A 72089-nucleotide genomic window follows, 5' to 3' on the forward strand; every position below is an offset into this window, starting at 1 on the left:
GTTCAAAACATAGTTTATGCCTTTTGCTAACTCACCAAACTGGAACGTGTCATTTTACGTCCCCTTGTACTGTTTACAAAAAATACACATAAGTCACAAAATTATATACTCCCTCCGTTTCAATTTATCTGTCATGTTTGACTTTTTGTATTCAAATTGACTCAACTTTGACTGTAAATTAAATATTAATATTTCATTATTTTGAAAAATCGAAAAATACGTATTAAAGTAGATTACGTGTACTTTCTAATAATATAATTTTTATAACTTTTTTCGATTATATACAATATGAAATTTTCAGTCAAAATTGGGTCAGTTTGACCGCAAAAAGTCAAATATGACGGATAAATTGGGACGAAGGGAGTATGACTTTATATTTTATGACTTTATGACAGATAAATTGGGTCGATTTAGGCCTATGCATAATCTCATATATGATCCAAATTCGAGTGCAAGTTCGACCTTATTTAGTTAGGTAAGTTAGGGTCAAGCACGTACATCCAACTCGATTAAAGCCCAACTTGAACTTTGAACTCAAACCCAATTTTCGTTATATATAAACAGTTTAGTCATTTGTCAGAGGTCAAAATTCTGAATTTTGGTATATGCATATATAATTAATTAACAAAAAAAATAGGCTTAATTATCTTTTAAATTTTAATATTTGCACAAATATACACATCAAACTATTTAATTAAAAATCGTACATCTTTTCCATGAAATACGATAAACACATATTTTTATTCCGTGATTGATCAATTTACACCGTTTTTTCCCGGTCCGAAAATAAATAAAAAACATGTTTGCAATATTTTAGGGGCAAGAATGAAGAATTTTAAACTACTCCATAAAAAGTGATGGCAATGCTAACATTAAGACTTAAAATTATGGTAACATTAAGAGTAAAAATGTACCTTTCCTTTAGAAAACGATGGATGCATGAAAAACACTGGTTATTACATTAAATTAAATTATTAGTAAATACAAAAGATTATATTTTGACGTGTCAATATGTGGTTGAATCCAGAGACCGTTGGACGATGATATGCTTGGATATTTGATATGATTGCTTAATTTTTCTGAAAAGGAAAAGCAGATGTATAAACTTTATGCTGGGCATGTAATTCTTTGTGTCACTATTTAGGATTAGGGACCTGTTTCTGAATCTCTGCCCCCTGCTTTCTGAATCCATGTGAAATATACCAAGATTTAAATCAATGGCCCGCTCAGAAAGTGTCTCACCTCGGAACAACCAATATATCTTCTTTATTCATTCACACAAAATATATTGCAACTCATGCTAAAATACAATTGGTTGTATTTATCTAGAAACACCAATTTCCAATTTCCATTCTTTTTAGCGATGTAAAATAGTTTATATAACGATCTGTTACAGTTGCACACAATAGTATTTTGTGTGCGAATTTTGCTTTTTTACAGCACAAGTCGGATCCAACCCTCCTGTGTAAATTTTTATTTCAAGTTCCCCAGAAAGCTATTATTAGCCAAAAAGAGCCTATGCTTATATTTACTTTCTTGCTAACAAAGTTGAGGCATATGAAAAATAATCAAACTAACTAACATGCATGATCAAATTTTCAGTGCACAAGCAAAATATTAAATACTCCAAAATGCAAAGTCGCAAAGTATCATGGTAAATGTCAAACAAACAAGCAAAAGTCTTCCATTTTACAAACATAAATACTTCAAAAGACAGACTCACTGCAGATGTTAGACGTACACTGCTTAAATATGGCAGATTCTAAGAACACACAGATTACCTGAAGTATGTTGAAGACGTGCTAGAATCACCAGTTAGTCGTGTAATATACTCTGAATCGAGATCTTTGTAGAATTTGGTTTCTCGGAGTCTCTCAAAATATGAAGTCCTCAATCCATTTTGCCTTGCAAGTTTGGAACGAACCCAATACGACTTGGTTCCAGGGGAACCAGTTACTACTACATTTGTTGATACACTCGTCAGGTTTGTCAGAGGCCCCAAGATTTCTGGTTCAATTACAGAGCATGCGTCAACCAGGAAAATATGAGTAAAATGTCCGCCTTCTATCCCTTCATTATGAAGCCTAAAGCTACTCATGAAAGTTGTTACGATAATTTTGAATTTCAGAAGTTGCAAAAGCGAAGGACAAGAAAACATTTCCTCTTTCTCCTTATACGGACAAAACGGGAGGATGTCAACAGGTACACCGTCTAACTCTCTGAAGGCAGCATTGGCTCGAAATATGTTATAATCGCCAATTTCCCTTCGCAAGCTTCTGGTGAAATCATCACATGTGCTGTTCAAAGGTGCGCATATGAGAATTTTGTTATGTGAAGAGGCTTGACACAATTGGACTACTGCATCTCGAATTACCATTCCGGTTTTTGACAGTAGCTTGTCTCTGGTTACTGAAAGCGATCCTTCTACTAGATGAGCAGGCGAATACCTATCTTTAGGTCTGCAGCCGGGGAACAGGAATTTCCTGGACAACGTCTCTGACACTGCTGCAATTGCTAGGTGAGTCCTCTGTTGAATGAGAGCTTAACATCGTATTTGCATGAAGGGTGATGCTGAGCATAAAATTCGTCCCCAAACTCAACGAGCACAATATTACTTTTTGTCACTCGGAATATGATGCCCTGTTTAAAGTTTTATTATAATGTAATAGCTGATATTAATTTACAGAAAACCTGTATAGATATATAAGAGTGCATTCCATTGAAACATCATAATATCCCTCAGAAAATTGTACATAGTCATCTAGAGGTGCATACTTAATTAAACAAACAATGAATATACAGAGAAGGTAGTTCATTCCTATATCCAAATTTAAAATTACCAAAATAAAAAATATGGATAGCTACACAGCTACATAGGAAGGATTCGAGACATGCCTATAATGTCATAAAATTCCTTTCTCTGTATAATCGTACACAAAATGAATAACCATAAGCAAAAGAAAAGGGGAACTCTTGATGTGACATAACGATTTATATTAAGATTAATTTTGAATATTTGCTTTACCTATTTATTTCAGTCATATTTAAATAATTGATTTGGTCATTAGAGTGATTTTAGGAGTATCTTCAAATAAAATCAGATTAACATCAGAGAAGATTGTGTGGTTAATTAGTCTCCCGTTTTGTAGCCACAACATGTGGGGTTATTCTCTTTAAAAACCTTGTATTCCTTTCAGTTTGATTATTGAGAAGAGTAGTTCCAAAACATATCACTATCTTGCATTGTCTTTACAAGTCCTAAGTTCATATACAGATACAACATTTGGTATCAGAGCGAGGGATTCTCTCTGGAACGACTGAAGCACATATGTCAAAGACACAAGCAATGGATATGGGAAAGAACAAGGGAGGATCAATGGGTCTGAGTTACCCCATGTTAAACTGAACGAACTATACCGTGTGGGCAATGAAAATGAGAGTGCTAATGCAGGCACATGGAGTCTGGGAGGCGATTGAACAAGCCGATCCAAAGACAACAACCGTAGAAGACCGGGTAGACAAGGTGGCTCTTGCAATGATCTATCAAAGTGTCCCAGAGGACATGTTACTCTCTCTTTCGGAGAAGAAGAAGGCAAAAGATGCCTGGGAAGCGCTGCGAATCATAAGTCAGGGTGCAGACAGGGTTAAGCGGCCAAAGTACAAACCTTAAAATCAGAATTTGAGGCCTTGAGTATGAAAGATACGGAGGCATTGGATGATTTCTGTTTGAAACTCAATGGGTTGGTGACAAACATACGTGTACTGGGAGCGGACGTGAAAGAAACCTACGTAATTAAGAAACTGCTACGTGCAGTTCCACAAAAGTTCCTGCAAATAGCTTCCACTATGGAACAATTTGGAGATTTTGAAACTATGACGCTGGAGGAGGCAATTGGTTCACTAAAGGCGCATGAAAAAAGGATAAAGGGGAACATAGAAATGCCAGGAGGTCAACTACTGCTTACAGAGGAGGAATGGTTGGCCAAGGAGAAAAACGAGGGCAAATTGCTACTAACTAGAGAGGAATGGCAAAGACGCGCGTATCGGGGAAATAGTGGAGGAAGCTCAGGGGTGAGAGGAGTTCGTGGAGGAAGAGACAAAAGCAGAATTAAATGTTACAAATGCCACTTATATGGATATTACGCTGCTAAGTGTAGAAAACCAAAGCGAGAGAACGATGGAAAACAAGAAGTTTTTATGGTAAAAACAGATGAATATGAGCAAGCACTATTACTGGCAAAACACAAATTAATGCTGAATGCAAACAACGTGACACCAAGATTGATGGCAGAGGGAAAGGTGAATGGTGATAGTTCGAATATATGGTACCTGGACAACGGCGCGAGCAATCATATGACGGGGGATAAAAGAAAATTCTTGGAACTGAATAGAGACATAACAGGCACTGTGAGATTTGGAGATGGCTCAACTGTGAAGATCGAAGGCAAGGGATTAATAATTTTTAAGTGCAGGAATGGCGAAGAAAGGATGCTACATGAGGTATTCTATATCCCTTCTTTACACAGCAATATAATTAGTTTGGGCCAGCTTTCAGAAGAAGGTAACAAAGTTATGCTGAAAGGTACACACCTATGGGTGTTTGAAAACAATGGGACTTTACTCATGAAAGTACAACGTTCACGGAACAGATTGTATAGATTGATTGCTGAGACTGTGGAGCAAAATTGCTTACTGTCTAAAGTAGATGAAGTAACTAACTTGTGGCACACTCGTCTGGGACACGTAAATCACCTTTCAATGACCGTGATGAACAAACACAATATGGTGTATGGTTTTCCAAAGGTGTCAGTGCCGAAGGAGGTCTGTAAGGGGTGCTTGGTATCGAAACAAACAAGGAAAAGTTTTCCACAAAAATCAAATTATAGTACAAAGAAGGTCCTACAACTAGTGCACGGTGATTTGTGCGGATCCATAGAGCCTACAACACCAGGAGGAAACAAATATTTTCTCCTTCTGGTAGATGACTTTAGTCGTGTGATGTGGGTGTATATGTTGAAGAGCAAAGACGAAGCATTGGACGCAATTAAGTGCTTTAAAGCAAAGGTTGAAGATGGTGCAGAAAAGAAAATAAGAATGTTGCGTACAGATCGTGGAGGGGAATTCACTTCGAATGCGTTTAAGAATTTTTGTGAGAAAGCCGGAATAGAAAGACAATACACAGCACCTTACACACCCCAACAAATTGGGGTGGTATGTTAGAGCGAAATCACGCACTAATATTCACGCAAGTATACGCGTTCGCAAGTAATATAGAATACTTTCTAGTTCGTTCCCACAGAGACTCAGACTAAATTATTGTCTAATTAAACTCACTCACCAATGTATGATTACTTCTCAATATTAAGACACTAACACTTAAGATTGTTGATTAAATATTAACTATAATGAACTACTTAATTAATCACTTACTTAACACTTTAAATTATCAATAATAAAACACTCATGAGATCACAACTTCATTATTACTTCCTTCAATAGCCATTGTTATTACCTTTAGCATGTGACAGTGATGATATTAATCGAATAACACGAAACTGATAAAAGCCAACTTTCATTGTACTAATACCATTCTACCAAGCATCCACAATTAAGATAGAAGTTGAATAGTCATCAATTATGTTGAGTTCCTATATGTCTACAGAAATTGACAACACAACGATTTAAGCACAAGTTATTCCTTTTGATTATATAGGGCAAATAAAATTGTTAGAGTTACCCACTAATCATGCACAACATACATGAACCTATGCTAGCATGGCAAGTTCTAAATCTCAAGATCCACCATCGCTTCACAAGAGATTAACATCTTATCTTATATGTTCGCGACGCACATAAGACGAATACGCATAACCAATACTAGATATCATACAATCATCACACACTAAAGTATTGAACAATTAACTAAAGAATTCCATAATAAATCCGTTGCAACCCCATGATCACGATTAGCCCATAATAGCACTTATCGTCATCATGGGTTCATATGAAATCATGATAAACAAACACAAGAAAATAATAACTAAACTAATTATATTAAAATAGAGTACGTCACAAGAGTAAATAAGTTCAAAGTAAGAAAACTAGCATCCAACGTTACAACGAAACAAGAATCACAAGAAAATATGCTTCCTCTTCGTTGCGGTGTGCTAAATCGGTCTTCTTCCTTATCTCCTTCGCTCCTTGCGTAAAAACACAATCTTCTTCAATCCACACTTGTGAAAACGTCTCAAATCTACTTATATAATAGTCCCATAAAACTCAGATTACATAGAAGTGGAAACCAAACAGAAGTAGAAGTCCTGAAATAATATATTTTTTCCCCGACCCTGCGCGGCCGCTCAGCATAGCTGAGCGGGCGCTCAGCTTGTTGAGCGGGCACTCAGACCTCTACTGGAAAAAATCTGATTTTGCTCCGTTTCTTCGCCGTAATCTGCCCGTTTCTTTCCTCTCGCAATGGTGAACACATGCCAAGGCTTATTCTTGATGATTCCTCCCTCGAAATGCAACTAATACCCTGAAATGAATAAACACTAGAAAAACGCATCAAATACACAAAATACTTGATTTCAAGACACCAATTTAAGCCATTTTAAGACGTTCTAAGTGGTATAAAATGCCACTTATCACAGCCCCAAACTTAAATCGATGCTTGTCCTCAAGCGTCACAGACTCAAAAACAAATAAAAACATGCATGAATGCAATCTATATGAAAATGCAGCGATCCCCCTTTCTACAATTAACCAACCAAATTGCAACATCTTAACAAATGCAGTTAGACAACTAAAGATCAATAAACTCATGCAAACGGACATACAGCCAGAAACGTGGTGTGTGCAAATGCTTAACAGATATGCTTCGGAACTAGACCAATTATTATGACTTGACTATCCTCAAGGCAATCACATGATTATACAGAGAATAAAAATTCTAGGCACAAAGTGATATTCAACACTACAAGAATTCTGGAGCTTATTACGGAATCGTGCTTTTTATTCACAACACAAACGCTTAATTGACCGTGCAATGAGTGAGGTCCACAAAAGACTTATACAATGGTATCCATGTAACGAGCGTTAGGTTAGCGGATCCCAGACTCTAAAAGCCTTAGGTCACTAGGCACAAAGTCCCCTAAGAACATAATAACTCGAATACCAAAGAGCCCACTCTTGATCAATTATGCATAAACTAAATATTATTTATTTATTTATTTATTTTTTACTTTTTATTTTTTTTAACTTCTGAGCAAGTGCATTTCGCTCCATCTTGCTCAACCCTAGACTACTCGCACCATATGCGAGCCGGCTACTAGCCATTTGACGCCTAGCCACAACTAGCAACGAATTCCAAATTTTTTTTTTCCCTCTAAATTTTTTTTTTCTTTTTCATGCCTTTATCACTAAGAACATATTATCGAATTCTAAGCATAATAAATAGATTGACCTCGAAAACAACCAAATCATAACAACAATCTAGCCCTTACGCATTCTCTAAGATTTAGTGGAATTACAAGTGTTTCTAGCATGCATATCAACCTACACGACTTAATATCACTTTAATGCTATCACTACACTCGCATCAATATCACAATTCAGTCGATAAATCATTGCAAAAGGGATCATGGTAAATGCATGAGCTACATGACATACATAACAAAAAAAAACTATATGGCATAAATTATGCAACTATATGAACTAAGCTATCATGAATATGCAGCTATATGACACACACACAATATTCCTTAACTACCACCCCCAAACTTAAAATCTTCACTGTCCTCAGTGAAGGTAGTAGAAAGGAACACAGGGTATACCTACTCAGAGTCATCATCATCATCACCCTCAGTGGGTGGAGTATCAGGCGACGGGTATGCAGAGTCCTCACCAAAAACTGGCCACTGGATATCAGCTCCAAGGCCCCGAAAAGCAGTCCCTAACGCAAGGGTGAGCTCCTGAGCAAATCTGCTCTGCGTCTCGTACATAATATCCATCCGCCGTGTAAGCCTCCTATACTGGGCATCAACCATCCCAGCACCCTCCTGAGCTCTCGAAGAACCAGCCTCATCACGCCCTGGCCTAGCCATAGTAGCACCTCGTGCTGGACGCCATCCTGGAAGACGATAACCCAGCCCATGCTCCTCAGGCTCACCACCGGTACACTCCTGCATCCCATTCAGTGTCCCAGAATCAATCGGAGCTGCCGGCAACTGCAACTGCTCATGAGCCGGCCAGTTCACTCCCACTGCTTGGCATAGCTTTGTAACCGTGGATGCATAAGGGATGTTCATATGCTTCGCTCCCCTCAAAAACTTCAGAATTCCTTGGTAGATAAACTCACCAAGGTCCACATAGTACTCCTCATTCAGAATTCCCCACAACAATTGTGCTCTCTCAACTGTGACCTCGTGTGCATGCGAAGAAGGCAAAATATTAGCACAAATAAATACATTCCATGCACGGGCATACCTGTTCATGGCGATCGCCAGAAAGTAACAATACTCATTAGTGCCGGTCCTGAAGGTCCAAACTGTGCCCAGTCGACAGAGAGTCGCACAAATCAAATCCAAGTCAAAATCCTCAGCAGTCTTTTCATTCCAGTTCTCCTCCTCGGGTTTCCTCTCTCGCTGGCCAATCACACGGCGAATCGCCGCAGGGTGATAATCAACTGTCAGCCCTCGGACCACAGAAAACCCATTCTTTTCGGCCGTCGCGTTTGCGTAGAACTCGCGAACAACGCTCATCGGTACCGCCTCGGGTGACTCACAAAAAGCTATCCACCCTTTCTCTGCAATCATGGGCAGCAACTCACCATCCCTCCCTGATGGTAAAAACCCTCTCTCCTTCAGGATCGGCTTCCCCAACAGCCTAGTGTACTCCTCCTCCGCGGCTTTGTCAGTTAACCGAGGTCTTTCAGCAGTACCCCTCGATGAATCAGCAGTAGGAACTGTGCTGCTGCTGTCAATAGTGCGTGCTCTCTTGGGTGCCATTTGATTCGTGAATAAAAGTGTGTAAGAACTGAGTTTTGGTGCTTGGGAGAGAGTTTAAGTGTAGGAAGTTTGTGGGAGATATGTAGGATAGGTGTATGTATATATAGGGTGTGGAGTAGGTTAAATTAGATTAGGAGTGGGGTTGAGGGATAAAATCATGGGGTAATGGGAAAAGAATTCGTGGGTTTATGGGCTGTGATGGGTTTTTGTGTTTTTGTTTTTGTTTTTTTTTCTTTTCTGAACTGTAAAAACAAATTCTGGTACTCGACCCCTGAGCGGTCGCTCAGCGAAGCTGAGCGGGCGCTCAGTTTGCTGCGCGGTCGCTCAGCAAAGCTGAGCGGGCGCTCAGGGGGTCACTGGAAAAATTTTTTCAGCCCCTGTTTTCTGATTTTTTTTGTGTTTTTGGATAGGTTATTAACTTCTACGGGTTCCTGTAACAACAATTCATGGGTTGCCTCCCACGCAGCGCTTCTTTTTCGTCATTAGTTTGACGTTTCGTACCCTTCTCAAGTAGTCAACAAAATGGCACTAACCACTTCTCGGTTTGCCATGTCCCCATAGTAGTGCTTCAAACGCTGACCGTTAACCTTGAATGCTTGGTCCGGATCATTCTCAAAAATTTCCACCGCTCCATGTGGAAACACAGTTTTGACGATAAAAGGCCCAGACCACCTCGATTTCAACTTACCTGGAAAAAGTCGGAGCCGAGAGTTGAATAAGAGAACTTGTTGCCCCGACACAAATAACTTAAGATGTAGCTTCCTATCGTGCCACCTCTTCACCTTTTCCTTATACATTTTGTTATTCTCGTACGCTTGAAGTCGAAATTCATCAAGTTCATTAACCTGAAGCATTCTTTTCTTACCAGCTGCATCTAAATCCAGGTTCAACTTTTTCAATGCCCAGTAAGCCTTATGCTCAAGCTCCGCAGGTAGATGACATCCCTTACTGTACACCAACTGAAACGGGGACATACCAAGTGGAGTTTTGTATGCTGTTCTGTAAGCCCAAACAACTTCATCGAGCTTTAAAGACCAATCCTTCCTTGACGGACAAACAACCTTCTCTAGAATGCGCTTTATCTCTCTGTTAGACACTTCCGCTTGACCATTTGTTTGCGGATGATAGGCAGTAGCTACTCGATGATTCACATTATAACGCTGCATCATAGAAGTGAACTTACGGTTGCAGAAATGCGATCCTTCATCACTTATGATTACCCGAGGTGTTCCAAACCTTGTGAAAATTTGCTTATGAAGAAAATTTAGCACTGCCTTTGCATCATTTGTCGGTAAAGCTTTAACTTCGACCCATTTTGAGACATAATCGACTGGCAGCAAGATGTACTGATTATTGCAAGACGAGATAAAAGGCCCCATGAAATCGATTCCCCAAATATCAAAGACCTCGACTTCAAGCATCACATTTAATGGCATCTCATCCTTCCTTGTCAAATTTCCCACTCTTTGGCAACGATCACACCTTAAAACAAACTGATGAGCATCCTTGAACAAAGTAGGCCAAAAAAAACCTGCTTGCAGAATACGAGCTGTCGTCTTCTCACCACCATAGTGTCCACCATAAACCGTGGAATGGCAGTCTCGTAATATCCCCTCCGTCTCACAGAACGGGATACATCTCCTGATGATCTGGTCAGCTCCCTGTCTAAACAAATATGGTTCATCCCACATATACCACTTCACCTCATGCAGAAACTTCTTCTTTTGAGCGGATGTCAAATTAGGAGGCATTACATTGCTGACGAGATAGTTTACAATATCTGCAAACCATGGTTCTTCCTCCTGAATTGCAAACAACTGCTCATCCGGAAAAGATTCACTGATTAACGTCCTATCTTGTGAAGTAGAATCGGGATTCTCCAACCTAGAGAGATGGTCAGCTACTTGATTCTCAGTACCTTTTCTATCCTTGATCTCTAACTCAAATTCCTGAAGTAAAAGCACCCAACGAATGAGTCTCAGCTTCGAATCTTTCTTGGAAACCAGATAGCGAATAGCCGCATAATCAGTGAATACTGTTACTTTCGTACCAAGTTGATAAGATTGAAATTTCTCGAAACCAAAGACTATATCCAAAAGCTCCTTCTCAGTAGTGGTGTAGTTCAATTGGGCCCCATTTAAAGTCTTACTCGCATAGTAGACCACATGGAAGAGATTTTTCTTGCGCTGTCCCAGAACTGCACCTACCGCATAATCACTCGCATCACACATCATCTCAAACGGTTCTGTCCAATCTGGTATTGTAATAACTGGTGCAGTGATCAAACTCTTCTTGAGAGTCTCGAATGCTGCCAAACATTCATCATCAAATTTGAAAAGCACATCTTTCTCAAGCAAATTGCACAACGGCTTAGATATCTTTGAAAAGTCCTTGATGAATCGCCGATAAAAACCCGCATGACCAAGAAAACTACGGATTCCTTTCACAGAGTTAGGTGGGGGAAGATTTTCAATGACTCCCACCTTGGCCTTGTCCACCTCCAGACCCTTGTTAGAGACCTTATGCCCAAGAATAATGCCTTCACGCACCATAAAATGACATTTCTCCCAATTGAGCACCAAATTAGTTTCCACGCATCTTTTGAGTACGGCGCGCAGATTATTCAAACATTCATCATATGAATGTCCAAAGACGGAGAAGTCGTCCATGAACACTTCGACGTTATTTCCAATCATGTCAGAGAATATAGCCATCATGCATCTCTGAAAAGTGGCTGGGGCGCCACATAACCCAAACGAAACTCTGCGAAAAGCAAACGTGCCAAATGGACAAGTGAAGGTAGTCTTTTCCTGATCCTCTTGTGCAATACAAATCTGATTATACCCTGAATAACCATCCAGAAGACAAAAATACTCATGACCCGCCAACCTGTCAAGCATCTGATCAATAAATGGAAGAGGGAAGTGATCCTTCTTTGTGGCTTTGTTCAATTTTCTATAATCCATGCATACTCTCCATCCTGTAACTGTTCGAGTGGGGATGAGCTCATTCTTTTCATTTGCAACCATAGTGATACCTCCTTTCTTAGGTACACATTGTACGGGGCTCACCCACGAGCTGTCAGAAATAGGATAAATGATGCCTGCATCCAGCCATTTCAGAATTTCTTTCTTCACCACCTCCTTCATGATGAGATTCAGTCTTCGCTGCTGTTCCACAGTTGGCTTACTACCTTCCTCTAGCAGAATTTTATGTATACAATATGAAGGACTTATCCCCTTGATGTCTGCTATGGTCCATCCAATAGCCGATTTGAATTCTCTCAAAATCCTTAAGAGCTTGTCTTCCTCACTACCTGAAAGGTCATATGAAATAATAACAGGTAAAGTAGATGAATCACCTAAAAAAGCATACCTCAAGTGTTCAGGTAATGGCTTGAGCTCCAAGGTAGGTGCTTCCTCTATTGATGGTTTGAGCTTTCCTTCAGCATTCTTAAGGTCAGAAGTACCAAGAGATTCAAACGGCATGTCCAGCTTTCGCTTCCAGGGAGAAGCGTTCAGATATTGTAATTGCTCATTGCCATCTTCATCATCGCTGTCAAAATCCCCCACTAAGGCCTTTTCCAATGCATCAGACATTAATATGCGATCGAGTTCCGAAGTAATCGCAGAATCAATCACATCTACTTTTAAGCACTCCTCATTGTAGAGAATTTCATTGCCTTGAATACGTTGAAGGTCACATCCTGCTCTTGTACCCGCATAGTAAGTTCACCTTTTTGCACATCTATCAAGGTACGGCCAGTAGCCAAGAAAGGTCTTCCCAAGATTATGGGAATCTTCTTATCTTCCTCAAAATCCAGAATAACAAAATCTGCAGGAAAGAAGAGCTTATCCACCTTGACGAGCACATCCTCCACTATGCCCCTTGGGTAAGTAATGGAACGATCAGCCAATTGTAGAGACATGTATGTGGGTTTTGGATCAGGCAGATCCAACTTTTTAAAGATCGACAACGGCATCAGATTAATGCTTGCTCCCAAATCACAAAGGCACTTGTCAAAAGTCAGATTTCCAATGGTGCAAGGAATGGTGAAGCTTCCTGGATCTTTCAGTTTTGGTGGTAACTTTTGCTACAGAACAGCGCTGCATTCTTCCGTGAGAGCAACGGTTTCAAGGTCATCCAGTTTCACCTTCCTTGAAAGAATAGTCTTCATAAACTTCGCATAACTAGGCATTTGCTCCAGAGCCTCAGCGAAAGGTATATTGATGTGAAGTTTCTTGAACACCTCCAGAAACTTCCTGAACTGTCTATCCAGCTTTTGTTGCTGCAATCTTTTAGGAAAAGGTGGTGGAGGATAGAGCTGTTTCTCCCCTGTATTAGCCTCAGGCAGAGTGTGTTCAACAGTAGTCTTCCTTGGTTCCGCCGCTTTCTCTTTTTGCTTAGATTCTTCATCACTAATTCCAGCTTCTCCTTCTTTTGCCTTTTCAGCATCAGCCACTTTTTCAGACCTTAAGGTAATAGCCTTGACTTGCTCTTTAGCTTCCTTCCTGCCTGGTACTCCCGTGTCACTGGGAAGAGTGCCAGGTTGACGATTGAGCACTGCATTGGCTAATTGACCGATTTGATTTTCCAAGGTCTTGATAGAAACCGCCTGACTCTTGCATAACAGCTTAAGTTCCTCAAAATCAGCACTAGTAGGTGCAGCCGTACTTCCCTGTTGAGGATATGATTGCCTTGTAGCATACTGCTGTGGTTGCTGGAATCCTGGTGGGTTAAACTGTTTACTCACTCCTTGCTGATATGGTGGCTGAATAACATTCTGATTATTCACCCAGCTGAAATTTGGAAGATTTCTGTTGTTAGGATGATAGGTCGCTGGCATAGGCTGCTGTTGTCGCTGATAATTATTCACATACTGAACAGATTCGTTGACCAGAGAACACTGATCCGTAGCATGAGAACCTGCACAAAGATCACAAACCATAGCTATTTGATTAACTCCATATGTAGCCAAAGAATCAACCTTCATTGATAGCGCTTGGAGCTGGGCTGCAATAGCGGTGGCTGCATCAACTTCCAGAATACCTGCTACCTTGCCTGACGTCATCCTCTGAGTTGGGTTTTGATGCTCATTTGCAGCCATCGTCTCTATAAGATTATACGCCTCAGTATAGCTTTTAGCCCATAAGGCGCCTCCAGCTGCTGCATCGAGCATGGGCCGAGATTGGGCCCCCAAACCATTATAGAAACCAGTGATCACCATCCAATCCGGCATTCCATGATGTGGACATTTTCTCAACATTTCCTTGTAGCGTTCCCAAGCCTCGCACATAGATTCAGTAGGTTGCTGCGCAAACTGAGTAAGAGCACTCCTCATAGCAGCAGTCTTTGCCATCAGATAAAACTTCACCAGAAACTTTTGCGCAAGATCTTGCCACGTAGTGATGGACCCAGCTGGTTCAGAATGTAACCAGTCTTTAGCCTTGTCCCTCAGTGAGAATGGGAAAAGCCTCAACTTGATAGCCTCATCAGTCACGCCATTATACTTAAAAGTGCTGCAGATCTCGACAAAATTCCTTATGTGCATGTTGGGGTCTTCAGTTGCCGCTCCTCTAAAAGAAACAGAATTCTGCACCATCTGAATAGTGCCCGGCTTGATTTCAAAGGTGTTAGCTTGAATAGCCGGATGAAGGATGCTTGACTGAATGTCATCAATTTTAGGCCGAGAAAAATCCATAAGAGCTGGATCAGCTTGAACAATACGATCTCCCATGTTTACTGGTTCTTTCCGCTCAGTTCCTGAATCCAAATCCTCAAAATCTAACTTCTCCGTAATATCAAGAACTTCGTCTGTCTTCTCAGCTGTATCTAAAATCCTCTTGCGAGCACGAGAACGAGTTTGCATAAACGCTTGCTAAAGTACCTGAAATACAACCGGAAACAATAAGTAACTACTACGTCCTAATCACTGAGTCCTAATGACCAATGATGGTAAGTACATAAACTAAACAAATACGTCGAGTCCCCGGCAGCGGCGCCAAAAACTTGTTAGGGCGAAATCACGCACTAATATTCACGCAAGTATACGCGTTCGCAAGTAATATAGAATACTTTCTAGTTCGTTCCCACAGAGACTCAGACTAAATTATTGTCTAATTAAACTCACTCACCAATGTATGATTACTTCTCAATGTTAAGACACTAACACTTAAGATTGTTGATTAAATATTAACTATAATGAACTACTTAATTAATCACTTACTTAACACTTTAAATTATCAATAATAAAACACTCATGAGATCACAACTTCATTATTACTTCCTTCAATAGCCATTGTTATTACCTTTAGCATGTGACAGTGATGATATTAATCGAATAACACGAAACTGATAAAAGCCAACTTTCATTGTACTAATACCATTCTACCAAGCATCCACAATTAAGATAGAAGTTGAATAGTCATCAATTATGTTGAGTTTCTATATGTCTACAGAAATTGACAACACAACGATTTAAGCACAAGTTATTCCTTTTGATTATATAGGGCAAATAAAACTGTTAGAGTTACCCACTAATCATGCACAACATACATGAACCTATGCTAGCATGCCAAGTTCTAAATCTCAAGATCCACCGTCGCTTCACAAGAGATTAACACCCTATCTTATATGTTCGCGACGCACATAAGACGAATACGCACAACCAATACTAGATATCATATAATCATCACACACTAAAGTATTAAACAATTAACTAAAGAATTCCATAATAAATCCGTTGCAACCCCATGATCACGATTAGCCCATAATAGCACTTATCGTCATCATGGGTTCATATGAAATCATGATAAATAAACATAAGAAAATAATAACTAAACTAATTATATTAAAATAGAGTACGTCACAAGAGTAAATAAGTTCAAAGTAAGAAAACTAGCATCCAACGTTACAACGAAACAAGAATCACAAGAAAAATGCTTCCTCTTCGTTGCGGTGTGCTAAATCGGTCTTATTCCTTATCTCCTTCGCTCCTTGCGTAAAAACACAATCTTCTTCAATCCACACTTGTGAAAACGTCTCAAATCTACTTACATAATAGTCCCATAAAACTCAGATTACATAGAAGTGGAAACCAAACAGAAGTAGAAGTCCTGAAATAATATATTTTTTCCCCGACCCTGCGCGGCCGCTCAGCATAGCTGAGCGGGCGCTCAGCAATGCTGAGCGGGCGCTCAGACCTCTACTGGAAAAAATCTGATTTTGCTCCGTTTCTTCGCCATAATCTGCCCGTTTCTTTCCTCTTGCAATGGTGAACACATGCCAAGACTTATTCTTGATGATTCCTCCCCCGAAATGCAACTAATACCCTGAAATGCATAAACACTAGAAAAACGCATCAAATACACAAAATACTTGATTTCAAGACACCAATTTAATCCATTTTAAGACGTTCTAAGTGGTATAAAATGCCACTTATCATGGTAGAGCGAAGAAACAGAACTATTGTAGAAATGGCCCGTTGTTATTTGAAGGAGAGGGATTTACCAGCATTGTTGTGGGGAGAAGCTGTTCGTCATGTAGTGTATGCATTAAATCGCTTGCCTACCCGAGCTTTGTCATATCAGACGCCTTACGAGGCCTGGACGGGAAACAAACCAAACGTAGGACATCTACGGGTGTTTGGATGTCTAGCACATATGAAAGTTGCTGGTGCTCACATAAAGAAATTAGATGACAGGAGCATTCAGGTAATCAATCTCGGGAGTGAACCAGGCACCAAGGCGTATAGGTTGTTTGATCCAGTTGAGAAAAGGATATATGTGAGCAGAGATGTTGTTTTTGAAGAAACTAAGAGCTGGTCTTGGTCAGAACTTGAGGAGTTTGATTCATGCATGTCAAACACGTTCTCAATCCCAGAGATGCCGGAGATAAGAAGTGACGAGGTTGAAGAAGATGACGTATCAGATGTCAGTGAGACAGGGGGAGGTGAATTTGAGACACCATCACGCATACAACAAAGCACTACGATTAATGCTCAGAACTCGAAAATGTCACAGACACAAGGAACAACTATAATCACACACAGGCATGATGACAGTGGTGAACCACGCAAGTACAGACTCCTTAGTGATGTTTATGCAGAGGCTGAAGATACAGAAATAGATGAAGAATTATTATTTATGGGAATCGATGAACCATTGAACTACGAGCAAGCTAAAAAAGAAAGAAACTGGAGGGTTGCAATGGACAATGAGATCGAATCAATAGAGAAGAATGGCACTTGGAAACTGACTGAACTACCAAATGGACATAAAATGATCGATCTGAAGTGGGTGTTTAAATTGAAAAGGGACGCAGAAGGACGAGTTGTGAAGCATAAAGCTCGCTTAGTAGCAAAGGGATACATACAAGAGCATGGTATTGATTATGATGAGGTGTATGCCCCGGTTACAAGATTGGAAACGGTCCGGCTCTTACTAGCATTAGTAGCTAAAAACCACTGGCAGGTTCACCATCTTGATGTGAAGACGGCGTTTCTTAATGGAGATATCAATGAGGAGGTGTATATTGCACAACCAAAGGGATATGTCAAAGAAGGTCAAGAAAAAATGGTCTACAAGCTCTATAAAGCATTGTATGGCCTGAAACAGGCGCCACGTGCATGGTATGCAAAATTGAACAATAGCTTAGAAAGGCTTGGCTTCAAGAGATGTCCATCAGAGCATGTAGTGTACACTCGTGGTGACAAAGATGGCATGCTAATAATAAGCATATATGTTGATGATATACTAGTAACAGGAGCTGATGTAACAAGTATCGAGACATTTAAACAACAGATGAGTAAAATTTTTGAGATGAGTGATCTTGGTAAACTGGTGTATTATTTGGGAATAGAAGTAAAGCAGAACGAAGGCTTCATCGAGCTCAAACAAATAGGGTACGCTAAGAAGCTTCTGGAACAGGCGGGTTTATCAGATTGTAATCCAACAAAATACCCTATGGACCCTAAAGAACAGATGACAAAAGACATAGACGGGAAAAAGGTCGACAACACAAAGTATAGAAGTCTGGTGGGTGGACTGCGTTACTTAGTGCACACCAGACCTGATATAGCATTTGCTGTGGGGATGGTGAGTAGATATATGGAAAACCCAACAATGATGCACCTGAATTCGGTAAAGAGGATACTGAGGTACGTGAAATGTACACTGGGGTTAGGGTTGATATACTCACAATCGAGTGGAAATAATGTTCTGACGGGTTTCTCAGACAGCGATCTAGCAGGGCATATTGAGGACAGACGTAGCACAGGAGGAATGGCCTTCTACCTGAACGAAAGCTTAGTGACTTGGGTATCACAGAAACAAAAGTGCGTGGCGTTGTCGTCTTGTGAGGCGGAATTCATGGTTGCGACTGCTGCAGCATGTCAGAGCATTTGGATCCGTAATGTCATACAGCAGGTGACAGGAGAAGAAATGGGCCATGTGATACTTTACATCGATAATAAATCAGCCATTGATCTTGCCAAAAACCCTGTGTTTCATGGTCGGAGCAAACACATTGACATTCGCTATCACTTCATACGTGAATGCATTGAGCGTGGTGAGATCGTAATAAAGCATGTTACAGGTGAGAGTCAGCGTGCAGATATCTTGACAAAGGCACTATCTACCGTTAAATTTAAAAGAATGAGACAGCTTCTGGGAGTTAAGGAGGTTGCCAGTTCAATTCAAGATTAAGGGGGAGAATGTTAAGATTAATCTTGAATATTTGCTTTACCTATTTATTTCAGTCATATTTAAATAATTGATTTGGTCATTAGAGTGATTTTAGGAGTATCTTCAAATAAAATTAGATTAGCATCAGAGAAGATTGTGTGGTTAATTAGTCTCCTATTTTGTAGCCACAACATGTGGGGTTATTCTCTTTAAAAACCTTGTATTCCTTTCAGTTTGATTATTGAGAAGAGTAGTTCCAAAACACATCACTATCTTGCATTGTCTTTACAAGTCCTAAGTTCATATACAGATACAACAATTTACAGCTACCAAAATTCCACTTGTCGGCAATTTAATCAGATTTGAGCTCACACATGTAAACATGGACAATTGATCAACTCAACTCATGTGGTTGTTGACAAATTGTAATTCTTTTAATATATTAGCAGGATTGTGAGTTGTAGTTTGTGGCAATAAAGTCATCATATTTATGAGATAATGAGAATGATATTTGCAAAGGGAATAAGATAGTACATAATAACATAACAGGTAAGAGGAATTAATGTGATAACCAAAAGAGTGAAACTCTGTAAATTATTCCATAAAGTGTGACAGATGAATATGTTTTAACCGAGAAACAGTTGATCTTTGGTATAGAGTGCTTACCTGAAACGGATCAACTTTTCTGCCAGAAGGTCGTAAATAGGCGAAGTCCCTAGATCGGAGAAATGGTTGCTTTTCCAAAAAGGCGTCCAAGTCAAGTTCCACAAGACTCTTGTCATTCATTTGGCTTTTGTTCATGTTTTTGTTTTTGTCTTTACTGCCATATATTTCTGCTACATGCAACTTCAAAGTGACGTTCTTCAACTCAAACCCTTCCCATTTCTGATAATATTTCAACAAAGTAAATAATACCGACAATTGCAAAAGTATCACCAAACTACATCAAACTATCCCCGTATGTGCAGCAATAAAGACACTATCATACTTAAGGAAGAAATTAATATTTGAGGAAGATAATAAAGAGTGGCAAAATCAGTTGTACAAGGAACTAAACATTAACCATGTTTTATCAATATCCCACTAATATAGTATAATAACTAACAAGTCAGATTGGTTTTGGGGTTATAAAGTCCAATTATTCCACTTAATGTTGCAACGGTATTGGATACTTAAGAGATAGTTACAGAAATATCTCCATATGGACGTACGACCCCAATCATAGTCCCAGCGGTAGTGTAGTAATACTTCCTGCAGAGGCCTTTCCTCAAGATATTATGTTTTATTACTATAGCACATGTTTTTATTTAATTTCATTATTGCTTTAGTACATATTCCAATACCAAGAATAAGCATGCCAATCATACATATTCCAATACCAAGAATAAGCATGCAAATCACTAAGGTGAGCGGTGTCAAAAGTAAATTTGGTGTAATTTTGGCACCAATTTGTCGTCTTATATAATTCCCACTATGTCCTTGTGTTTATCGACAAAAACAAATTTTATTTACCTTATGTCCTATCTATCTATTTCTTACAATATCCAAAGTAAACAGTAAATTTAGATGAATTTGGTGGTTTCCCAATTATTATTCTAGTACTGGAAGAGTTGATAGATCTGGAAATTTTTGTAAAACAGGCTCATAGTTAATTTTATTAGTGATTGAATCTAGTTAATATTATACATTCATCAGAGCAAGTATAATCCAGAGCTATAATTGCACGCATAACTGAAAATTAACAACAGATGACATACTAGTTATAAGTTCTAGGAGTATTTCACAACCAAACCCCAAAACGGTGCCAAAAAATAAAAATGGGAGATTCTTTTGTAAGTAACAGGCATTTCATGAACTTTAAAGTGTTACCTCAAGGTAAAAATCCTCAGCATAAAGAAGTGTTGCAAAGTAATCCTTGTAAGTCTGCGGAGTCATCAGGCACAATGTCTTGCTTGATCAAACATTTGATGTCTTCCGGAATCAAATATAGAGAATCTGAACCCTTCTCCGATACATAATACTTACTATTTGCATGCAGAGAGTGATGAACAGAACCAAGCACTCCAACCAAGAAATTATATAATTTCTTAAGGTAAAAGAAGATGACACTCCACATCTTTACCTTTCCTCTTTGCTCTGCAACCCCGGGATATATTAAGAGCAGCTCCACTGCTGCCTCGGCCTTTTCACCTTTTTGTGGGGTATGTATTTGCCATGTCAAATTGGGTTGGCCAAATGGAACAAATGGCCAATTTCCTCCAATGCTATGCCCATTTCCTTTAATGTGTAGTACTTAATGTATTCATATTATATTATATTTTCATTTAATTTATTTTTTAATAAAATAATTAATTACTTTATTTAAAATTTAATTTAATTTTATTATGTTAGAATTGGGGTAATAAAATTTAAGTATTTTAAAATTTATAAAATATTATTAAATTGAAGACGCTTAATTCTCGTAATTAAATTAAAAACATCACACATAGAAATATTAAATTTAAACGTTACATGATAATATTGCTTCATTTATTCGTTGCCACCTTTTTCTCATAGCCACAACTCCTCTTTCGATGACGCCGGGATTGTCTTCTTCACAATATTGCTTAGTTCTATCCTAAAAGGCTTCGGCTTTTTGATCAGTACCGATTAGTGGATCAATTGACACATTCAACCATGCACTTATTAAGAGCTTATATTCAATCCACGTCCAATGACCGGTATTTTCACGTACATCTTTCGTTTCTTCATAATCATCATTTAAATCAACAAAATTTGTGTTACCGAAAGCCAGCACTTGCGAATCTGGAGAATTTTAGATAGGTGATTGTTGGGTTTCAAATTGTGTATTTGAAAATGGAGGAAATAGACTTGGATAAGGAGAATGAGAATTTTGAGGATACAGAAATGGAAAATTAGAAGTTTGAGATTGTGAAAATGGGTGTTGAGAATTATAATTAAAATTTTGTGAATTTGGATAATAAGGATTTGGATATGGATATGAAAAATGAGGGTTTGAATTTTGAGAATTTGGAGGAGGGGGATTATTTGGATTCATTTTTTTGGAGAGAAAAATTGGATTTTTTTGTAGTAAACATTATGAATAATGAGGTGCTTATTTATAGGAACAAAAAATAGCCGTTTAATATATTTGTTACATGACCGTTTATATAGCAGTAAAATCAGTTTAAAAAAAAATTGTAACGTTAACAACAAAAAGCCAAGTCAAAGTAATATTAAAATAAAGGAAAGTAAGAAGTTGGTCTTGGCCAAATAACTGGCCTTGCCCGTTTGTGCGTACTACATCCAGCGCTGTGTTTTGTAAACGGCCAGCCCATATTACTTTTCTCGTGTCCCTATGCAGGTAAATGGGCAGCATTGGAGCTGCTCTGACAGTGTTGCAAAAACCGCTTTCATAAAAACCATGGACGCTTCGGGTTATATTGGAACCTGTGCCATTTCTCTTTTCTACCAAGGCTTGTATATGTCGAGCGTGCCAACTAGAAAGCATTACTCCTTTGTTGAGTAACCAGCTCATCTAAAACCTTAAGGTGTTAGAGGAAGGCCCCAATAGAATCATATATTTAACACTCCCCCTCACTCGAAAGCCCATTTATAGGTAGAAGAGTGGAACACCGGCGCCCATCTTTGGAGCATTAATTGCCTTTAGTGTCCACAATAAATTATGAGAATGTTGGGGGTGGCTGGGAATCGAACCTAAGTTCTCCCGCCAGCCTAAGCTTTGATACCAGGATAAGCATAAAATAATTGAAGCAGGATCGATTTAAAATGAGCTGATTTCTATTCCAGATTCACAAGGCTCTGATATCATGATAAGTTTAAAGGTTTAAGCTTAGATAAAGAGAGTGATACTGGAAAACAGAAGGAATAGGAGCACAAGTGTAAATCTTGTATTCCGTACTTGGAGTTTAATAATGGAGTGTCCAATGCTTATAAAAGCAGGGTCACCACTTGGTCTGAGTACTAAACATAACTAAGTGGATAATGACCACAGATGGTCCTGATTCATAACAAACACTAGTAGTAAAAGATAAAACTAATAAATGACATTGTCCACATTATATTTAAATTGATCTTTGTTTTATTAATATCCTTCTGTCCCATTCATATAAAAGTTTAATAATATAAAATTTAATTAAGTCTATTACTTTCTCCGAATACATTCACTTTATTTATTAAATATTTATTAGTCCTACTATTTTATCCAATTTTATACTTCTTCTCAATTAATTACATTTTTTTTTCTCATTTCACTGTCCTATTAAGAATAATGTTATTTTAACATATTTTTTGTATTCCGTGCCCAAATCATTTGAAAAAGTACATGTTATTCAAAACTAGAATTATGGCCCGCTTTACCGGGGTTTTAGTTGGTGAAAGAAATGCTGTAAGAGAAGGAGTTGCAGGAAACATATTGGTGCATCTTCTCTCACATCCATGTCACTCTTGGCAACATTTATTAAAATTTTGCTCCAATAGTTAAGCAACTTTAAAGGTTACCCATGTGATCCCTCTGTATTAATTTTATATTTAGTTCAATATAAAAATGGGTTGAGTAATATACACTTTAGATATTTTTTTATGACTTTTTACTAATTTAAGAAGTTGGCAAGGGATTGCCAAGTTTTGGCAACCTTGGTAGACAACTTTTTGGCAACCTCCCAACTCCAATAGGTAGGCAACCAAGGGTGTCATGCCAGATAAGTTTGGCAACCTCCTTGGCAACCCCTATTGGAGATACTCTTAGGAATATTAATTTATACTTAGGCCATCTCCAACAGTTGTGATCCAAAAATCCAAATTTGGATCACCGACTGATCCAAATACTGATCCAAATCTCTGACCAACTCCAAGAGTGTGATCCAAATATTTGATCCAAATTATTTTTTACATATAATAATATATAAATATCATATCATGCAATTTTATCTTAAATTTATCATTTAATCATTATTAACAATTTATATAACATTTCATAAATTAATTAAATCAAAAAAGTTAGTACATATAAAAATATTAAAATTGTGCAATTAATTTACGAAAAACACATTAATTGCAATAATTAACATACAAAATATCATTGTAACACACTAATTTTCCGAATTAGTATATTCTTCCACAAATGCTCAAATAATGCATCTCTAAGTGCAATATTTACCTCTTTATTTTTTATTTTTAAATTTTAATGAAATTATGTTTTCTCATTATTTTAAGTTTTATTTTAAAAATAAATTTTGTTAACTATTAATTATATTCTATTATTAATTATATAATTAAATAATCAAAAATTAATTTAAAATCTCGTAAACTACAAATAACAAACCATTATTTTATATTAAATCAAGTGATCCAAATTTGGATCAGTCAAGTAGTGATCCAAATTTGGATCACTACTGTTTGGATCACTAGTGTTCACTGATCCAAATTTGGATTTGTTGAGCACCGTTGAATTTGCCGTATATTGACGCAGCTGACTTAATCTTCGAGTTTTATAAGAGGTCAAGGTTTATAATTGACAATAATAATTATTTTCAATAATTTTGTTGTGCCAAATATGATAATAAAATGAGAATGTTAAATAAATATTAAAATATTATAATTAATAATAACGTATTAATTTTTCTATAGAAATAGGCAGCCCACGATTAGGTTAGTACGTTTTAAATGTCTGTGATATAATGAATTGGCCTTGCAGTTTTAAAGGCCCAAAAGACTATAAGTTAACTGTGTAAGGGGTACCATTGAGCATATAGCCCCCGAGTACCTCTTGACGGGACTGATGTCTTTGGTTACTAATTATGCTCTTAGAATTCATTACGGGACAGAGGGCCTTTGATCTTGCTCGTCTTGCAAATGATGATGATGTTATGCTGCTGGATTGGGTATGTATCTTTTAATTGTTTTTTGTCCCCTACACATTCCTGATGTTTATACAGACTGACTAACACGTCCTTCCAATAATCAGTTCACAAATTAGTGCTCACTACTCTGTGGTGACCCCTTGTCGCCTTTAGAATTAGCTCCACATCGAACTTCAGAATGGATCCTGGACTCCACGGATAACTTACATGCTTTTGAATTATATCTTGTTGGACCAGGACAAGTCGGCCCAAAGGGATTATAGTTAGAATAATCACAATACATCATGTAAAGCCCAAGAAGGCCCAGATTGTAAGGATTGAGCCCATTTGGGACTTATTATAAATAAAGAACAACAACCCCATTTGAGGGGGTTGGCTAATTAAGCAAAGAAGATCATCTCCTAAAAATATAGACTAATAATAATATTATTGATACATCATTTGGCGCTAGAAGGAGCTTTGCTTTAACAAGATCCAACCAGAAGATGATTGTAGAGGAGCTTGATCCGGGAACCGCCGGACCAACTGAGGTAAAGAAGTTGACGGCAGAAGTTGCCGCCGACCCCTCGACCCTCGACGATCGTGAGCTTCCAAAACAACCAGCATTGAAACCGAAGTGTTTGTTCCCTCCACCTGAGGCTCCTTCAGAAGATCAATTTCTAGGATTGAAGGATTCACTCCAAAGGGACAGAAAAAGAAAAGCTGTGCCAGACCAGCGTTTTAGAATTCAAACATCTAAAGGAAAAAAAGTTCTCTCGAGCGACGTTCGGCTACATTTGGAAAAGAAAGAAAGGCTAAAAGCCCAAAACCAAGGAAATCCGAAAGATTCCCTTGATTCAGATGAAGAACTCGAGTTTCTAGAACGCGAAGCTCAGAGATTGCAGGCTAAACTTGAGCGAAAACGTGAGATTCACCGTCTCCGTCGAGAGCTCCAACAAACTACAATTCAAAATGAAGGACAAGATGATGAATTCTATGATGAGGATGATGCGGAGTACGAATATGAGCCCTCGGCGGAGTCAACATATTCGCAACCTCGCGAACGTCGACAGAGGACAGTGTCATCTGCCGATGTCTCACATCAGACAGAATCCACAGAATCTATATCTCACGAGGAGTTCGCTAAAATGCAGGAAGAAATCGCCCAGATGCGTACCTTGATGAGAAATCAGGCAGGGTTTGAAACCGTTTCTGAGAGCCCCCTATCATTAGTGCTTGAGAAGGCGCGCATCGACAGGACGTTGAAAACGCCTGCTCTCGATCATTTCGACGGATCCTCGGACCCGTTAGCATTTCTAAATACATTTGACGGTCGCATGGCTTTCTTCGGCCACTCGGAGATCGCTAGGTGTCAGTTCTTCTCCACTTGCCTTCAAGGCACGGCTCTCCGATGGTACAGTAACTTGCCACCTCGCTCAATCGACTCGTGGACAACTCTGAAAAGCAAGTTTCAAGCCCGATTTTCCAGCAACTACAAAGGAATCAAAGTTACTGCATCCTTGATGACGATGCATCAACGCTCCGGCGAAAGTCTCAGGAGTTTTCTAACCCGGTTCAGGGAAGAGATAGCAGAAATTCCAGACTTAATAGAACAGATGGCTGTCAATTTCCTGACAGCGGGCATCGATAAGTCTAGGCATGGCCTCCTTTTAGAAGAGATCTTTGAAAAAAGGCCGAAAACACTACAGGCTGCGTTCCAGATTATAGAACACCGCATGATGCTTCAAGAAGCGGTAAGCTGTATACAATCTCCACGGAGGTCGTCAAAGTACGAACGACGACGAAGCTACAGTCCACGATCCCCTGCGAGGGAAAGACGCCGAGAGCGACGTAGGTCGCCCCCGCCTCGCACATCGGACCTCCCCCCGAGGGATAGAAGAGAAAGGGATTGGCAACTCCACAATCGATCTGAAAAAGAGTTCACGAAACTCAACACTGAGAAAACGACAATTTTGGCGGTATTGAAAACGGAGCCGGACTATCGCCCTCCAAGACCCATGAAACCAGGGAGACCCCCAAGCTCCAGATATTGTGAATATCATGAAGACACCGGCCATACAACAGAGCAATGTTTTCAACTTAGCAATCTCATCGAAGGAAAAATTCGTCGAGGGCAACTAGTCCACTATGTGCAACACGATGATGAACCCAGACGTCAGCATCGAGGCGAAAACGACCGTGTAATCGACGTTATTTTCGGGGGCGTAGCCGCCGGGGGTCTCTCCCACAACTCTCGCAAAATTTATGCTCGAGAAGTCTTTAATGTCAATCCCTCGACAGCTAAACGCCCTCGAGTGAATCCCTCCCCCGTCATCTCTTTCTCTGATGACGATTATCGTCCCGGTCTCATCGAAGGTCATCAAGATGCTCTCGTCATCACAACACGGGTGGGAAACAATACGGTTAAGAAAATGTTGGTCGATAATGGTAGCTCCGTCGATGTGTTATATCACCATGCTTTTTCCCGAATGGACATAGGAGATCGAAGACTCGAAAACTCCCGAACCCCGCTATACGGGTTCACAGGGAATGAGGTTCACGTTGTAGGAACCATCGATATGCCAGTGCTCTTCGGTTCCCCTCCCTGTCAGATTTGGAAAATGGTCAAATTCCATGTGATTAGCGCTTCCTCAAGCTTCAACGCTATTTTGGGACGAACAACGATCACCGCGCTCCGAGCTATAACATCTATATCCCACTTGAAAATGAAGTTTCCCACAGATTTCGGCGTGGGAGAAATGATTGGTGATCAAGTAACAGCAAGACAATGCTATCTAACCACCGTTTCTCCAAGAAAAAAGACAGAGGAAGAGCTAGAAGTCAATCAAGTACTAGATATCGACCCAAGAGAATTGGTTGAGTCATCCACAAGCAATTCATGCTCCCCTCTCGAAGAAACAGAGGATATAGAAGTATTTGAAGGAAACCCAGATAAAACAACAAGAATTGGTAAAAACCTCTCATCAGATCTCAAAAGAGATATCACAAACCTCATTCGGGAATTCTCCGACATTTTCGCGTGGGTCCCGAAAGACATGCCCGGCATCCCGGAGACCATTGCTCGACATTCGCTGCACATCAGTAAAGACACCAGGCCTGTGCGCCAGAAACAACGTATATTTTCGGCCGAGAAAAGAGCAGCCATCGACCAAGAGGTCGACAGACTCCTCGATGCCGGTTTCATCGAGCCCGTGCAATTCCCCACGTGGATATCAAACGTAGTTCTGGTTAAGAAAAGCAATGGGAAGTGGAGAATGTGCATTGATTATTCAGATGTGAATAGGGCGTGCCCTAAAGATTTTTACCCTTTGCCCAACATCGACCAACTCATCGACGCCACAGCAGGAAACGAGCTCCTGTCCTTTATGGACGCCTTTTCGGGGTATAATCAAATTAAGATGGATTCCAATGACTGGCAACAAACTGCTTTCATCACTCATAGAGGGGTCTTTGGATACAAAGTAATGTCCTTCGGATTAATCAACGCGGGTGCTACTTTTCAGCAGACAATGGATAAAATATTCTCTTCGCAGATAGGAAGAAACATGCTAATATACGTCGATGACATGATCACAAAGTCAAAAGCTACCTCCGACCACGTGACAGACCTTCGAGAAACGTTCACCAATGCAAGGGCAAATAACATGCGACTGAACCCGGCAAAGTGTTCATTCGGCCTTACTGCAGGTAAATTTTTGGGATTCCTTGTTACCCAGAAAGGCATTGAGGCCGATCCAGCTCAGACAAAAGCCATCCTAGAAATGAGCAAACCAAGATCCATTAAAGACTTATAAAAACTCACAGGGTGTATAGCCGCACTTCGAAGGTTCATTCCTCAATCTTCAAAGAGATGCCTCCCGTTTTTCTCTGCAATGAAAAAAGCTTCCAGATCATCGCACTTTGAATGGAACGAAGACTGTGAAAAGAATTTCACGGAGCTAAAGATGTTTTTGACAAATCCTCCAGTTCTAACACGACCCTTAACAGGTGAACCGCTACGGATTTATCTCTCAGCTTCCGACGAAACGGTCGCGGCAGTATTGGTCCGTGTCGATGAGGAAAAAGATATTCCTGTGTACTACATCAGCCACTCACTACGAGACGCGGAAACAAGGTACCCTCAAGTCGAGAAACTCGTATACGCTCTCGTTGTCGCGAGTCGTAAGCTACGCCATTATTTTCAAGCGAGAGAAATCCATGTCCTGACCAATCTTCCTCTGAAAAGAATCCTGCACAAGCCTGACATAACAGGCAGGCTCGCAGCTTGGACCATCGAGTTAAGCCAGTTCTACATCGAGTATAAACCTCGAACGGCGATCAAGGCCCAAGTTCTCTCAGATTTCGTCGCCGAATGCCAGTTCCAGTCCAAGACGCACAAACCTGATGAGGACCAGTCTCGTCCGTGGCTTTTGTTCGTTGATGGATCCTCGACGTCCGGCTCGGGAGGAGCAGGGGTCATATTAATCAGCCCAGGAGGATTCAAAATTCAGCAGGCTCTCAAGTTCGGGTTCTCCGCCACAAACAACGTGGCCGAATACGAGGCACTCATTGCCGGTCTAAAGCTCGCATCCGATCTCGAAGCAGAGGTCATTGACATATTTGGGGATTCTCAGTTGGTTTGCAAGCAGATAAGTGGCGAATTTAAGACGCATAATGAAAGGATGGCCCGATATTTAACAAGAACACAAGAGCTTCTTAGCAAATTCCCTTCATGGAAAATGTCAAACGTCGACAGGGAGGAAAACCAGTGGGCAGACTCTCTAGCCAAACTAGCCTCTTCCAGTCTCCCCACTAATCTCAGCCCAACATACGTCGACATTTTGGAAACCCCCTCTATCGATGAGATATCAGTCAATCAAATCCAGGCTAGGTTCGATTGGCGCCAACCCTTCCTTGAATACATTATCGACAACAAGTTGCCTGAGAATAAGTCCGAAGCCCGCACTCTCATGTTCAAAGCCAGGAACTACTGTGTTGTGGGTTCGGAGTTATACCGACGTGCCCTCTCTGAGCCTCTGCTCCGTTGCTTGTCTCCAGAAGAGGCTCTCCAAGCGATCGTGGAAATACATACGGGAATCTGTGGAGAACACCTAGGAGGAAAAACATTAGCCCTCAAAGTTATCCGACAAGGCCTGTTCTGGCCTACAGTCCGGAAAGATTGTGAAGATTACGTCAAGAAATGTCAAGCATGTCAGTTACACGGAAATGTAAACCGTCGACCCACGACTGAGCTGAACTCCATTCTCAGCCCATGCCCTTTTTTCCAATGGGGAATAGACATTGTGGGTCCCTTTCCAAAATCCAAAAATCAGTGCCAATACATCGTAGTCGCGGTGGATTACGCAACCAAATGGGTCGAAGCAAAGCCACTTGCTAAAATACGAGAAAAAGAGATGATAGAATTCTTTATGGAATACATCGTCTTTCGCTTTGGGATCCCCAGAATCTTAGTTTCTGATAACGGCACTCAGTTTGTAGGAAAGCGATTTGAGGAGGCTCTGCTCGAATTAAAAGTCCAGCACATCAAAGCATCTGTAGCATACCCCCAAGCAAATGGACTAGCAGAGGTAACAAACAGAACCATCCTACAAGGCCTGAAGAAAAGAATTGAAGAAATACCCCGATGTTGGGTCGACGAACTTCCGAATGTATTGTGGTCGTATAGGACAACTCCCCGAAGTGCGACGGGCGAAACTCCCTTTCGACTTGCATATGGAGTCGACGCTGTCATACCTGTCGAGATAAGTCTCAGCTCACCACGGATCGACGTATTCGATCCCGCTTTATCTCTCGTCGGACTTCGCCTTCACAATGATCTGTTAGAAGAAACAAGGGAAGAAGCCCGAATGCGGATGGTAGCCCAACAAGAAAAAACTGCAAGGTACTTCAACAAAAAAGTCAAACCCAGAGACTTCAAGGTTAACGACCTTGTCTTAAGAGATTCCGCAGCGTCACAACCCACTGTCTCAGGAAAATTCAAACCAGCTTGGGAAGGCCCTTATCAGATCTCGAGACTTGTAAGCTCGGGGACCTATGAGCTTGCTCACCTCGACGGGAAACCCATCAAAAATACTTGGAATGGAATCCACCTCAAAAAGTTCTATCAGTAATTTAATCTCAGTTGTAACTTGTTATCTTGAGGCAGTAAAATGCCATTTCAAAAACAAACCCTCGATGTAATAGGGGTCGCCACGATGTTATGATGAACAAATTTATTTAACTTGGAAAAAGCACAGACTTTTTAATTCCTTCGCTCCTTACTTAATTAAAAATAATCATTCATTTCTAAACAAGTGTTTATACAACCACTTCACGTCGACGGTCTGGTCAATAAAATCTCTCTCATAATGTAAACACTCGACTACGAAGCTAACAAACGACTTAATGTTTCAAACTCGAGACAAATAGATAGCAAAACCAGCCAATACGTAACTGCTTACATCATAGAAATAAGCTTAAACAATAGATCGCATACCTTATACTTCTTACAAATCCAGGACCACAATGTTTAATACACTTCTCAAGTTCTGGGACCTCCATGATGTTGGTATCAATAAAGCTCTTAAACACTTAAAAAATGTTCAAATACGATTACAAAAATCGCAGGGCATACCCTGCCTTCACGCGTTACCACCCTTCGATGCCAGGTCACGAAGATAATCATCAAAGGCATGACCCTCGATGGCAAAACCAGCCTCTTCCACCCGTTGAAGGCATCGTCCATAACCGTCGCCCAGAGCGCCAGCGATATCTTCAACGGCTTTCTCTACCTCTGTCTTCAGATCCGCATTTTCTTGCACGATCAACTTGTAGGAAACTTCCATTCCTTCGACCTGTCGAAGCAAGCCTTGGCGCTTCCCTTTTTCCTCTTCAAGCTCCCTTTCCACCTCGAGCAGTCGACCCTCCAGCTCCTGTATCCTCCCACTCGACACCTGCTCCGTAGCCCCCATCTCAACAACCTTTTTAGACAGTGCGGAATTCGCCTTAGTCAAATCAGCCACCCTGTGCTCGAGTTCCGCAAAACCCACCGCAATCTTCTTCTTTTCCCCCTTCAAGGCAGCAACTTCAGCCTCGAGCTTGGAACAAGCCTCACCATCAACATCAGCCTTGTAATCCTCCAGTATATGCATAAAATCGGAAAGAAACTGCAACAAAAAAAAAAAAAAAAAAAAAAGGAAGAAGGGGGGGACATTAAAACAGGGTCGGCAACTACGACTATAAACGACCATGACCGAACATGAAAACAAAGAAACGTGCACATTAAAAAAGAGAAGGGAATGAACGTACCCTCCCAGCCCGGCTCTTACATCGATCAACAAGGTCCTCACGCTTCCTCCCATCATAAGCAACCAAGTCCTGAGGTAAGTTAAAGAGGTTAAGTGCCCTCAAGGGCACAGTTGACCCCCCCGTCCATCGCTCCGTGGGCTGGATCTCGACCCTCACCACCTCTTTCTTCGACCGAGGGTCGACGGTCTTCCCATAAACCCTTTCCCCGGCAGTAGCCACATCTTTGTTCACACCCTCGAACCCCCGGCCTCCAACAGCCACTTCATCGTCCTCCCTCCGAAACCGCTTTCGAGGGTTGCCCTCCACGCGGACAAGATCTGAAACAACCCTCTCATTATCTTCAATTACCTTGTTTCCCTGGTCATCAAGCAATTCAATTGAAACTGAATGAGGAACCCCCGACGGTCCAGCCCTGGCCGCATCAACAGGCTTCCTCGCAGCACGCTGCAATAACAACATCATTGCCTTGTCCATTCCTCCTCGAATCCCTCCGTCTAAAACTTTTTTAAGTGAGGCGCCTTCCACTACAAAGAAACAAACAAAACAATAAGTCAGCCTTCCTATATATAAACACTTACGAAATTTAAAATAAGCAAGAGCCGAAAATGACAAGTACAAAAACTAAATACGTAAGCAAAATAAGGGCAATAACAATTAATATATCCCCCTTACAGTCGTGCATCCCTAAAAATCCAGAGTCCTTCAAATCTAAGTGCGTATACCATGTCCTCGACCCATGAAACTCATCGAGGTAGGCAGTATCATGCTTCTCCATGTTATTTAAATAATCAATCGTGCCCTGACTAATTTTCCCGCAAGGCTTTACAAATTCCAAGTCAGGACCCCCGACGTACAACCATTGCGAGTGATAACCAGAATTCGATGACCTAACACTAACAATCTTCATCCGTCGATGTCGGGAGTCGAAATATACTTGACCACCATAGTACCGCACACCATAAATAGAGAAAAACAATTTCAAAGTCGGTGATCGACCCTTATCACAACACAGCGCCACGAAACCACTTAACTGAGCAACAGAATTTGGAGTCAGCTGCCCTAGACCACATCCGATAGCCTCATACATCGTCAGGAAGAACGGATGCATGGGCAAACGAAGACCAAACTGAAACATTATCATCGCAACCCCATGCATCCCGAACTCGGGCATCATCCAAACCCTCTCATCTGCTGTCGGCACTCGATACCGGTAGCCGTTAGACAAGTCGATGTACTTCTCCAACTTACTCACAGGGGGGTCGACAGTGATGTAATAACTAAGATAGTTTAAACTAGGTTTGCTCTCAAATTCGATCCTACCCAATCGAAGACTTTCCTCGACCGTTCTATTCCTAAGTTCCAGGGTACGAGGACTTAAAGGTGGGGAAGGCATAGGACCTGGAGGCACCTCCCTCAAAAACTCATCGCTTCCTAAGAAATCGAAAGATCCACACTGACCTAGGTCCGGGATCTCTAAATTATCCAAGTTCAAAACAGACTCCTCGTCACCCTCTTCTAACGGTCGCTTCCCGGGATCCCGGTTGGCGGCACTATGCGACGACGACGACGAAGGAAAGTCGGCCATTATAAACCGGTAAACTATAAACACGACCGACCCGCAGATAAAAAGGAAAAGCAATAAAGAGAGAGAGTAGACGACTTACAGTGCGAGCCCAGCACGCGCTGCAATCCCCTTTTAGATACCTGGAGAGGAAGCCGAAGAGGTTAGCCTGGAAACCTGCAAAAACAAAAAAAATCTGGAAAAATAAATTCAAAAACACACATGAGCGGATATATACCTTCAAAAAAAAAAAAAAAAAAAAAAAGCATTACGTTTAATTCCTTTCTTTTTTCGGACACACACATTTGACTCCTATCTCGAATTAACAGTTATTTCCTATTTTTCTTTTGCTTCGTTCATTCGTTTTTTCACTAATTTTTCCCTTCATTTCATTATCCCGTCCTGCCACTAACTTTATTCAGGTATCAAGACAAAAACCTCGGAATTCAAAGCGCAAAGGTGGAGAGCACGAAAACGCAAATCTAAAGATATCGCGCAAAGCAAGGGGGGGGACTAATGTTGGACCAGGACAAGTCGGCCCAAAGGGATTATAGTTAGAATAATCACAATACATCATGTAAAGCCCAAGAAGGCCCAGATTGTAAGGATTGAGCCCATTTGGGACTTATTATAAATAAAGAACAACAACCCCATTTGAGGGGGTTGGCTAATTAAGCAAAGAAGATCATCTCCTAAAAATATAGACTAATAATAATATTATTGGTACATCATATCTGGTCCAAGATAATCTGGGTTATAAAATGTGAAGGAAATGATAATTTTTATGTGTGGTGTTTTCGGCCTTTTTTTTCATCTTTATTTTCAAATCCTGCTTTGTCTACATACCTGTAATTCTATTATCTTTTTATGTATTATTTGTCTCAGAAGATGATATTCCCATCTATTATAATGTGTCTAAACACAGATCAGGGATGATATTATGGATGATGGTTGTCCCAGTTAGGCTTCCCTTAAAGCTCCTATTTCCTGTTGAATATGAAGAAAAATTATAGATGAAGATGGCATATATTTGGCATAATATGTTGGTTGAATTTCTTTAACTCCAAATGTTATCATATAACTGTTGCTTGACATGTGACACAGATCTTTCCCATGACAATTTGATCTCTTTATTGCCCTGTAAATGTCAAGTACATTCAAATATAGGGCCTCTGTCACAAACAAAAACTGTTAACTTTTTTCCTACATTATTTTCTTTTAAAGAAAATATGTTCTTACACCATATTAAGAGCATTCACATTGGACTCTCCCTATCTCTATTATTTAGGGATATTAACATGTTTAATGTTTTGTCCAAAAAAGCAGCTCCATCAAGATTCCCAAAATGGGGAAAATTTATACAGATAGAGAAGGAGTCCCCCATATTTGAGGACACACAATACACACCACATCCTCTTTTGCTAACACTGTCTTGCCACATGTCAAGTTTGGATTGATAGTCAAAATTGAAAATTAAAAAGTATGAGAGAATAAAGTAGATGAAAACTGAGTATAGAGATAGGGTTGGGGTATGGGATGGAGGTAACTCATCAGAATTGAACAAATATTTTGGGGAATTACCATTTTTAGTAATAATATAGGGATAAATTTGGAACCCAATGTGAATGCTCTAAACGAGGCTACATTGGTGGAACCAATTGCTACTCCAAATAGATTCACGTATTGAACCATTCCACATATAATAACTCGTCGTCCCCCTAAACTAGTTAGATCTAAAATCCATCATAAATGTCAAAAGAGACGATCACTTGATGGTACATTTAAAATACATGTATTAAGAAATTAATGTATACCCGGATTAGCTCTAACTGCATCCATTTAAGTGTAAAAATTTCTTATCGAGTCTAAAAGAAAGAAATATATATTCCCCCTATCCCTTTCAATATTTTTTAATTGAAATAGACGTGGGGTCAAGAAATATTAAAAATAAGAAGGAAAAATTGAGTAGAAAGCGTATAAAATGAAAAGTCAACCAATCTATATTCCTTATTAATAAGCGAAACAATTTGTTTTTAACACAAATCGACTTCTATTTTTTGTAAATTTTATTTTTTCTTTGCAAACTATTAAGTAAATTACTAACATGAATTGACTTATATTATCTGTAAATTTTATTTATTTATAGATTATATTAAAAATTTATTAAATTACGTTAAATTAAGTAAAATAACATATATTTACTTTTACTTTGAAAAACTACTGCAAATTATACTATTAACACGCATTGACTTCTATTCTCTGTAAACTTTATTTTCTATTAGTTAGTGTCAATCCGTGTCAGTTTACTTTTAAATTGGATAATATTATTTTAAAATAATTAAGTAATAGCAAATGACTTTAGTAACATTTATTAACTTTTAAACTGAAAATTGTTGATTTAATAATCGTATTTGTTACTATCCATCACAACGTTTATTTACTTAAAATAAAAAAACATAATTTAACAATAACAAATTTATGTCCGTATTTAAATTATATTAAGTAATATTAAATTAAGTTTAATAACATCTATTTACTTTTAATTTGTGAATTATATTTTATCGATAATTGGGTAATATTAAATAAACTATATTGAAAAGGCTAATTATAAGATAATTATCAAATAATATTAATTAATATTAAATTATCTAAAAAACAAATATTTGGTTTGTAAGATAAAGATACAATTCGTTTCACAAAAATAAAACTAATATGTTAGATTTCTATATCAATTAAAACAATGCAAAACTAGAATTATAGCGGAAATTTCATAACTGATTCGATTCTTTTTAACCACATAACTATTTTTACAAGTACCAATTTAATATTTGATATTAATATATTAATTTTAATTCGTGTTTCACACAGATTATGAATAATTTTCTATAAATATTAATTCGATTTTTTTAGTCTCGGACCCGTATTTCGCACGGGTTATCAACTACTCCCTATGTCCGTAAATACTTTTCCTTTTTGTGTTGAACACGTTTACCAATGCACACTTTTGACTCTGAATAAGTTTCGTATCGGTATTAAATATAAAAACTTCATTGTATTAAAGTACTTATAAATACGAATACAACAATATCACTCATTACTATATTTGATCTTATAAATTAGACGTAAATTAGTACTTAATCACTTATCATGAATAGTATAAAAAATCAAAATATAATATGTTTTTTTGGGACGGAGGGTGTATCAACTATCTATAAAAATAAGCGGAACCATGTTTAGGTCCCCAATCTTGGTGCTCACTAAAAAATTATACAACAATTTTAAAATTTTATGTAATAAAATCTCACCTGACAAAAAATAACTTCTACTCTATGTAAATTTTATTTTCCTTCAATTTTTATTTGTTACTGAACATCTAAGCGTCGATTTCCTTTAAAATAATCGTATTATTAAGTTAAAATGTTTGCCCGCAAGGGTTGGCTCAGTTGGTTAAAGAGAGGAAAACTAACCTCTTGGTCACAGGTTCGAATCCCACGGGAGGAGAATTTATGATTATGCATCCTGAGCCAGAGCATGTCGCTTAAATGCGTTTTACCTTGGTGCACGTGGTTTGCAGGCTATTACGTGAACACGTAGGGTTTACCCAGTGCGCATCCGAAGGGTAGCGGCTGCGGGTTAACTACGATAAAAAAAAATGTCAGATTTGTATAAGTAAATAATTAGTTGCATGCATAACTAAAACTATAGGGTGAAATTTTAGACTTACACTTAACTTCAATTTTTTGATTTGTATAAGTAAATAATTAGTTGCATGCATAACTATATTTTAGACTTACATTTAATTTCAATTTTTTTAACTACATATTTTAACAACATTTTATTAATTATATTTAGATCTATATTTTGCACGGAATATTTTAGTAATAGAAATAATACCTCCAAGACAGGTCCCAGGATGATTCTTTTTCTTAATGTCATCAATTTTGATAAAATTCATGATGACCTTTGAGTGTAACATAATACGTGAGAAGCTGAAACCCGAGACTATGCATTATTAAATAAAAAGGTTATTGTAAATACCGGGAGGCATTTTGAAGTGAACGAGGAAATAAGCAAGCTTCAATATCATAATACTTGATGAATAGTCTATGTAGAGAATTTAAAGCATTGATCCTATTATGGACTTACAAACAAAAATTCAATAATACCATGAATTGAACTTTCATCTAATTTTCTGTTTTGTACTAACTTTAAAAATTAAGCTGTATAATGTATAACATTACCAATCAGATGAATAAGATGTCTATTTCCTGGCACTACAAAAATCATTCAAACTAAAGATGAATAAGAATCTCTATCTCTTCTTTCTCAAAAAAAAAAGAATCTCTATCTCCTAACACTACAAAAAGATATTATCTACTCTTTGTAAAGTAGTAACTAGGTTGGATATAACATCACGTAAGCCTATAGTTAGGTGGATTTCCACGGTGAATATAATAAATTTGAGTGAAAATTGACACTTTACACCCTCTTATTTTGTTTCAAAAACAAATATGTATTAATAGTATTGTAAATTCAGTTTGCACCACTGAACTTCAACCTGCCAATTTAGAAAGCACCCCTTCGACAGTTATTATTAAAAAAATAAGGGATAGAATGAGAATTTCAGTTAAATATTAACTAAACTATTTTTTATTTTATTTTTCAGATTATATTAAAAATTGAATTTATTATTATAACTATAAAATAATATCTTTAATTTTTTTGAATAATATTATATAGTTGAGTTTTGAATTTTAGTAATATTATTAATGCCAAAAATTATATAATTCTACCAAAATTAAATTCAAAATATTTTTTTTATATATATTATATATATATATTTAATTTATGTAATTATTTCATTTTAAAATCTTTGACGTCATTATGATTTTAAAGTGCATTTAATGAAAATATTTTGATCAATATTAATATTTAATCTACAAGAAATCATTTTTATAAATATTTTAACTTATTTTTGAAATTCCAACTAAAATTTATTTACATTTTAAAATAAAGTTCCCTTTTTACCCCTTATTATTTTAATTATAATCTGCAAAAGGGTGCATACTGAATTAGTAAGTTAAAATTGAGAGGTGCAAGTTGTATTTCCGAAAGTTCCGGTACAAAATTATTTTTTCAACTTTGTTTGAGGATGCAAAGTACATTTATCTCTAAATTTTATATCTTTCTTTCTGAGTAAAAAGATTTCTCAATATACACACCACCTTGTTAGGAATGAATGTGAAAGTTTAACGTAACCAAAATAACAACGGCCCAATTTATCAAATTTATCTGTCTTCTTTGATTTTTATTGGTCAAATTGACTCAATTTTGACCGTAAATAAAAACTCATTCTTTCATTATTTTGAAAAATTAAAATATACATATAAAAGTAGATTAAACATATTTTTTAATGATATAAATTTTATAAATATTTTTGATATTATATTATGTGAAATTTTTGATCAAAATTTGGTCAATTTTATCATAAAAAGTCAAACAAGACAAATTAATTGGGACGGAGGGAGTATTTATCTTCTCCGAGCTTTATGCAGGGAAGCAAATAATTCCCCAGTACAGCTGAATTAGACAGCTGAATTATGAATTATTCCGGAAACCTGGGAGTATGCGTTAATAATTCCCCAATACACTTGTGTACACGGTTTGGCCAACCCGACCAATCCAAACCGAACCGATCTTATTTCGGCCGAACCAAACCGATTTTTTTCAACCCGATATATAGTTGGGTTGAAAAAATGTCAACCCGATTTAATTGGGTTGGATATGGTTTTCGATAATTTTAAACCAATTCAACCCAACCCGATTAAAATATATATGTACATGCTAATAAGTTAATCCAAAATTATGTTTAGGCCATTTACATAGATCCATATATCTCTAACTCTAAATTTAACTTATAACCTCCGTGTTCATAGTTCATTTCGTAACAACAATAGATGTTTGATTAGTGTTATATTTTTTGCATTAATGATTCATTCCAATATTTAAAGCGTAAGCAATATTATTTGTAGTTTTGATGTCAAAAATTAGATGCTTAAGACTATTCAATATGGAGGATTGTAATATTGTTTTGAACTATTTTCAAGTGTTTTAAACTTTGAAACCTTATATTTTATTATAATTTTTTATTATAATTTTGTATATTTAATAAACCGATCAAACCGATCCAAACCGAACCAAACCGAAGTATACAAATTGGTTTGTATTATAAATTTAAACGGTTTGGACTGGGTTAAAATTTTGAAAACCCGAACTAATTGGATTGGATTGCTAAATTCTCCCAACCCGTCCAACCCGATCCGTGTACGCCCCTAACTATGTACATTCAAAATTCCCTTTGTACTTTGCCCTTTTGTAATTAAAAAGGTTTTATAATTAGTATCCCAACTTAAATATATAAAGTCAAAACTATGTAGATTTGCAGGTATAATATTATTACTACCAAATCTCCCAATTTGGCACCTCCGCTCCCATGATAATTTCATAAAATTAAAACTCAAAATCTGTCAATTTTGAGAGCCTTTTCTGTACTTGAGCCTAAGATTGATCTGTAGCAGTTAAGGAAATTAAAAGTTCATGTATATAGTCCTGACCCAAGAGCCTATACCGTGGAGTTTTGCAAGACACTCATCAAAATTAGAATTTGAAATCAAGGAAATTTGATTTTGCTTTTGCATCTTAATACAATCTGGTGTAAACAAAGGGACATCGAAATAACTAATATAATAAAAATGGAACACAAAAATGTATGTTTATAAATAAGATCTAACCTGCATGCAGAAGTATGGTCTTGTAAATGCCATTTCACTAGAAACTGAACATTTATACAACTTCCTTCAGCCTGATTTATGAAAGATGGCATATATATTGGGCTAAATTTCTGCAAATCAATTAGCCTTAATTAGAGTTATGCTAAAATGGGGGCCAAATTATATACACGTTATAGTGCAAGACATGTATGTATAATATCAAGACTAAGGCACATTATTGACAACCCTAAAATTAAGTTGTATGATAATCTATATTTGTATTTTGTAATGTATTTCTTGAGTCCTTAAAAATGGTTAGTAGATTAGACTGTGGGATTTTTCTGTGAACAGTTCAAATTAAGGAATAAACTATGGAAGAAGATCAAGTCATGATCATGCCTCAGAGAAAAGTGTGGAAGTTTGGAGTTGAATAAAGCTGTTCTATGAAAAATTCTTTAAGTCAAGATATCGACAAGTCACATATTAATTTATATCGAGAAGTCATTCGAGAAGTACAAAATGACTTGTAGAGAAGTCTAAAATGGCTTGTAAAAAAGTATCAGAAATATCGACAAGTCAAATGAAAATGTAGAGAATTGCATATATCGACAAGTCATTTCTGCATATAGAGATATCAGAGATATCGACAAGTCAAATGAAGATGTGAAGAATTGGAGATATCGACAAGTCAATTTCTCATATAGAGATCTCATAGATATCGATAAGTCAAATTATATATATATAGATCTCAGAGATATCGACAAGTCATTTCTACATGTAGAGATCTCAGACATATCGACAAGTCATTTCCCATATAAAGTACTAGAGACCTCGACAAGTCAAGTATACCTATAGAGAACTCAGAGATATCGATAAGTCATTATACTTATCGATATGTCACTTATCTATAGAACAAATTGGAGATCTCGACATACTATCTCAAATTCAGAATACAGACAAATTCAAGATTCAAGATTATCAGTTAACAAATAATTAATTCACTGAATTGGAAAGTCTACAAAGCAGCTTGAAGAATATAAGATCAAGGGCCAAGATTAACTGAACAAAGGGTGGTCACAGACCTGCAAGATTCTGCATAGATTTGCTAACACTAGAAAATGAAATAGACAAGGTTACTTTAGAAAAGGAAATAGATAAGGTTACTAGATCAAGGGCCAAGATTAACTGGACAAAGGGTGGTCACAAACCTGCAAGATTCTGCACAGATTTGCTAACACTAGAAAAGGAAATAGACAAGGTTACTTTAGAAATTGGTTTAGTACATTTTAGTGCAAGTTTTGTAAACCTGTGCTGCTGGCCTATAAAGCATGCACGAGTCCTTAGTTCACAAGTAACAAACAGATCTAGAATTTCTTATATTCTCTCAAGATAGAAGCTGAGTTCTTATTTTCTTAAGAACACAAATTTGTAGTAAGACAAACTTAATTAATACAATTAAGTGAGTTTTTGATTTATTGTGTTTGTGTTCATTCTGTTAAACATAATATCTACATTTCTAAAACTGCTTTGTTCAAAACAATAATCTATAAAGTTTAAAACCAAGAGAAATTCAAGAAAAACATTCACCCCACTTCTGTGTTATATTGCATAGCATTCAATATCTAACAAGTGGTATCAGAGCAAAATCTAAAAGTAAACAGATAAAGATCTTGGAAGAATGAGTGCTAAAAAATTAACAAGCATCAAGATACCTGCCTTTGACAAGGTTAACTACACACTCTGGTAAAGAATATGATGCTGTTTATAGGGATGGCCAACCCCATGTATGTACAGATTCTCAAGAATGGGCCTTTGATTCCTATGGTGAGAATTTTTGAATCCACATAAGAAGATATGGCCATACCAGCACATTATGCACCTAAGGATCCTTTAACCTACACAGAGCCTGAAAAGGAAAAGGTTGCATTGGATAACAGTTTACAACTCATACTAATTGAGTCTCTTGATAATGTAATGTGCAACAACATTATCAACTGTGATTCTGCTAAATAGTTTTGGGAGAAAATTGAGATACTGTGTGAAGGGAGAGAGGAATTTAGATCTAACCAAATGAGAAACTTGGTGTCACAATACACTACGCCATAGATGACCTATTTGCACATTTTTGTCTGGTGTTGCCTTATAAAATGTTGTAATATGTATGAAATTAAGACCCTATCAGAACACTCTGATTTGGGGTGTTAGCATAGCCACAAAAACATGTTGCTATAGCTCAATATATCTCCAATGTTGACATAAATGTCTTCATATTGCAATTGACGAGCTTGTATTGCTATAGACGACTGCAGAAATAATTATTTTTGTTTATACTCAAAATTTAATTTATCTTTTAAAATAATTGATTTGAAAGAAATAAATTATTGAGTTTTGGAGAAAGTAAAAGCACGCAAATGAATAAAATATTCATATTTTATAAATACTGAATTTTTTATTTGAATTTTAAATGAAATATGTAATAAATATCAGTATTAATAATTCTTTGAATTAAATCAGTAAAAAAATATTTTTTTTTAAATTTACAGTCGATTATAATTTTTAATTTTTACGGATTAATTAAAGTAATAAATTAATTGTTCAAAAAAGTGGATCTTGATAAATAGGAGTTTGCAAAGTGAAAAGAGAAAAGTGGTTTCAAATCCTTACCGAGTTCATTATGTTTTGTGCAAGACTGTCAAGTCTCAATATATACATATTGCGCATTGATGTCTATTTCATTAGTATAAACTGTTAAAACTATTTAGCTTAATTGTAATTCCAAAGCTTAGTATGGTGTACATTTAAGGAAGTATCTCACTTTTTCCAGTCATATCTAAATAATTATTATCGTTCTAGTTTCTGAGTCCATTTTATTATATACAGGTTCTAGATAATGGTCCATGGAACTACAACTTCATGGGGGGTAAAACACACAAAGATAGTGAAGTATGAAATTAAGCTGGGGACTCCTCGCGAGTACTATCATGAGGGAAATGTAGGAATATATAATATTGAAACTAAATTTATTTTTTAATTATACTAGAATGTAACTTTTATAGAACTTGATTCATGTAATGATTCTAAGAGTTTTATATTTATTTATTTAATTTGAGTTTTATATTTTGGATTTAAATATTTGTCTAATAATATTATATTTGTGAAAATTTAAAAAAAAACAAACAAAAAACTACAAATATGAATATTTAAGAAGCTACTGATGTGGGGCTTATTTGTGGGACCCACTTTTTTGTCGGTTAGTACCTCTGTTGCAACACCAAATCTGTGTTGCTATACTCTGAAAATCCTGTTACAATTGATATTTATAGTAACATATTTTGCTGTATTATCATAGATTGACACTGTTGTAAGGTTAAATACCTATAGTGAAGGCCTTAGACCCAATACCGAAAAAGTGTTGCAATAGACCTCTTTTTGCCTATGACAACATTTTTAGGGGTCTATAGCAACACAGTTTTGGTGTTGCTAAAAGCCATCTATGGCGTAGTGATATGAGAGTTTCATGGCTAAATCTAAAGAAGGAATTACTGAAGTTTTTGAAAGATTCAACAAGTTGATTAATGACTAGCAACTTAATGATTTATATTATAAAGCTGAGGAGGTGAACCTAAAGTTTTTGCTTACCCTTCCTGACCATATTGAACAAAAGATATCTGATATTAAAGAAGGAAGATTGATAAGTGGATTTTATATCTACTTGGAATGCTTTATTTCAGGCTTAAGTTTGTGTTTTGGACTCAAATTATTGGTATTTTTGATGTATTTTTGTGTTATTGTATTTCATGCATCAGTTAAATGAAGAAATGAGATTTTCAAGGAAATTTACTGAAAAGAGTTAAGAATTGGAAGTCTAAGCCATTCTCAAGTTGTATAGAATCTCGTTAGCTTCACGTGGGCAGTTGAATCGCCTAATTCTGACGAGCAGAACTCAAGATACGGCCAAAAGAAGAATCAGCAGAAAAATTCAGAAACCAAGCGCGGCCGCCCCGCCTTTCTGCCAAAAAACAGCATGCCCGCGCTAATTTTAGCGCAGCCGCCCGCTCTTTTTGCCCCAGAATCCTGATTTTAGTAGAAATTGATGATTTTGTGGGTCCAGGTCCACTAGGGGCTTATATATACCAATAAAAGACGTTTTTAACAGCAAGGAGCGAGGGAAAAGCAATAAGAAGACCTAGAGAGTACGAGACGGCTACGGAGAAGAAGAATTTTATTTTCTTTAGTATAGTTGATACTTGGATGCTTATTTTCAATTTGTCTTTGAAGCCTAGTACTCTTATATTGTTTAATATCATGCTTTCATTGGAATCCATGTTGACGATGAGTTCGGTTATGAACTAATCATTATCATGGGATTCTAACGGATTTACTTATGGATTTCTATAGTTAATTTTATTCAATATCTTGATGTGTGGTGATTGATTGATATCCTAGTATTGGTTGTGCTTATTCGTCTTATGTGCGTAGCTAACATATAAGATAGCGTGTTAATCTCCATTGAAGCGAAATTGAATATAGAGATTTAGAACTTGCAATGCTAGCATAGGTTCATGTATTTATTATGCATGATTTGTAGGTAATTTTAACCATCTTACCTGCCCTATGTAATCACGATAGATAACTTGTTCATTAAACCTTTATGTTGTCAAATTCTATAGACATATAGGGTCTCAACATAATTGGTGTCTATTCAGCTTCTATATCTTTTGTGGATGTCTGGTAGTAGGGTATTCGTGCAACAAAAGTTGGTGTTTACTAGTTTCGTATTATCTGATTTGTTGTCATCACCAATGCATGCTAAGGTTAAGAACAATGACTTTGGATGAAGTATTTAATGAAGTTAGAATTCCATGTTTTTCTCATATAGTTAAATCAATCACTTTTATTCTTAGTTAATTGCATGTTAGTTTAATTTTAATCTCAGTTATAAACATCTAAACTTGTTATTGTCTTAGCATTGAGCGATAGACATACCATTATTGCATAGGTGCATAATCTTAAGTTAACCAAAAAGAGTCTCTGTGGGAACGAATCTGATTTATATCTTATAATACTTGCGAATGCGTATACTTGCGTGTAATTTTAGCGCGTGTTTTCGCCCTAACAAGTTTTTGGTACCGCTTCCGGGGTCTCGGTATTAATCTTTAGTTTATGTACTTGATATCAGTGGTTGTTAAAGTTCACTGACTTAGATTCTTTTACTCTCACGGTTTACTTGTGTGTGTCTCAGGTACTCATTACAATGGGAGATCCAGCAGCACCAATGAAAGCATTGATGGATTTTTCTCAACCAAGCAATCGCAGCTAATACCTTTGAAATCAAGCCTGGCATGATTCAATGGGTACAGAATTCAGTCCAGTTTGGGGGTTATCCAATGGAAGATCCCAATACGCACATTAGGGATTTCATAGAGATCTGCGACACCTTCAGGTTCAATGGTGTGTCCGAGGATGCAGTGAAACTAAGACTTTTCCCATTCTCTCTGAGGGACAAGGCTAAGATCTGGTTACACTCTCTACCAGCTGGTTCGATTGCTACTTGGGAAGATCTTGCTCAAAAGTTTCTCACTAAATTCTTCTCATTGGCGAAGACAGCTACAATCAGGAATGCTCTTACTCAATTTGCACAGCAATTGGGAAAATCTCTATGTGAAGCTTGGGAGCGCTACAAGGAGATGCTTAAGAAGTGTCCTCATCATAGAATGCCTGATTGGATGATCATCAATTGCTTCTATAACTGTTTGGGAGCACAGTCAAGACCCATGCTCGATGCAGCATTAGGTGGAGCATTATGGGCAAAAAACTATGCAAAAGCTTATGATCTAATTGAACTGATGGCTGCTAATGAATGTCAGTATCCAACCCATAGATTGCCACAGGGCAAGGTAGCATGAGTTCTTGAAGTGGATACAGCTACGACTATCACTACTCAACTAAAGGCGTTGTCTATGAAGATCGATTCTCTGGCTAACTATGATGTTAATCAGATAACCAGTATTTGTGAGCTGTGTGCAGGTTCGCATGCGACGGAGCAATGCGCTATATCTAGTGAATCAGCTCAGTTTGTGATCAACTTTCAGAGATCGCAACAACCAGTTCCAGACACTTATTATCCTGAAAACTGGAATCATCCTAACTTCAGCTGGAGCAACAATTAGAATGTGATGCAACAACTGTTCCAGCAGTTTGGGAACAAGCAATTTAATCCTCCTGGTTTTTAGCAACGATTTGCACCAAAGAAATAGTTTCAGTCAATGGGAATGCAACAACAAACTCATGGAGGTGCAGGTCAATATTCGAATAAAAAATCTGAATTGGAGGAGTTGAGGCTTATGTGCAAAAATTAGGCTCTTATACGCAAATCCAGGCTGATTCTATCAAGACTCTGGAGAACCAAATAGGGAAAATTGCTAACGCCTTATTAAATCGACCACCAGGAACGCTTCCTAGTGACAAAGAAGTTCCATGCAAGAGGAAAGTTAGAGAACAGGTGAAAGCCATCACCTTGAGGTCTGAAAGGTCGCGAGCCCCGAAATTCAGCAAGACGAAGTGTCTGAAAATTTTGTCGAGAATGCACCTTTGCCAATTCCAGAAAATGAGATTGTAGCTGAAAAAGTTGTGCAGAAGGATGTCGAGGTGGAACCGAAGAAGAAAGCTGTTGCAAACACTCCTCCTGAGGGTAATACAGGGGAAAAATAGGTCTATCCTCCACCTCATTTTCCTAAAAGGTTGCAGAAGCAGAAGTTGGATAAGCAATTCACCAAGTTCTTGGAAGTTTCAAGAAACTTCACATCAACATACCTTTCGCTGAAGCTCTTGAACAGATTCCTAGCTATGCGAAGTTTATGAAAGGTATTCTCTCTCGGAAAGTGAAGCTTGATGACTTAAATACTGTTACTCTTATGGAGGAATGCAGTGCTGTGCTGTAACCGAAGTTGCCTCTGAAGCTTAAATATCCCGGAAGCTTCACTATTCCTTACACCATCGAAAACTTATCGTTCAACAAGTGTTTATGTGATTTGGGAGCTAGGATCAATCTGATGCTCTTGTCTATCTTTAAGAAGCTTGGTCTACCTGATCCGAAACTGACATACATGTCATTGCAACTAGCTGATCGTTCCATCACTTATCCACGAGGAATAATGGAGGATATCTTGGTTAAGGTGGATAAACTCATCTTCCCTGCTGATTTTGTAATTATGGACTTTAAGGAAGATAAGAAGATTCCCATTATCTTGGGAAGACCATTCTTAGCTACTGGCCGAACTATGATTGATGTGCAAAAAGGAGAGCTTACAATTGATAAGTGGCATTTTATACCACTTAGAACGTCTTAAAATGGCTTAAATTGGTGTCTTGAAATCAAGTATTTTGTGTATTTGATGCGTTTTTCTAGTGTTTATGCATTTCAGGGTATTAGTTGCATTTCGGGGGGAGGAATCATCAAGAATAAGCCTTGGCATGTGTTCACCATTGCGAGAGGAAAGAAACGGGCAGATTACGGCGAAGAAACGGAGCAAAATCAGATTTTTTCCAGTAGAGGTCTGAGCGCCCGCTCAGCATTGCTGAGCGGCCGCGCAGCAAGCTGAGCGCCCGCTCAGCTATGCTGAGCGGCCGCACAGGGTCGGGGAAAAAAATATATTATTTCAGGACTTCTACTTCTATTTGGTTTCCACTTCTATGTAATCTGAGTTTTATGGGACTATTATATAAGTAGATTTGAGACGTTTTCACAAGTGTGGATTGAAGAAGATTGTGTTTTTACGCAAGGAGCGAAGGAGATAAGGAAGAAGACCGATTTAGCACACCGCAACGAAGAGGAAGCATATTTTCTTGTGATTCTTGTTTCGTTGTAACGTTGGATGCTAGTTTTCTTACTTTGAACTTATTTACTCTTGTGACGTACTCTATTTTAATATAATTAGTTTAGTTATTATTTTCTTGTGTTTGTTTATCATGATTTCATATGAACCCATGATGACGATAAGTGCTATTATGGGCTAATCGTGATAATGTGGTTGCAACGGATTTATTATGGAATTCTTTAGTTAATTGTTTAATACTTTAGTGTGTGATGATTGTATGATATCTAGTATTGGTTGTGCGTATTCATCTTATGTGCGTCGCGAACATATAAGATAGGGTGTTAATCTCTTGTGAAGCGACAGTGGATCTTGAGATTTAGAACTTGCCATGCTAGCATAAGTTTATGTATGTTGTGCATGATTAGTGGGTAACTCTAACAGTTTTATTTGCCCTATGTAATCAAAAGGGATAACTTGTGCTTAAATCGTTGTGTTGTCAATTTCTGTAGACATATAGGAACTCAACATAATTGATGACTATTCAACTTCTATCTTAATTGTGGATGCTTGGTAGAATGGTATTAGTACAATGAAAGTTGGCTTTTATCAGTTTCGTGTTATTCGATTAATATCATCACTGTCACATGCTAAAGGTAATAACAATGGCTATTGAAGGAAGTAATAATGAAGTTGTGATCTCATGAGTGTTTTATTATTGATAATTTGAAGTGTTAAGTAAGTGATTAATTAAGTAGTTAATTATAGTTAATATTTAATCAACAATCTTAAGTGTTAGTGTCTTAACATTGAGAAGTAATCATACATTGGTGAGTGAGTTTAATTAGACAATAATTTAGTCTGAGTCTCTGTGGGAACGAACTAGAAAATATTCTATATTACTTGCGAACGCGTATACTTGCGTGAATATTAGTGCGTGATTTCGCCCTAACAAGTTTTTGGCGCCGCTGCCGGGGACTCGGCGTATTTGTTTAGTTTATGTACTTACCATCATTGGTCATTAGGACTCAGTGATTAGGACGTAGTAGTTACTTATTGTTTCCGGTTGTGTTTCAGGTACTTTAGCAAGCGTTTATGCAAACTCGTTCGCAAGAGGACTTTAGATACAACTGAGGAGACAGACGAAGTTCTTGATATTACGGAGAAGTTAGATTTTGAGGATTCGGATTCAGGAACTGAGCGGAAAGAACCAGTAAACATGGGAGATCGTATTGTACAAGCTGATCCAGCTCTTATGGATTTTTCTCGGCCTAAAATTGATGACATTCAGTCAAGCATCCTTCATCCGGCTATTCAAGCTAACACCTTTGAAATCAAGCCGGGCACTATTCAGATTGTGCAGAATTCTGTTTCTTTTGGAGGAGCGGCAACTGAAGACCCCAACATGCACATAAGGAATTTTGTCGAGATCTGCAGCACTTTTAAGTATAATGGCGTGACTGATGAGGCTATCAAGTTGAGGCTTTTCCCATTCTCACTGAGGGACAAGGCTAAAGACTGGTTACATTCTGAACCAGCTGGGTCCATCACTACGTGGCAAGATCTTGCGCAAAAGTTTCTGGTGAAGTTTTATCCGATGGAAAAGACTGCTGCTATGAGGAGTGCTCTTACTCAGTTTGCGCAGCAACCTACTGAATCTATGTGCGAGGCTTGGGAACGCTACAAGGAAATGTTGAGAAAATGTCCACATCATGGAATGCCGGATTGGATGGTGATCACTGGTTTCTATAATGATTTGGGGGCCCAATCTCGGCCCATGCTCGATGCAGCAGCTGGAGGCGCCTTATGGGCTAAAAGCTATACTGAGGCGTATAATCTTATAGAGATGATGGCTGCAAATGAGCATCAAAACCCAACTCAGAGGATGACGTCAGGCAAGGTAGCAGGTATTCTGGAAGTTGATGCAGCCACCGCTATTGCAGCCCAGCTCCAAGCGCTATCAATAAAGGTTGATTCTTTGGCTACATATGGAGTTAATCAAATAGCTATGGTTTATGAGCTTTGTGCAGGTTCTCATGCTACGGATTAGTGTTCTCTGGTCAACGAATCTGTTCAGTATGTGAATAATTATCAGCGACAACAGCAGCCTGTGCCAGAGACCTATCATCCTAACAACAGAAATCATCCAAATTTCAGCTGGGGGAATAATCAGAATGCTATTCAGCCACCATATCAGCAAGAAGTGAGTAAACAGTTTAACCCACCTGGATTCCAGCAACCACAGCAGTATGCTACAAGGCAATCATATCCTCAACAGGGAAGTACGGCTGCACCTACTAGTGCTGATTTTGAGGAACTTAAGTTGTTATGCAAGAGTCAGGCGGTTTCTATCAAGATCTTGGAAAATCAAATCGGTCAATTAGCCAATGCAGTGCTCAATCGTCAACCTGACACTCTTCCCAGTGACACGAAAGTACCAGGCAGGAAGGAAGCTAAAGAGCAAGTCAAGGCTATTACCTTAAGGTCTGAAAAAGTTGCTGATGCTGAAAAGGCAAAAGAAGGAGAAGCTGAAATTAGTGATAAAGAATCCAAGCAAAAGGAGAAAGCGGCGGAACCAAGGAAGACTACTGTTGAACACACTCTGCCTGAGGCTAATACAGGGGAGAAACAGCTCTATCCTCCACCACCTTTTCCTAAAAGATTGCAGCAATAAAAGCTGGATAGACAGTTCGGGAAGTTTCTGGAGGTGTTCAAGAAACTTCACATCAATATACCTTTCGCTGAGGCTCTGGAGCAAATGCCTAGTTATGCGAAGTTTATGAAGACTATTCTTTCAAGGAAGGTGAAACTGGATGACCTTGAAACCGTTGCTCTCACAGAAGAATGCAGCACTGTTCTGCAGCAAAAGTTATCACCAAAACTGAAAGATCCAGGAAGCTTCACCATTCCTTGCACCATTGGCAATCTGACTTTTGACAAGTGCCTTTGTGATTTGGGAGCAAGCATTAATCTGATGCCGTTGTCGATCTTTAAAAAGTTGGATCTGCCTGATCCAAAACCCACATACATGTCTCTACAATTGGCTGATCGTTCCATTACTTACCCAAGGGGCATAGTGGAGGATGTGCTCGTCAAGGTGGATAAGCTCTTCTTTCCTGCAGATTTTGTTATTCTGGATTTTGAGGAAGATAAGAAGATTCCCATAATCTTGGGAAGACCTTTCTTGGCTACTGGCCGTACCTTGATAGATGTGCAAAAAGGTGAACTTACTATGCGGGTACAAGAGCAGGATGTGACCTTCAACGTATTCAAGGCAATGAAATTCCCTATAGAAGATGAGGAGTGCTTAAAAGTAGATGTGATTGATTCTGCGATTACTTCGGAACTCGATCGCATGTTAATGTCTGATGCATTGGAAAAGGCCTTAGTGGGGGATTTTGACAGCGATGATGAAGATGGCAACGAGCAATTACAATATCTGAACGCTTCTCCCTGGAAGCGAAAGCTGGACATGCCGTTTAAATCTCTTGGTACTTCTGACCTTAAGAATGCTGAAGGAAAGCTCAAACCATCAATAGAGGAAGCACCTACCTTGGAGCTCAAGCCATTACCTGAACACTTGAGGTATGCTTTTTTAGGTGATTCATCTACGTTACCTATTATTATTTCATTTGACCTTTCAGGTAGTGAGGAAGACAAGCTCTTAAGGATTTTGAGAGAATTCAAATCGGCTATTGGATGGACCATAGCAGACATCAAGGGGATAAGTCCTTCATATTGTATGCATAAAATTCTGCTAGAGGAAGGTAGTAAGCCAACTGTAGAACAGCAGCGAAGACTGAATCCCATCATGAAGGAGGTGGTGAAGAAAGAAATTTTGAAATGGCTGGATGCAGGCATCATTTATCCTATTTCTGACAGCTCGTGGGTGAGCCCCGTACAATGTGTACCTAAGAAATGAGGTATCACTGTGGTTGCAAATGAAAAGAATGAGCTCATCCCCACTCGAACAGTTACAGGATGGAGAGTAAGCATGGATTATAGAAAATTGAACAAAGCCACAAGGAAGGATCACTTCCCTCTTCCATTTATTGATCAGATGCTTGACAGGTTGGCGGGTCATGAGTATTTTTATCTTCTGGATGGTTATTCAGGGTATAATCAGATTTGTATTGCACCAGAGGATCAGGAAAAGACTACCTTCACTTGTCCATTTGGCACGTTTGCTTTTCGCAGAGTTTCGTTTGGGTTATGTGGCGCCCCGGCCACTTTTCAGAGATGTATGATGGCTATATTCTCTGACATGATTGGAAATAACGTCGAAGTGTTCATGGACGACTTCTCCATCTTTGGACATTCATATGATGAATGTTTGAATAATCTGCGCGCCGTACTCAAAAGATGCGTGGAAACTAATTTGGTGCTCAATTGGGAGAAATGTCATTTTATGGTGCGTGAAGGCATTATTCTTGGGCATAAGGTCTCTAACAAGGGTCTGGAGGTGGACAAGGCCAAGGTGGGAGTCATTGAAAATCTTCCCCCACCTAATTCTGTGAAAGGAATCCGTAGTTTTCTTGGTCATGCGGGTTTTTATCGGCGATTCATCAAGGACTTTTCAAAGATATCTAAGCCGTTGTGCAATTTGCTTGAGAAAGATGTGCTTTTCAAATTTGATGATGAATGTTTGGCAGCATTCGAGACTCTCAAGAAGAGTTTGATCACTGCACCAGTTATTACAGCACCAGATTGGACAGAACCGTTTGAGATGATGTGTGATGCGAGTGATTATGCGGTAGGTGCAATTCTGGGACAGCGCAATAAAAATCTCTTCCATGTGGTCTACTATGCGAGTAAGACTTTAAATGGGGCCCAATTGAACTACACCACTACTGAGAAGGAGCTTTTGGCTATAGTCTTTGGTTTCGAGAAATTTCGATCTTATCTACTTGGTACGAAAGTAATAGTATTCACTGATCATGCGGCTATTCGCTATCTGGTTTCCAAGAAAGATTCGAAGCCGAGAATCATTCGTTGGGTGCTTTTACTTCAGGAATTTGAGTTAGAGATCAAGGATAGAAAAGGTACTGAGAATCAAGTAGCTGACCATCTCTCTAGGTTGGAGAATCCCGATTCTACTTCACAAGATAGGACGTTAATCAATGAATCTTTTCTGGATGAGCAGTTGTTTGCAATTCAGGAGGAAGAACCATGGTTTGCAGATATTGTAAACTATCTCGTCAACAATGTAATGCCTCCTAATTTGACATCCGCTCAAAAGAAGAAGTTTTTGCATGAGGTGAAGTGGTATATGTGGGATGAACCATATTTGTTTAGACAGGGAGCTAACCAGATCATCAGGAGATGTATCCCGTTCTGTGAGACGGAGGGGATATTACGAGACTGCCATTCCACGGTTTATGGTGGACACTGTGGTGGTGAGAAGACGGCAGCTCGTATTCTGCAAGCAGGTTTTTTTTGGCCTACTTTGTTCAAGGATGCTTGTTAGGTCACACACACACACTGTAGAAGGGGTGAATACAGTGTATAGTACACTCAAATCGAACTTTAAGAACTTAAGTAACAGAAAACAAACTTTATTGAAACAATAAACTCTGTTACAGTATGGAACTGTTACCTCTCAGTGATGAACAAATATCACGAGAGCTGCTAGGGTTACAATGAATAATCTTTTCTAATAATGATAACACTTATAGTGTAAACCCTATATCTGTGTTTATATACTACACAGTTACAAGATAATCGCTAATTGATATGGAATATAATTCTGCTTCCTAAAATACATCAATCAGATATCTTTTCTTCCAAGTATTCCATTCTTCACGGAATTCCTTCTTCATGCATATCTCTTCTTATGTTTATCTTGATCTTCTTTCCTTTAATCAGCTACTGTCCTTATCTGATTGTCCTTCAGCACTTAAGTTCTGATATCTATCTTCTGATGATTATCTCCTGATAATATAAGTACTGATATCCTTAAGTCCTGACTTCCAGTATAAGTACTGATCAACAGTTAAGTACTGATTTATCCTGTTCATGTAAGATCTGAAAGCTAAACATAAAACATATTAGCCATGACATTATCAAATATATCTAACAATCTCCCCCAACTTGTAAATTAACAAAATATACAAGTTTAACAGATATTTGATGATGTTAAAAACATTAAGTACAAATGCATGAGAAATAGACTAGATAACTACAACTTACAGTCCTTAAAGTTTTTACCAATTTCAACTTCTGATAACAACTTCAATCTGTATAAATATCAGAATTTAAGCAGTTGTAGATCTTCAACTTGGCTTCTTCATTTTCTGATCTCTCTGATGTCAGGAGTTGTTCTGAGAAAGTTCTTCAACAAACATTTCTCAGCATATCTTAGTTCATCAATCATTCTCCTTTTAACACCTTTAAGCTCTGCAGTATCTTCACCAGTTTGAAAGATTGCAGCTCTGAGATCATTAATCTTTGCTTTTCTTAACTCCTGATCTAGTCTTATGACATAAGCTTTGTCTGACTCAAGATTGAATTCAAGTCCCTTAATACCAAGATACGTTCTGATCTGTGCAGTATTAGGCTTCATATCAACAATATCACCATTGTGATCTCTGTACTTTGGAACATATATGCTGTCAGACTTAACAGAATAAAGCCTTTTCTGTCTCTGAATTTGTTCTTTTAAGTAGTTTGCAGCAGTCTCTGTTATTCTGTCATCCACTTGAAGTAAGAAAAGTACATGCTCCAATTCTTCAAAATACTTCAAAGGAATGGCATTTTGTCTTATATGATAAACCCTACCATCTGTCATGAAATACAACATGATGTATTCTTTCAAGTAGGTATGGTAAACCATCTGTACAGATTCCAGTTGATTCAATCTCTCAGGAGTTGCTCCAATACCTGGTTCACTCAAGGAAGTTGGATCATTGGTAGTGTTGTGTACTCTTCTTTCATCAGCACTTCCCAATCCAGTTTTATCTCTAGCTTCCTTTCCAGTAACTACTCTTGCTTCAAAACCACTTGCAGTAGTCTTCAAAGATTGAGTCTGTTTTGCTTTAGTGAATCCTGGTAGGAGTGTCTTTGATCTATTTTCTGATATCAAGTTAACTTGAGCACTGTCAGAGGTTACTTGCTTCTTCTGAATATCAGAACTTATAATTTCTTGACTCTGAACAACTTGAGCCATGTCAGAGGTTGTTTTAAGAACTTTTCTTGTAGTCAGAGCAAGATCATCTTTTCCATCAGTAATTTCTTCTTCCTCAGGAGGTACATAAGGCTTGATAGGTTCACCAACCTTTTCTTTACCCTTGGATCTTGGATCTATCTGTGGTTGTGATCTAGCCAAAGTTGCTTCAGTATGTGTCCTTTCTTTGATCACAATACCTTTAGGTTTTGGAAGTAACTTTTTACCAGAAGCTTCAGATTTAGATGTGACTTTCTCTGATTTAAGTCTGGCTTCTTCTTCCTTTAAACTTTCCAAGTCCATTCCTAGATTTTCTTGAAGAAATAACTGTCTTGACATTTCCTCATCAAGATCTAGAAGTTCATCAGAACTTATCCTTTTACCAGCAGCAGAACTTATTCTTTTCCCAGTATCAGAACTTGTTCTGTGACTAGCTTGTCTTGATGTAAACCTTCTACCTTGACTATGACCGCTACCCATTCCAGAGTTTCCTTGGTCATCTTTTCCATCATCCTTTCCTTGCAGTGTCTTGTTGGTTGTGCATTTGGACTTAATTACCTTCTCCCCCTTTTTGGCATCAGCAGGTAATAAAAGAGAGATAAGTAGTTCCACTGAGGTCTGGATTTCAGTAAGTTGCGATTGCTGAGAAGCTTGATTTTTCAGAATTTGATCAATCTGAGCTTGTTGTTTCTCTTGAGTTTTCTCAATATAAGCAACCCTGTCAATGGTAGGTTGGAAGAACTTTTTCTTATCAATTTTCCAAACTTGTTCCTGTTTGATAAAGTTCTCCTGAATCTTGTGTAGCTCTGCATGAGTATTGGAATGAAGACCTTGTAGATGTTTAGTACTCAACGCAGTGACTCTAAGCTGGGTTTTAAAATCATCAGAATTTAACATTTCATCATCTTTAGTCAGGTGCTCAGCAAGATGTAAAGCATTTGGAACACATGAAACTGAGTTCCATTCCTTAGTCCACTCCTGACCTGTAGGAGTTTCACTCCAAGGCACTGGTGCAGCCCTGATAACAAACTCCTTTACCAGTTCAGACTTAGGAAGAGTCGATGGAGGAGTATGTCCTGAAGGACCTGCTTCATCAGCATCTACAGTTGTATCAGCTTCACCAGTATCTCCAACATTTGCAGCATCAGAACTTAAAGAATCAGTATCTTTTGATAAGACAACAGTGTGAGTAGCAATGGAGGCTTCAGCATCCTCTAATTGCTGATCTGAGACTAAGTTCTGATCAATAGCCATATCCTGATGCTCACCTAAAATCTGATCATCAACATCTTGATGCAGAGAAGGTGTTGTTGATAACTCTGGAGTTTGAACAGCATCAGTAACAGGTGTTGTGGAAGGATTATTTGCTGTTGGAGCTTCTAGGAAAAGAATTGCAGGCACAACCAAGTTCTGAATATCAATTTCAGCACTTGCGCCTGGATCAACAAGAGACACAGATGGGGAGTTAGCCTTGTCAGATACAGCTTCCTGAGATGGAGTGGATGGAGAAGAAGTGACTGGAGCAAATTCCTTGCCTTTTGAGATCAGAGATTCCTGATCCCCTTCCTTAGCTGCTTCCTCCTCATCATCTGAAACTGGCCTTTGTGCCCTCTGTTTCTTGTACTTCCTTGTTGATTTGGATTCCTTGGGAGTTTCAGGAATTATCATACGTCTAAGCCTCTTGAGAAGCCTAGAACCCCCAATTTCAGAATCCTTCTGAGAAGTTGCTTTCTCAGCTTCAATCACCACAGGTTCTGAAGAAGGAATCTGTTCCTCAGAATCTGATTCATCTCTCAAAGTAAATCTCCTCCTCTTTTGAGGTGTTTGAGGAACAATTTTTGTTCTCTTTGGCTTAGAGGATGGAGACTTCACAGTAGGTGCTGAAGAAGAAGGTTGAGCAGTCTGTGAAGTGGAGAGATAGGATTTGAGATAAGTTCTGAGGGTAGGTTGAGTAGAATGAGAGGTAGGTACTGAGGTTGATGGATTTTTGATGGTTGGAGGTGGTTGGACATCAGAGTAAACAGATCTATAGGTATCAGGATCAGCATTTACCAGGATCTGTTTTACAAACTTAGGAATCTGTAATGGTATAACCATTTTCTTCTTAGTATCAGCATTTACCAGATCATTAAAGTACCTTTTTGCAACCTTAAAAGGTGGGGTTTGAGTGCTGACTAAATGAGGTTCATCAGTACAGTAAGTGTAAAAAAGTTGACAGAATCTAGCAAAATAAACAACATCTCGATCCTCTGTCATCCTATCCCTAATAAAACCAATTATTCCAGTTGCAAAATCAAAATGAGTTTGATGGATAATAGCATACCCTATGTGCTGACTCAGAATTGGGATAGCATCAAAATTTGAACATTTGTTCCCAAAAGCTTTGGTGATGCAATCAAAGAAGAAACTCCATTCTCTTCTGATATTAGCCCGTTTCAACTGTCCAAGTTTCGTCAGACTCTTTTCATATCCCAATTCAGCCATTAACTCCCGAAGGGCTGAGTCCTCTGGAACTGAGAAAGCACAATCCTCTGGAAAATGTAAAGCCCTGCGTACTGTACCAGGAGTGACTACAAAAGATGAATCACCCACTTGGAAAATAATACTGGGAGTTCCACGGTTACCACCATCATCAAAAACGCCAGTCCTCCAGAACCTCAGAACTTGTTGACTTGAAAATAATTCAGGCCGAGTTAAGGCGTACCCAACCTCACTATGTGCAAGAAGATCTTGCACAAAGTGCAATTCAGATGGAGCTTCAGCATGATCAAGAATTGCAGCATAGTTGTTTGGAACAAACTTAGCTCCATCAATGATTAAATCCTTTGGTGCCATGTGAAAAAATTGAGAATTAAGTATGCCTGATAGGTGTTTGATATAATATCTGTATGAAAACAACGTAAAAAGTAAAGTGAAGGAGAGTAAAAGTATGAAGAGAGATAAAAGATGAAGAAATTAAAAAGATTACAGAAATCTTCTCTCTGCTGTACTTATACAAAAAAATATTACCGTTGGACACCTGTCAGACATGCAGTAATAACGGATAGTTACTGGGCTCGAGAAAACAGGAATCATTACTTACCCAGTTGCCTTATTTCAAGGAAAAACCGTTCCATTAATCAAGAGAAACAGTTTTAATTCAAAATTTAAACCATTAGTACTGATTGAATTATTTTTCACTGCATCATTGATATTCTGAAAATACATCACATGAAAATGATCAAGATAAATTAAAGGAGTAAGTGCTGAAAATGAATCAGAACTTAATAAGAAACACAATATATATGGTCATCAGAACATCAATCAGGATTAATCAACACAAGATGAAATAACTCAGAGACAAAATCTTGAAGTAAAAACAACTTTCATTAATATATCAAGACAATACATTTATGAAATGGAAATTACATCAGTACTTATACAAGATTTTCCCTAAGCTCCTAATCCTTACGTCAACAGCTTTAGTCCTAACTAAGAAGCCTGACAAAGCTGATGATGAAGAAGAACAGGAAGAAGACGAGATTAAGTCATCTTCCTCTTCCTATCTTCGACGAACAAGATGGCGAGTCGTATGATTCGCTCTTGCTGACGGATAGCTTCCCGCCTTTCCTCCTCCAATCACTCCAGATTGCGATGGTAATCCATATAGAAGAATAGGAGGTGAGTTAGCACCTCCTGTGGGACAGAATCCCAGATCTCCTCAGGAATGGCTGTTACATGCCACTCCTGCTGCCAGTTGGCACAACTTAGCTCCATTGTGAAGGTTTGGTTGTTCAAAAACATGTTGTATCGAACCATTGTGTTTTTGATAGAAGAAGGAGGATAAGTGTGTGAGAAGAATGTGATGGAAAGACTGATGTGAAGTGGTTGCTTATATAGGCAAGAGAATGCCAAGAGACGTAAAGATATTTAATGCTGACAGGTAGAATTAATTCTACCTCGTCTCCCTAGACTTTGAAAAAGAATAACAGTCATTGGAAAGAGGAAGCATGGTCTAGACTGCACAAGACACAAGAAACAGTGGACTGTTCAAGTACGAATACCATTAATCCTAATCATAGTGACTATTAATCTTCCACTTCAACATATTCGAGTTCGAACTGAGACTGTTATCAAATTTTATTCACAGATAAGCCAAGTAAAGGATTAGACTGAGAAATCAGAACTTAGACCTATACCAGAACTTAACAGTCATCAGAACATAATTTCTTAACTCGAAAAAGGAATGCCCATCTTAGTAAATACTCATACAAGTTCTGAGTTATGGACGTCATAACTTAATCATCAGAACGTGTAACTTAGAACTTGTCCTCAGAATTTGTGCAATAATGACACAATGACTGTTTATCTAAAATAACATAGACCACCACAGAAATTTTCATCATTCAGATGGAGTGATTAGTGTGTGCATTAAGCTAAAAACAGACAAAGAATAAAGTCTGATTCACTTCAGTACATCTTAAAAATAAGGCATAACTAAAATTTTGCTAAAGATCTGTCATTGTCCTGAAACCTACTGAAGAATGAGTTTATGCTTGAGTCCACCTCAACTATTTTGTGCTAATTTTATGCGTCTTTTGAAATTCTATTTTACAGTGGCTTCTCAGTGTAAGTGAGTCACGACTGTTTATCAGAATTTATGCTATTTTCAGAGTATTTTTCCAGTAATCATAGAGTGTGAAAAGTCACCAAGAAAATATTTTGCTTTTCTGATGCATATTTACTTAATACCAGCAATGCACTTGGGTCGTCCCTTCCACATTTTTACTCTAGATCTCAAAGGAGTACCTGATTTTAATCTATGATCTTTTTGCTTTTTCTTTTGATAAGAGAGGTCTATCAGCACTTAGTACATTCAGCAGTTTTACTAGTATCAGAACTTAACAGATGAGTAGCATTATTCTAATTTGTGACTTAGTAATAAGATATACAAAGTGAACTTAACTAAGCTCAGTTATCAGAATTTGCTAGTGTCATAAGATTTCCACTGAAATAATTACTTCTTCCATGGAATCATTTGTTTATTGAAGACTACTAGGTCAGTATCTAGCACAGTTATCCTCATAGGATTGAATAGGTACTAGAACAGACATATCACTTATCAGAGTTTAGAAACATATATCAGACAACAGTCAGTACTTAAAGACATTTATCAATTAAGCACAGAATACACAATGAGATTAATTCTGTAAATACTGAGCATAAAGTCTGATAACACAGAACAAGTCTAAGCAGATTTAGAGAAAGAACCTGAAACCATTCCAAGTTCATTTACCAATCTTGTAAAAGTAGCTTCACATAATGGTTTTGTGAAGATATCTGCCAACTATTGATCTGTGGGAACAAAATGCAATTCCACTGTACCTTCATCCACATGTTCCCTGATGAAGTGGTACCTGATGCTGATGTGCTTTGTCATTGAGTGTTGAACTGGATTACCTGTCATAGCAATAGCACTTTGATTATCACAGTAAATAGGGATTTTGAAATATGTTAACCCATAATCCAGTAACTGATTCTTCATCCAAAGAATCTGTGCACAACAGCTTCCTGCAGCAATATACTCTGCTTCTGCAGTTGATGTGGAAATTGACTTTTGTTTCTTGCTGTACCAAGAAACCAATCTGCCTCCAAGAAATTGGCAGCTTCCACTTGTGCTTTTCCTGTCAATTTTGCAACCTGCAAAATCTGCATCTGAGTAATCTATTAGATTAAAATCTGATTCTCTAGGATACCATAATCCCAGAGCAGCTGTCCCTTTAAGATACTTAAAGATTCTTTTTTACAGCTGTTAAGTGAGGTTCTCTTGGATCTGCTTGAAATCTTGCACAAAGACAAGTAGCATACATGATATCAGGTCTACTAGCAGTTAGATAGAGTAGAGAGCCAATCATACCTCTGTAGTCAGTAATATCTACTGATTTACCGGTATCCTTATCCAGTTTTGTTGCAGTGGCCATTGGAGTGGATGCACTTGAACAATTTTGCATTCCAAATTTCTTTAGCAGGTTTCTGGTGTACTTGGTTTGACAAATAAAAGTGCCTTCCTCATTCTGCTTGACTTGAAGGCCCAGAAAATAGCTAAGTTCCCCCATCATACTCATCTGATATCTTGACTGCATTAGTTTGGCAAACTTCTCGCAAAGTTTGTCATTTGTAGATCCAAAAATGATATCATCAACATAAATCTGGACCAGAAGTAAGTCCTTTCCATGGTTGAGGTAGAACAGTGTTTTGTCTATTATCCCTCTGTTGAATCCACTTTTCAGAAGAAACTGAGCTAAAGTCTCATACCATGCTCTAGGAGCTTGCTTAAGTCCATAAAGTGCTTTGTCAAGTCTGTAGACATAGTCTGGATGTTTGGTATCTACAAAACCTGGAGGTTGTTCAACATATACCTCTTCCTCCAATTCTCCATTGAGAAAAGCACTTTTCACATCCATTTGAAAGACAGTAAACTTTTTGTGAGCAGCATAAGCCAAAAATATCCTTATGGCTTCTAACCTAGCAACTGGTGCAAATGTTTCATCATAATCAATTCCCTCCTGTTGAGAATATCCTTTTGCAACCAGCCTTGCCTTATTCCTTATAATTATGCCATCACTGTCAGTTTTGTTTCTGAATACCCACTTTGTACCAACAACATATCTATTCTTTGGTCTTGGTACTAGGGTCTAGACTTTGTTTCTTTCAAATTCATTCAACTCTTCCTGCATTGCTTGCACCCAATCAGCATCTTGAAGAGCTTCTTCCACTTTCTTTGGCTCAGTCTGAGAGAGAAAAGAATTGTAAAGACACTCATTTGAAGTACCTGTTCTAGTTCTGACACCTGCATCAGGATTTTCAATTATCAAATAAGGTGTATGTGATTTTGTCCACTTCCTTGCAGATGGAAGGTTTTCTCTAGACATGGATGCTCCTCCATGATCCATGCTATCTTCATTTTCATTTTCTGATGCTCCCCCTGAAACTATGCTCTCTGAGTTGGATTCTTCAGTATTTAGATTTTCAGCACTATCAGAACTTGGCTTATCAGAACTTGACGAATCAGAACTTGAAGAGCCACATGTATGTTCGGATGTTTCTTGAGATGTGGTAGGATCTTGAGTATGCTCCCCCTGCATAGGTGCATCTTCCTTTAACGTAGTCACCACAGTTTCAATAACATCAGAGTTTAATCCATCAGAGTTTGCAGTATCAGGACTTAGACTGTCAGGATTTTCAGTATCAGAATATGAGTCTTCATTTTCAAATCTCAGCTGATCATGGTCAACGAAATCTTTAAGAGCAGTGATCTTCTTGTCATCAAAAGAGACATTGATAGATTCCATGACCACTTTTGTTCTCAAATTATAGACTCTGAAGGCTTTTGTGGAAAGTGGATATCCAACAAAGATTCCTTCATCAGCTTTTAGATCAAACTTTGATAGCTGTTCAGGATGAGTCTTGAGAACAAAACACTTGCATCCAAATACATGAAAATATTTCAGATTTGGCTTCTTTTTCTTCACCATCTCATATGGTGTTTTTCCATGCTTGTTAATGAGTGATGCATTTTGAGTAAAACAAGCAGTCTGCAGAGCTTCAGCCCAGAAATAGGTTGGAAGCTTTGCTTCTTCAAGCATTGTACGTGCAGCTTCAATGAGAGTTCTATTCTTCCTTTCAACAACTCCATTTTGCTGTGGAGTTCCAAGAGCAGAAAATTCCTGCTTTATTCCATGACTTTTGCAGAACTCTTCCATTATCAAATTCTTGAACTCAGTGCCATTATCACTCCTTAAAATTTTCACAGAATCTTTGACCATTTTATCCAGCTGTTTGACATGATCAATCAAGATAGATGCAGTTTCACTTTTTGTGTGTGAGAAATACACCCATGTGTATCTGGTGAACTCATCCACTGTGACCAACGCATACTTCTTCTTTGCAATAGACATGACATTTACTGGACCAAATAAATCAACATGTATAAGATGATAAGGCTCAAGAATTGATGAATCAGTCTTGCTCTTGAATGAAGATTTTCTTTGTTTGGCTTTCTGACATGAATCACAAAGACCATCAGGAGCAAATACTGTGTTTGGCAATCCTCTCACAAGATCTTTCTTGACCAGTTCATTTATATTGTTGAAATTTAAATGAGAGAGTTTCTTATGCCAATTCCAGCTTTCTTCAATTGATGCTCTACTTAACAGACAGATTGCAGAGCCATCAGTACTTGTTGAAAGCTTAGCTTCATAAATGTTACCACGTCTGTATCCTTTCAGAACAACTTTGCCTTTAGATTTACTCACAACTTCACAGTGTTCTTCAAAGAAATCAACATGATAACCTCTGTCACAGATTTGACTTATACTCAGTAGGTTGTGTTTAAGTCCTGAGACCAGAGCTACTTGTTTAATTATGACATTTCCAAGATTGATATTGCCATATCCCAATATTTTTCCAATGTTGCCATCTCCATAAGAAACACTTGGGCCAGCTTTCTCCACAAAGTCTGATAGCAGGGCCTTATTTCCAGTCATATGTCTTGAACATCCACTGTCCAGAACTAGAATATTTTTCCTGTTGCCCTGCAATCACAAAGACCACTAATTATTAGTTTTAAGGACCCAGACTTGCTTGGATCCTTTGGCCTTATTAAGTTTGTTAACATTTGCAGCGGATTTAGCATCAGAGTTTATGTTAACATTTTTCTTATCAGAATTTACATTATCAGACTTTGAATCAGAATTTACACTAGAAGGAACAATGGAAACTTTCTTCAAAGAAGGTTTTATTTGATAAATATCATAGTACAAACTATGATATTCCTTACAAGTACAAATGGAATGCCATAAACTACCACAATGAAAACAAGGATTTTGTGGTTTGTATCTAACAGACTGACTCTTAACTCCTGATTTTGAAGGTAAGGAGTTAATATTCTTATTTTTCCTGCAAAAAGAAGCCAGATGGTTAGAACTTCCACAGTTATGACATGTTTTCCTAGGAGCATCAGGAACAGGTTTATAATCATTGCTTTTATTCACACCTTCCTTTCCATTCCTATTTTTCCTAGGTGATTTTACCTTGTTTGCATTCTTGACATCTTTCAGCTTATGCCTAAGCTGCTTCTTTGTCATTAAGCCTATGTTTACTTCAGCTGTCTTTTCCTATTTTAGTTTGTCAGAAGTTAATTCCTCTTTAACTTCTGATTTCTCATTATCAGACTTTACAGTTACAAACTTAACAGGTTTTAACTTTGGCTTTTGCTTAACAAAAGGTTTAATTTCTTCAGTTCCTTTATCATTCTTATTCTCTCCATAACCTAAGCCCTCTTTCCAATTTTCACTACTTAGCAAATTTTGAGTTGTTCTGCCGGAGTTAGTCCAAGTCCTGATTATCTCTCTTTCCTTTTCTAACTCAGTTTTTAGAGATTCATTCATTTTTAGCACTTCATCCCTTACATAAAAAGCATCATCTCTATCCTTCTGAGTTTGATGGAACATGACTAACTCTTTTTCTAAGAAATCATTCCTTTTCTTAAATGCAAGATTTTCAGAAGTTAATCTTTCACATGTTAAAGTTTGGTCTCTATAGCTGACAAACATGGTTTTAAGATATCTTCTCAACTCATTAATATCATCAGTATGAAAAGCATAAGTAGTCTGAGGTACCTTTGTTTCAGCAGCTTCAGAACTGCTCTCAGCACTTTCTTTATCAGCATTTGCCATCAATGCATAGTTCTCCTCACTTTCAGAGTCTGAAGTGTCTATCCAGCTTTTCTGCTTTGTGACAAGTGCCTTGCCTCTGTCACCCTTTACCTTCTTGCAGTCAGGAGATATGTGGCCTTTCTCACCACAGTTATAGCATTTAACATTGGTGTAATCTCCTCTGTCAGACTTTCCTCCTCTGCCTTCAGATCTTCTGAAATTCTTCTTATCAGAACTTATGCTTTTTCTGGAAAACTTCTTTCCCTTCCTGAACTTCCTGTATGCAATCTTGGTGATTCCTTTCACCATAAGAGCACACAGCTTCATCATCTCCTCATCAGCATCAGTCTCAGGCAAGCTTTCAGAATCTGAGTCATCATCACTCTCAGAACTTGATGACTCAGTATCAGACTTTATGAAAAGAGCTTTACCCTTGTCTTTCTTTGAGGAAGCTGCTTTGGGGAATTCTTCTTCAGCCTTAAGAGCAATTGTCTTTGACTTTCCTCCTTTCCTCTTGCTTCTTTGTTCCATCTCCAGCTCATGAGTCTTGAGCATTCCATAGATTTCGTCAAGAGTTGTTTCATCAAGATAGTAGTTGTCTCTTATTCTCGTTGCCTTCAAATCCCAGCATTCAGGAAGAGCTAACAGGAACTTAAGGTTTGAATCTTCAAGATCATACTCTTTATCAACCAATGACAAATCATTCAAAAATTTGACAAATCTATCATATAAATCATTCAATGACTCATTAGTCTTTGAGTCAAAGTGTTCATACTCTTGAGTGAGTATTGTCTTCCTGTTCTTCTTAATTGTGTCAGTTCCCTGACACCTTGTTTCCAGAGCATCCCATATCTCCTTAGCAGTCTTGCAGTTGATTACCCTGTTTGACATTACATTATCAATGGCACTATGCAGTAAGTGTCGTACCTTAGCATCCTTCGCAATTGATGCTATGTCCTCAGCAGTATAATCACTCTTCTCCTTTGGTACGGTCATTGCTGCTTCACCTGCAACTGCAACAGCGAGTTTGGTTGGTTTGTGAGGACCTTCCTTGATTCTATCCAGGTATTCTGGATCTGTTGCTTCCAGGAACATGGTCATCCTTACCTTCCATATGGGATATTCAGATGGTCTCAGTATGGGGATTCTGATGGTCTCATACCGACTCTGAATTTGTGTCTTTGGTGGTTCCTTAGTTGTGGTAGGCTTACTTGGAGTTTCTGTGTCCGACATGATTGTGTTTGGATCTTTAACTGTATGTAAGTTAACAGATAGGCTCTGATACCAATTGTTAGGTCACACACACACACTATAGAGGGGGTGAATACAGTGTATAGTACACTCAAATCGAACTTTAAGAACTTAAGTAACAGAAAACAAACTTTATTGAAACAATAAACTCTGTTACAGTATGGAACTGTTACCTCTCAGTGATGAACAAATATCACGAGAGCTGCTAGGGTTACAATGAATAATCTTTTCTAATAATGATAACACTTATAGTGTAAACCCTATATCTGTGTTTATATACTACACAGTTACAAGATAATCGCTAATTGATATGGAATATAATTCTACTTCCTAAAATATATCAATCAGATATCTTTTCTTCCAAGTATTCCATTCTTCACGGAATTCCTTCTTCATGCATATCTCTTCTTATGTTTATCTCGATCTTCTTCAGCTACTGTCCTTATCTGATTGTCCTTCAGCACTTAAGTTCTGATATCTATCTTCTGATGATTATCTCCTGATAATATAAGTACTGATATCCTTAAGTCCTGACTTCCAGTATAAGTACTGATCAACAGTTAAGTACTGATTTATCCTGTTCACGTAAGATCTGAAAGCTAAACATAAAACATATTAGCCATGACATTATCAAATATATCTAACAATGCTCATCAGTTTGTTTTAAGGTGTGATCGTTGCCAAAGAGTGGGAAATTTGACAAGAAAGGATGAGATGCCATTAAATGTGATGCTTGAAGTCGAGGTCTTTGATGTTTGGGGAATCGATTTCATGGGGCCTTTTATCTCGTCTTGCAATAATCAGTACATCTTGCTGGCAGTCGATTATGTCTCAAAATGGGTCGAAGTTAAAGCTTTACCGACAAATGATGCAAAGGCAGTGCTAAATTTTCTTCATAAGCAAATTTTCACAAGGTTTGGAACACCTCGGGTAATCTTAAGTGATGAATGATCGCATTTCTGCAACCGTAAGTTCACTTCTATGATGCAGCGTTATAATATGAATCATCGAGTAGCTACTGCCTATCATCCGCAAATAAATGGTCAAGCGGAAGTGTCTAACAGAGAGATAAAGCGCATTCTAGAGAAGGTTGTTTGTCCGTCAAGGAAGGATTGGTCTTTAAAGCTCGATGAAGCTGTTTGGGCTTACAGAATAGCATACAAAACTCCACTTGGTATGTCCCCGTTTCAGTTAGTGTATGGTAAGGGATGTCATCTACCTGCGGAGCTTGAGCATAAGGCTTACTGGGCATTGAAAAAGTTGAACCTGGATTTAGATGCAGCTGGTAAGAAAAGAATGCTTCAGCTTAATGAACTTGATGAATTTCGACTTCAAGCGTACGAGAATAACAAAATGTATTAGGAAAAGGTGAAGAGGTGGCACGATAGGAAGCTACATCCTAAGTTATTTGTGTCGGGGCAACAAGTTCTCTTATTCAACTCTCGGCTCCGACTTTTTCAGGGAAGTTGAAATCGAGGTGGTCTGGGCCTTTTATCATCAAAACTGTGTTTCCACATGGAGTGGTGAAAATTTTTAGAATGATCCGGACCAAGCATTCAAGGTTAACGGTCAGAGTTTGAAGCAATACTATGGGGACATGGCAAACCGAGAAGTGGTTAGTGCCATTTTATTGACTACTTGAGAAGGGTACGAAATGTCAAGCTAATGACAAAAAAGAAGCGCTGCGTGGGAGGCAACCCATGAATTGTTGTTACAGGAACCCTTAGAAGTTAATAACCTATCCAAAAACACAAAAAAATAATCAGAAAACAGGGGCTGAAAAAAAAAATTCCAGTGACCCCTTGAGCGCCCGCTCAGCAAGCTGAGCGCCCGCTCAGCTTCGCTGAGCGACCGCTCAGAGGTCGAGTACCAGAATTTTTTTTACAGTTCAGAAAAAAAAACATAAAAACCCATCACAGCCCATAAACCCACGAATTCTTTTCCCATTACCCCATGATTTTATCCCTCAACCCCACTCCTAATCTAATTTAACCTACTCCACACCCTATATATACATACACCTATCCTACATATCTCCCACAAACTTTCTACACTTAAACTCAGTTCTTACACACTTTTATTCACGAATCAAATGGCACCCAAGAGAGCACGCACTATTGACAACAGCAGCACAGTTCCTACTGCTGATTCATCGAGGGGTACTGCTGCAAGGCCTCGGTTAACTGACAGAGCCGCGGAGGAGGAGTACACTAGGCTGTTGGGGAAGCCGATTCTGAAGGAGAGAGGGTTTTTACCATCAGGGAGGGATGGTAAGTTGCTGCCCATGATTGCAGAGAAGGGGTGGATAGCTTTTTGTGAGTCACCCGAGGCGGTACCGATGAGCGTTGTTCGCGAGTTCTACGCAAACGCGAAGGCCGAAAAGAATGGGTTTTCTGTGGTCCGAGGGCTAACAGTTGATTATCACCCTGCGGCGATTCGCCGTGTGATTGGCCAGCGAGAGAGGAAACCCGAGGAGGAGAACTGGAATGAAAAGACTGCTGAGGATTTTGACTTGGATTTGATTTGTGCGACTCTCTGTCGACCGGGCACAATTTGGACCTTCAGGACCGGCACTAATGAGTATCGTCACTTTCCGGCGATCGCCATGAACAGGTATGCCCGTGCATGAAATGCATTTATTTGTGCTAATATTTTGCCTTCTTCGCATGCACACGAGGTCACAGTTGAGAGAGCACAATTGTTGTGGGGAATTCTGAATGAGGAGTACTATGTAGACCTTGGTGAGTTTATCTACCAAGGAATTCTGAAGTTTTTGAGGGGAGCGCAGCATATGAACATCCCTTATGCATCCACGGTTATAAAGCTATGCCAAGCAGTGGGAGTGAACTGGCCGGCTCATGAGCAGTTGCAGTTGCCGGCAGCTCCGATTGATTCTGGGACGCTGAATGGGATGCAGGAGTGGATCGGTGGTGAATCTGAGGAGCATGGGCTGGGTTATCGTCTTCCAGGAGGGCGTCCAGCATGAGGTTCTGCTATGGCTAGGCCAGGGCGTGATGAGGCTGGTTTTTCGAGAGCTCAGGAGGGTGCTGGGATGGTTGATGCCCAGTATAGGAGGCTTACACGGCGGATGGATGCTATGTACGAGACGCAGAGCAGATTTGCTCAGGAGCTCACCCTTGCGTTAGGGACTGCTTTTCGGGGTCTTGGAGCTGATATCCAGTGGCCAGTTTTTGGTGAGGACTTTGCATACCCGCCTCCTGATACTCCACCCACTGAGGGTGATGATGATGATGACTCTGAGTAGGTATACCCTGTGTTCCTTTCTACTACCTTCACTGAGGACAGTGAAGATTTTAAGTTTGGGGGTGGTAGTTAAGGAATATTGTGTGTGTGTCATATAGCTGTATATTCATGATAGCTTAGTTCATATAGTTGCATAATTTATGCCATATAGTTTTTTTTGTTATGTATGTCATGTAGCTCATGCATTTATCATGATCCCTTTTGCAATGATTTATCGACTGAATTGTGATATTGATGCGAGTGTAGTGATAGCATTAAAGTGATATTAAGTCGTGTAGGTTGATATGCATGCTAGAAACACTTGTAATTCCACTAAATCTTAGAGAATGCGTAAGGGCTAGATTATTGTTATGATTTGGTTATTTTCGAGGTCAATCTATTTATTATGCTTAGAATTCGATAATAGGTTCTTAGTGATAAAGGCATGAAAAAGAAAAAAAAAATTTGGAGGAATTTTTTTTTTTTTTGGAATTCGTTGCTAGTTGTGGCTAGGCGTCAAATGGCTAGTAGCCGGCTCGCATATGGTGCGAGTAGTCTAGGGTTGAGCAAGATGGAGCGAAACGCACTTGCTCAGAAGTTAGAAAAAAAAAATAATAATATTTAGTTTATGCATAATTGATCAAAAGTGGGCTCTTTGGTATTCGAGTTATTAAGTTCTTAGGGGACTTTGTGCCTAGTGACCTAAGGCTTTTAGAGTCTGGGATCCGCTAACCTAACGCTCGTTATATGGATACCATTGTATAAGTCTTTTGTGGACCTCACTCATTGCACGGTCAATTAAGCATTTGTGTTGTGAATAAAAAAGCACGATTCCGTAATAAGCTCCAGAATTCTTGTAGTGTTGAATATCACTTTGTGCCTAGAATTTTTATTCTCTGTATAATCATGTGATTGCCTTGAGGATAGTCAAGTCATAATAATTGGTCTAGTTCCGAAGCATATCTGTTAAGCATTTGCACACACCACGTTTCTGGCTGTATGTCCGTTTGCATGAGTTTATTGATCTTTAGTTGTCTAACTGCATTTGTTAAGATGTTGCAATTTGGTTGGTTAATTGTAGAAAGGGGGATCACTGCATTTTCATATAGATTGCATTCATGCATGTTTTTATTTGTTTTTGAGTCTGTGACGCTTGAGGACAAGCATCGATTTAAGTTTGGGGGTGTGATAAGTGGCATTTTATACCACTTAGAACGTCTTAAAATGGCTTAAATTGGTGTCTTGAAATCAAGTATTTTGTGTACTTGATGCGTTTTTCTAGTGTTTATGCATTTCAGGGTATTAGTTGCATTTCGGGGGAGGAATCATGAAGAATAAGCCTTGGCATGTGTTCACCATTGCGAGAGGAAAAAAACGGGCAGATTACGGCGAAGAAACGGAGCAAAATCAGATTTTTTCCAGTAGAGGTCTGAGCGCCCGCTCAGCATTGCTGAGCGGCCGCGCAGGGTCGGGGAAAAAATATATTATTTCAGGACTTCTACTTCTGTTTGGTTTCCACTTCTATGTAATCTGAGTTTTATGGGACTATTATATAAGTAGATTTGAGACGTTTTCACAAGTGTGGATTGAAGAAGATTGTGTTTTTACGCAAGGAGCGAAGGAGATAAGGAAGAAGACCGATTTAGCACACCGCAATGAAGAGGAAGCATATTTTCTTGTGATTCTTGTTTCGTTGTAACGTTGGATGCTAGTTTTCTTACTTTGAACTTATTTACTCTTGTGACGTACTCTATTTTAATATAATTAGTTTAATTATTATTTTCTTGTGTTTGTTTATCATGATTTCATATGAACCCATGATGACGATAAGTGCTATTATGAGCTAATCGTGATCATGGGGTTGCAACGGATTTATTATGGAATTCTTTAGTTAATTGTTTAATACTTTAGTGTGTGATGATTGTATGATATCTAGTATTGGTTGTGCGTATTCGTCTTATGTGCGTCGCGAACATATAGGGTGTTAATCTCTTGTTAAGCGACGGTGGATCTTGAGATTTAGAACTTGCCATGCTAGCATAGGTTCATGTATGTTGTGCATGATTAGTGGGTAACTCTAACAGTTTTATTTGCCCTATGTAATCAAAAGGAATAACTTGTGCTTAAATCGTTGTGTTGTCAATTTCTGTAGACATATAGGAACTCAACATAATTGATGACTATTCAACTTCTATCTTAATTGTGGATGCTTGGTAGAATGGTATTAGTACAATGAAAGTTGGCTTTTATCAGTTTCGTGTTATTCGATTAATATCATCACTGTCACATGCTAAAGGTAATAACAATGGCTATTGAAGGAAGTAATAATGAAGTTGTGATCTCATGAGTGTTTTATTATTGATAATTTGAAGTGTTAAGTAAGTGATTAATTAAGTAGTTAATTATAGTTAATATTTAATCAACAATCTTAAGTGTTAGTGTCTTAACATTGAGAAGTAATCATACATTGGTGAGTGGGTTTAATTAGACAATAATTTAGTCTGAGTCTCTGTGGGAACGAACTAGAAAGTATTCTATATTACTTGGGAACACGTATACTTGCGTGAATATTAGTGCGTGATTTTGCCCTAACAACAATGAAGGTTCAAGATCAGAGGGTCACTTTTAATATTTTCAAGGCAATAAAGTTACCCACAGCTAAAGAGGAGTGCTTTAAAGTAGAGTGGGTTGACTCTGTCGTGAATTCAGAGCTTGAGCAATTGCCAAAGTCAGATA

At 38.2% G+C, this 72089-nt stretch overlaps 2 protein-coding genes and 3 non-coding genes across 5 annotated transcripts; 2 read left to right on the forward strand and 3 right to left on the reverse strand.

Annotated features, from left to right (window-relative positions):
* Window positions 1–14242: 14242 nt before the first annotated feature.
* On the forward strand, window positions 14243–14349 carry LOC141662381 (small nucleolar RNA R71). The gene has a single exon (XR_012550501.1). It is a non-coding gene; the product is annotated as a small nucleolar RNA R71 (small nucleolar RNA).
* A 10706-nt stretch (window positions 14350–25055) lies between these two features.
* Window positions 25056–28364, forward strand: LOC141660663 (uncharacterized). Its single transcript, XM_074467650.1, has one exon. The coding sequence runs from the start codon at window positions 25056–25058 to the stop codon at window positions 28362–28364; it is 3309 nt and encodes a 1102-aa protein (XP_074323751.1).
* A 2808-nt stretch (window positions 28365–31172) lies between these two features.
* LOC141724794 (uncharacterized) lies at window positions 31173–33664 on the reverse strand. Its single transcript, XM_074527062.1, has 3 exons — window positions 33522–33664; window positions 31858–32381; window positions 31173–31715 (listed from the first exon to the last, which is right to left on the reverse strand). Exons 2-3 carry the CDS (start codon window positions 32329–32331, stop codon window positions 31191–31193), a joined length of 999 nt encoding a protein of 332 aa, XP_074383163.1. The 5' UTR covers window positions 32332–32381; window positions 33522–33664; the 3' UTR covers window positions 31173–31190.
* A 12133-nt stretch (window positions 33665–45797) lies between these two features.
* LOC141663249 (small nucleolar RNA R71) lies at window positions 45798–45904 on the reverse strand. Its single transcript, XR_012551327.1, has one exon. It is a non-coding gene; the product is annotated as a small nucleolar RNA R71 (small nucleolar RNA).
* A 3710-nt stretch (window positions 45905–49614) lies between these two features.
* LOC141662382 (small nucleolar RNA R71) lies at window positions 49615–49721 on the reverse strand. Its single transcript, XR_012550502.1, has one exon. It is a non-coding gene; the product is annotated as a small nucleolar RNA R71 (small nucleolar RNA).
* Window positions 49722–72089: the final 22368 nt, after the last annotated feature.

This window comes from Apium graveolens, chromosome 5 (assembly GCF_009905375.1).
Source record: "Apium graveolens cultivar Ventura chromosome 5, ASM990537v1, whole genome shotgun sequence".
In the NCBI taxonomy this organism is placed as follows: Eukaryota; Viridiplantae; Streptophyta; class Magnoliopsida; order Apiales; family Apiaceae; genus Apium; species Apium graveolens.

Bases quoted from the DNA above. Each gene is read 5' to 3' on its own strand.
- LOC141724794 (XM_074527062.1), bottom strand. From the start codon at position 32,331: ATGGACAAGGCAATGATGTTGTTATTGCAGCGTGCTGCGAGGAAGCCT. The intron at 31,716-31,857 runs GTACGTTCATTC...TTTTTGTTGCAG, and splicing joins GTAAGAGCCGGGCTGGGAGG to TTTCTTTCCGATTTTATGCA.
- LOC141660663 (XM_074467650.1), top strand. From the start codon at position 25,056: ATGATTGTAGAGGAGCTTGATCCGGGAACCGCCGGACCAACTGAGGTA.